The 70,498-nt window shown below is 50.8% G+C and overlaps 2 protein-coding genes and 2 long non-coding RNA genes across 9 annotated transcripts in view; 2 read left to right on the plus strand and 2 right to left on the minus strand.

The window, feature by feature from the left end:
- Positions 1-4,467: 4,467 nt before the first annotated feature.
- PDCD6 (programmed cell death 6) lies at positions 4,468-41,235 on the minus strand. Of its 3 annotated transcripts, none has more exons than XM_055246151.2 (6): positions 40,772-41,235; positions 39,778-39,839; positions 15,078-15,122; positions 12,273-12,425; positions 7,936-8,045; positions 4,468-5,022 (listed from the first exon to the last, which is right to left on the minus strand). In XM_055246151.2, the coding sequence occupies exons 1-6, from the start codon at positions 41,233-41,235 to the stop codon at positions 4,924-4,926; spliced, it is 933 nt and encodes a 310-aa protein (XP_055102126.2). In that variant the 3' UTR covers positions 4,468-4,923. The 3 variants fall into 3 exon arrangements, with proteins under 3 accessions (XP_055102126.2, XP_055102130.1, XP_055102129.1); XM_055246155.2 differs by having other exon boundaries at positions 12,267-12,425; positions 40,772-40,996; XM_055246154.2 differs by lacking the exons at positions 12,273-12,425; positions 15,078-15,122 and having other exon boundaries at positions 40,772-40,963.
- Positions 29,887-30,796, plus strand: LOC134732777 (uncharacterized). The gene is made up of 2 exons (XR_010116297.1): positions 29,887-30,340; positions 30,624-30,796. It is a non-coding gene; the product is annotated as an uncharacterized lncRNA (long non-coding RNA).
- On the plus strand, positions 41,044-42,772 carry LOC134732776 (uncharacterized). The gene is made up of 2 exons (XR_010116296.1): positions 41,044-42,155; positions 42,356-42,772. It is a non-coding gene; the product is annotated as an uncharacterized lncRNA (long non-coding RNA).
- Positions 42,773-51,517: 8,745 nt separating this feature from the next.
- SDHA (succinate dehydrogenase complex flavoprotein subunit A) overlaps positions 51,518-70,498 on the minus strand; it is a 31,928-nt gene continuing 12,947 nt past the window's right edge. For 2 of the 4 annotated variants that reach the window (XM_055246141.2, XM_055246142.2), the window contains 9 exons: positions 70,382-70,498; positions 67,735-67,903; positions 65,765-65,960; positions 64,144-64,315; positions 59,876-59,994; positions 56,415-56,526; positions 56,050-56,180; positions 54,174-54,287; positions 51,518-51,866 (listed from right to left, as the gene is read on the minus strand). The exon at positions 70,382-70,498 is cut by the window's right edge and continues 8 nt beyond it. In XM_055246141.2, coding sequence (XP_055102116.1) covers positions 51,780-51,866; positions 54,174-54,287; positions 56,050-56,180; positions 56,415-56,526; positions 59,876-59,994; positions 64,144-64,315; positions 65,765-65,960; positions 67,735-67,903; positions 70,382-70,498 — 1,217 coding nt within the window. In that variant the 3' untranslated portion in view covers positions 51,518-51,779. Of the gene's footprint in view, positions 54,288-56,049; positions 56,181-56,414; positions 56,527-59,875; positions 59,995-64,143; positions 64,316-65,764; positions 65,961-67,734; positions 67,904-70,381 lie in introns of all 4 variants that reach the window. The other 2 variants (XM_063619618.1, XM_055246143.2) reach the window with 2 other exon arrangements.

Consider the following 70,498-nt stretch of genomic DNA (forward strand, 5'->3'; position numbering starts at 1 on the left):
AAACAGGCCCAAGTTGGCTTCCCAGAAGTGTGGGGGCAAAGCTGCTCTTCATGGGCCTCCAGGAGTGGTGATCGTGACTGCCCCCTCCTGTCCTCTCTTGGCCACACCTTTGCCTCCCACAGGCAGGCCAGGCCAGGAGCCCCCAGGGCCCTGACCTCAGAGGCAGCAGGGGTGTGCTGACCCCTCGGGGCCAGGCCAGGACCCGGCACAGGCGCCTGCGGCTCTCTGGCTCTCTGATGGTGGCGTGGTTTCCTGGGTTCCCCATGACAGCTGTGGCTCCCAGGGAGCCGCTTGGGCAGCCCTGGTCATGCCTGGCTTCCCTCTCCCACACCAGTTCCTCCTGGAGGACAGAGAAGGACCTGGGGAATTCTGTCTTTTGTTAAAAACCACCAGGGAGGCCGGGCGCGGTGGCTCACGCTTGTAATCCCAGCACTTTGGGAGGCCGAGGCGGGCGGATCACGAGGTCAGATCGAGACCACAGTGAAACCCCGTCTCTACTAAAAATACAAAAAAATTAGCCGGACGGGGTGGCGGGTGCCTGTAGTCCCAGCTACTCGGGAGGCTGAGGCAGGAGAATGGCGTGAACCCGGGAGGCGGAGCTTGCAGTGAGCTGAGATTGCGCCACTGCACTCCAGCCTGGGCGACAGAGCGAGACTCCGTCTCAGAAAAAAAAAAAAACAAAAAAAACAAACAAAAAAAAACACCACCAGGGAGCTCCCTGCTGGGCACAGTCACGGTGGTGCCCGTCAGAGCTCCTGCTTCCAGGGTGCATTCCATTATTCCAAGTTCACTGTGCTGCAGTCAGCTCTCTGCCTGCCGCAGGGTGAGGGGGGAAGGTGGAGGGTGACGGGGGGAGGTGGAGGGTTGGTGGGGGGAGGTGGACAGTGAGGGGCAAGTGCAAGGTGAGAGGGGAGTTGCAGGGTTGTGGGGGGGAGATGCAGGGTGGCTGTGGGGGGAGGTGCAGGGTTGTGGGGGAAAGTGTAGGGTTGTGGGGGGAGATGCAGGGTAGGGAGGGTGGGGAGGCACAGGCCAGCGGCCCCAGGTGAGGGTGGACGGGGTGCACCTGCGCCTCCACATCTGCACTGATGACTGAGGACCCAGAGCGGGGGGAGGGAGGGGCCCCCAGAGATGGCTGTGCCCCCACGTCCTGCTGTCCTGGGGAGAGCGGGGGGAGGGGGAGAGGCCCCCAGAGATGGCTGTGCCCCCAAGTCCTGCTGTCCTGGGGAGAGCGGGGGGAGGGAGGGGCCCCCAGAGATGGCTGTGCCCCCACATCCTGCTGTCTTGGGTCTTCGGACCAGGGGTCAAGTGATGCTGAGGGTCCCAGGTGGGTGGTCGTGGCTGCTGGCCTGGCCTGGCCTCCCCGACCCAGCCTCACCACACTGGGCCTGCGCCAGGCACCTGGTCAGCTGTCCACCCCCTCCACCCCCAAACCCAAGCTCTGAAGGGTCACAGGGCACAGCCTGCCTGACAAGGGAGAGCTGAAAGGGCGAAGGCCCATCTCTGTGGTCTTCTCTCTGCGGCTATAAATCCCATGGCTGTGTCTGGCAGGTCCTCCCGGTCAGTCAGCAGCTCCCAAGAGCTCCGTGGTGCAGCTGCACTGCCCCCACGTGGCCCAGGCTGTGTGCAGCTGCCTGGCCCTTGGCGCCTCACAGAGTGCAGTGAGGTTTGGCTCAGGGGCTTCCCTCACCCAGGAAGGCATGGGCGGCCTCCCTGTAGGCGCCTCAGGATGGGGTCTGTGCTGGCAGTGTGGCTGGGCAGGGTGCACGGCAGCCCTGCTTCCCTGTGGGTTGGCACCCCCTCCACAGAGAATCCTCCACAACTCGTGAGCTCACTGCCCTCCAGGGACTCCCAGTTTTGTATCAGTGACTCCCACCAGGAGAGCAGGGGAGTCCCCCCTCCACACCTCCAGCTGCAAGAGGCTCCCCACTGCCTCCCCTTGACTCCTGGTGGCTGGGAGCTCCCTGGGACATGTCCCTCCCAACAGCCACAGCCCACCAGCCCGACAGGCTCTCTGCATCCAGGGGTTCCTTTGCCAGCAGGCCGGTCTGACACGCGTTTGTCCAGTGCGCTACCCCTGCTGGTCCTCCGAGCGTGTGGTGCAGTGGCCCCACCGCCCTCCTCACCTTCTGCTAAAGAACTTCTGCTCTGGAATTTTCAGCAGCTTTTGTTCTCGTGAGTCTTCACGGTGGCCCCTCTCCAAGGCAGCCTCCCCGAGTCTGCCTGTGAACAGGAGCCCCCATGGCAGCCATGTGCAGAGTACCTGAGTGTACCTCACACCTGTGAATCTGCCACACACCTGAGCATACCACAGACCTGTGCATCTGTCCCACACACAAGTGAGGTGCTGAGAAACACATACTTTATCTCCATCAGAGGAACATCTCATTGCTGTGAAAAGGAAGGAAACTTCATCCATAATCTGATGTTTTCTCTGTGAAAGTCTGTCTCACCTGGCCTTCGCCTGCTTTCTAGGAGTATGGAGCTAACCGCACACACACACCATTCCTTCCCCGGCAGCTGATACACAGGATGAGCACATCGGCCTTGGCATCACCTGTTGGCCCGTATCATCCATGGAGGACAAACCTTGATCATGCGTCTGGGGGCAGGTATCTCACCAGGGCTGACAGCTCCTCCAGAGTAGCAGGCTTCCCTGACCCAGGTAGGAATCCAGAGGCCAGAGAAGCTGCAGGTGTGGGGTGAGGGTTGCCCACTGCACAGGAGACAGCACGGGCAAGGGCCTGGAGATGTGGCTGGGGGGCTGCAGGGTGGCCACAGCAGCTGCCCTCAACCCAAGCACGGAGACCTCACAGGCCTAAGGCTGAAGGAGGAGTGAGGGCAGCTCCCAGGGTGGGGTGGGTGCAGCTACTGGACACTGAGTCCAGGTGCCCATGAGGCGAGGGAGAAGTCGCTGGGTGCCTGGCCGTGGAGGCCTGGGTGAGGAAGGCCTCATGGAATTGGGAGCTTGGGGCCTGGACAAGGAAGTTGACCTCACGGAGTAAAGCTTGGGGTCATCTGCTGCAGAATCATGGGGGTGTCAGGGTCTAGGGAGGCACCCAGCGTGGATGGCTTGGGGATCCTCACAGACTGCCCTGGGATCCCCATGACTGAGGTCAGGAGGTCAGTCCCAGCCCCACACACCTTGGGTCTGACCCTGCCACACCCAGGCCTCATGTCCAGTGATGTTCTAATCCACTAACCACGGGCACCACAGATGGGAAACCCACGGTGCCAGGCCCCACCTGTGGCTAGCACAGGCCAACAGACCCCCAATTTCACCCACCAGAACCCAAATCTGAAATATGAATACCCCACCCACTTCTTCCACACAAGCTCTGGCTTCAGCAGGTTCTAGGGGAGGCCACGTGCCAGCGCGAGGGGTGGGGGTTGCAAGAGGATGTGGTGAGCGAGGCTGCAGGTGCTGCCAGGGGACACACACACCAGCCAGGACCGCAGGACAGACCCACATGGCCACAGGCCGCACAGACGGCTGTGGGCAAGGACCCCCCGCAGCCTGGCAGGTGGTGCGACCAGCGGAGTACCCAACTAGGAGCAGATGAGGACAGCACAGTGCAGGCCCCACGCCAACCCAGGGGCCACACGGGGCCTGGGCACCTGAGAAGGGGCCAGCACAGATCGGCGGTGTAGCCAGAGGGAGCAGCCAGACCCCCAAGCCCACATCCCTCCCCCTCCCAGCCCCAGGGAGCCTGGAGTGCCTGCTCCAGAGGGATAAGTATCCAGAGGGCCCCGGGCCAAGTGCAGGTGGGCAGTGGGGGGGGTCATCTGGAGCACAGATGCAGCCCCAGCCCCCACCCCCCACAGCACACCTGCCCAGCTTAAGAGACTGGGGGCTTTTTCCAGGAAACCCTCACCCCTCAACACACCGAGCAGGGGTTTGAACAGGTCGAAGATCCCAAGAGACCAAAACGAACAGAGAAAAGTTGTGCACGACTGTGTGGAAGGAGCAGGCGTTCTGAGACCAGAGGCTGCAGCCCCAAAACCAGACGCATCACCGTGGAAGGGAAGCTCCGGAGAATGAGGCTGGGGCTCGGGAGTGTCGACCCAGGAGAGCCCGGCACTGCACAGCGAGGCAGGGAGGCGGACCGGGCAACCGAGGCGAGCAGAATGCGCTGGGTGGCCACATGCTGCAGGCCACGTGCAGAGACGGCAGGGCACAGCGTGGCTAAATCATTAATGATGGAAATGCACAACCTGCTATACCAAATTGGATTCCTTCATCCAAACGGAGCAGTTTTATGAAATTTAACCTCCTGAAGAGGGTGAGACAGCCCCTCTGGATTTTCACAAGCAGAGCTGTGCACACTGGGCTGGACAATGTTCCAGAAGGTGCCCAGGACCCTGGGAGGTCCCAGGCGAGCCAGTGCATCTGACACAGTGACTGTCTGAGGACCAGGGCATGGGGCCTGGTTCCTGGACCTATTTGATTTGAAAAGCTGAAGGCAGACCACACGTCTAACATTCCCTTTATTGCTTACGTCACATATTCCAATGAATACAATAAACTTTTTAAAAAAGTAAGGCACATGAAAAGCCTTTTGTGTAAGTTCCACATTATTTTAAAATTCCTATTGGCTAATAAAAGCATTTCCACTATAGAATCAGAGACATCTAGAAACGCACATGATAGATTTTTTTGCAAGCAGAATGCCTGAAACATTACATTTACCTCATGGCACAATGAGACAGTCACCAAATCCAATGTCTGCATTAGAACGATACAGCTACTGTTACAGTTGCAAAACCATTAATCAGCTTATCCACATATGTACAGCTGGGTCCCCACGTGGCAAAATCTAAAGGAAGAGCAGCATCTAACTGCACCTGTGCTCCATTCCCTCACAGACAGGAACTTTGGCATTTTGGCTCTTTCCATGTCGTGCTGCTCTCCACGAGAGGCCAGGGTCATACGATACTGAAGACCATGGACAGGTACTGTTCGTACGACACCTGAATCCAGCCGTCCTGATCCGTGTCATAACGTCTGAATATATCCGTCAACCTCTGGGGAGAAAACAGGCGTTTAAATCTCGATAGTAAACGGAAGGAGCAAGGTGCACTGGGACAAAGGCACGCAGGGACCCAATTTCAGAAGCACACGTCACCTCCTGATGGATCCCAGCACAGGGAGGCACAGGTGGGGCTGGAGCTGTTCACACGGACAGTGGGAGTGCGAAGAACACAGGGCTGCAGGGCTGGCTCCGCTACGTCCAGCCCTGACTGAGCCCCTGACCCCAGGCCCTGGTCTCCTGGGGGCCTGGGCCCTTCCTTCTCCCCCTGCAGACCGTCCCGTGGAAGCCCTCCACGCTCCGGTGGCTCGCCTCTGCTGCGGGGACCACCTGGGCCATGTGGAGCTCAGGACACAGCAGGGGGATGCCCAGCCAGATGGGCTTGTGACATCACGGGGGCTTCAGGTTCCTCCAGCCCAGCCCACCCCTCCCTCCAACAGCCGAGGGTCCAGGCCAGGTCAGTGGCAGAGACAGGGTGACCACCTACACTCTCGTAACAGGGATGGTTAAGTGACACTTCTAGATGATGGACTTGGGGCAACCATAAAATACCCTGAAGATTCAGGCCAGCCTGGTGACTCTCGCCTGTGATCCCAGCACTTTGGGAGTCCAAGGCGTGAGGATCGCTTGAGCCTGAGGGTGGAGGCTGCAGTGAGCCGTGTTTGCACCACCACACTCCGGCCTGGGTGATAGAGCAAGGGTCTCTCTCAAAAAAGAAGAAGAAGAAAATGTGACAAGGGAAGACACAGCAGTCCTCGCATATCAAGACCTGCAGGAACGTGGACAGGGTGTGGTGACTCTCGCCTGGGATCCCAGCTACTCAGGAGGCCAAAGCAGAAGGATCGCTTGAGCCTCGGGGTCGAGGCTGCAGTGAGCTGTTTACACCACCACATTCCAGCTGGGGTGACAGAGCGAGACTCCATCTCAAAGAAAAAAAAAAACAACCCTGGAGGAACGCCACAGCCACCACCAGGCTCCTTGACTTGGTAGAGGCTACGGCCTCACCAAACTCCGAAGCACCGCAATGGATAATGCTGGCTTAGAGAGTAATGGTAATTTTTCTTTCTTTCTATTTTGGATACTTTGTGTTTTTCTAGGGTTTCTAAAAGTGTTCATGTTATTTGTTAGAAAATAATTTTCAAAAAGCCTTTATCCCTTCGGAAAAAGCAGATATATAAAAACGTTTGTGAGGGAATTTTAACTTGTGGCCTGCAGCTTTCTTTTCTTTCCCATTCCCCATCTGCCTAGTGCTCAGGGTCACTCTCCAAGGGTGGGGACAGCCTGGGAATTGGCTGTCAGGCCCTCCCCACATGGTCTGGAGCAGGGCCTTGAGGAGGCAGCATCTCCCAGGAGGAGCTACGCTTGCTGTGTTACTCCAGCTACCGAAAGCTCACACAAGATCAACGTTAACTTACAGAACACAATCTCAAAGGAAGATCTGAATCCTATGGCAATTCAGACGCAGTACAAAACGAGATTTTACACTGCATCTTTTTCGCTTTTTTGTTGTTTTTTTTTTTTGAGACAGGGTCTGGCTCTGTCACCCAGGCTGGAGTGCAGTGGTGTGATCTCGGCTCACTGCAACCTCCACCTCCTGGGCTCAAGTGATTCTCCTGCCTCAGCCTCCTGAGAAGCTGGGACTACAGGCATGCGACACCAGGCCCAGCCTACGCCTTTTTGAAAGTGTTCAGAGAACATTGTAAAAATGTCATCCAACCTGGCAGGAACCCCGAGAGGCAGGGGCAGGAAAGGTTCCCCAGCCATAGAGTTTTGAAGCTTCCATGTTCACAGACCTGGTTCTCCAACAAATCCCTGAAGAACAGGGACTGATGCACCCATGCCAAATGGGAGGAAACTCACTTTTACAGATCTAGCATCTTAATTATTATACAGAATAAACAATTTGGGAACGTTTTCCAAATTTCCACATTATTTCTAAAAACCCCTTGCTGTTCCTCTCTCTCACTGAATTCCAAGGCCAACAAGACAGGACCTCGAGGAATCTGGGTAGAGACCTGGATCACCACCTGCAAACAGCAGCCGGGGTCTGTGTGGAGCTCCCAGGCGGGTCCCGAGCCCTGCTCTCCATCGCCCGCGGGTCTCAGAGAGCCCAGCAGGACAGACACCACCAAAGAGCTTGCCTTGCAGGCCAGGGTGCATCACGAGCTCCTGCAGACACTGGCTTGCACAGGAAGAGCTGAGAGACCCCACCGAGGGCAGCCTGAGTGCCCACGGGCTCCACAGCTGACCTCACACACAGACGGCAAGACACAGTGATGACACAACAGAAAACATGCCCATTTTCTCAGAATAGAAGTTTTTGTAAAAATACACCATAGTTGGCCAGGCATGGTGGCTCATGTCTGTAATCCCAGCACTTTGGGAGGCTAAGGCGGGCAGATTACTTGAGGTCAGGAGTTTGAGATCTGCCTGGCCAACATGCCAAAATTCCGTCTTTACTAAAAATACAAAAATTAGCTGGGTGTCACCTGTAATCCCAGCTACTGGGGAGGATGAGGCAGGAGAATCGCTTGAACCTGGGAGGCAGAGGTTGGAGTGAGCCAGGATCGTGCCCCTGCACTCCAGCCTGGGTGACAGAGCGAGACTCCGTCTCAACAACAACAACAAAAAACCCACAACACCAGAACATACGTGTGAATAATCCACCGGATACTGAAAAACCGTGTCTTGCAGATGGGCTGCTCTGTGCCACTTCCAAGGGGAGGAAAACATGTTTGTCCACACTTCCACCAACCAGCTACTTCTCCAAAGATGACACTCACTTTTATAAGCTCCAAAAACTAACTCTACATACGCCCGACTCCTTAGATTGAAGGTCAGGTGCATCAAGCTGGCAAGCAAACCCCTCCCACCACCACAACAAACCCACGTGAAGCCACTCCGTCACCTGCAGGACGATGCAGCCCTGGATGAAGTCATCGAAGGCGATCTGCCCCCGTCCCTGCCTGTCGAACTTTCGAATGAGGATGTCGTGGAACTGGTCAGAGAGCCGGTAGCCTTGAAGGGGGAAAGTCGGAGTCAGAGAGGGCTGGGAGAGTCAGGAGGTACGTGCCAACGCCCACCCCTCCCGCCAAGGCCCACAGCCTCTAACACATACGATGCAAGGCTGTGTGGGAACGGAAGTGCAAATTCCCTCAAAGGCACTCAGAACTGAGACACTTCCCGAATACATCGTTCTGTAATGAGCTGACATCTCCAGTGCATGGAGTGACTCCTTGAGACCATGACCCCGGAAGGAGGAGTGAGTGGGACGCTGCCATTAGTCACTCCTGTGAATTAGGACTACTCACCTCCAGGAAGCACTCACCAAACATCACCCCACAGGGCGGCCACGCTCAGTTTCGTGAACCCAGTGGAGTTACTTTCAAAGTCCTTATTGATTTTATTATGTTTATTAGCCTAGATAAGAAAATTCTGAATGATTCGCTGCCCTGGGTTGTCCATCACCAGATAATGCTTTGAAAACTAAAATTTCACAGAAGGCTTCCAGTTATACAAAGTGTCAATGTCAGGAAATGGGAGTGGCTGGGGGATGTACCCCCACCTACCATGAGGGACTGAGGGCACACAGTGGCAGGGCGACCTCGCAAAGGTCCAAGTCACTGCAGGGCCACCAAGGGCTAGGATTCTGTTTCCAGTTCACCAAGGCTGTCCTGAAAAAGGCCTCCCACAGGGAGAGGGCTCTGAAGACGTGTGGATGCAGCAGGTGTGTTCGGGGACCCCGGAGGGCACACCCCGCCTGCCGCCTTCCCTTCCCTCCCTTGAAATCCCGCTGCCTTCGTGACTGTGGCATATCCTTACTGACTCAGGAGGCAAGATCCAGATGCTGACATATTTCTACTGGTTTTCAGTCCTGCTGGAATCTCTGCAGGGACGTGTGCACCTACTGTCTGAATCTCACAGTTAATCACCTACACAAACAGCCATTTTACGGATCAAGAGTCAAGCACACAAACATGAACACAGTGCCTTCCAGAGTAGTCAGGGCATTCTGTCATTTAAGTTCAGGGGTCCCTGAATGTGCAACAGCAGAGTTGCCTCAGACCCTCCTTCCCTGCAAGCTGAGAAGACAGGACCTCCCATTACATTCAGAAAGAGATGACAGAGTTGTGAACGGCTGCCACTTTTTCTGGTCCCTACTACTCCCACCTCCTCACTCCCTGCACCGGGGCTGAGCCCAGCCTGCTGAGAACAGAGCCTGGGACACGGCCACAGGGACATTGCCTGTCTGAGAGTGCACAGGGGACGGCGGCCATCACTGGTGTACACGAGGACGGCGGCCATCACTGGTGTACACGAGGACGGCGGCCATCACTGGTGTACACGAGGACGGCGGCCATCACTGGTGTACACGGGGGACGGCGGCCATCACTGGTGTACACGGGGGACGGCGGCCATCACTGGTGTACAGGGCGATGGCGGCCATCACTGGTGTACAGGGGGACGGCGGCCATCACTGGTGTACATGGGGACGGCGGCCATCACTGGTGTACATGGGGGACAGAGGTCATTACTGGTCTCCTGCCAAGGCTGAGGAAGGACAGAGGAGATGCTGACAGAGGCACAGGAACTCCAGTCTGCACAGACAACAGGAGCAACCCCACTGCCTCTGGAATTGACTTCCAGTTTCCTTGGTCATCAGTAATAGTGAAGGGAAAACAAAGGCAAAGTCAGACAGTAAAATGAGGGATGAACAAACGAACTACAAAAAGAATGTTTATCCGAGAAGGCAAAACCCAACAGCAACTGTTTGAGTTTCTGTTCATGAAAGTCAGTCCACGTGAGGCCACCAGCGTCCTCGGGCCCACCCCCGACACACCCCTTCCTTGCCAAGGTCTTTCTCCTCTTTCGGACTCTCTGAAATGCTGTGAATGCGCCAAGCAAAGCCGTGACCTCCTCAGAAATCATCTCTTCACCTCCGAGGACAAACAAGCTGCCCTCCTCAACAGGCTGAGGCTCCCTGGGGCTCCCCTAGCTCTTGGGGGCCTGGTACAGTGGCAGAGGACCACGGCGGAGGAACTGTTCTCCGCCCGACAGCCTTTGTCAGACACGCACTGCCCACCGGAGGGGAGAATCTCACTGGCTGTTTACGGCAACCTAAACCGCACGTGCTGAGTCAGCTGGCCCGGTGCTGGGTGATGAGTGCTGGAATGTGAGGACGCCTTCTTCACCTTTTCACTTCAGGTCTCTGAGTGTGGCACACAGTTGATGTTAACAATAAAGGCTTAAAAAAAAGAATGGGTGGATTATGAAATCCACCACGTGGCCCCATCAGAGACATCTGGGAAGAAATCTCGCAGGCTCCACCACCCTGGTGATTCCCTCGTGCCGGCCACTGAGCCCAAGTGCAGCCTCCCTGCTTCATCTGAGAGCAGAACACTTGTTCATAGGGGCCAAGACAAAAGAAGAATTTTTGCTTCTGAGGCCGACTTCCTAACAGTTACTATGGGAAATCTCTCAAAGTAATCAAAATACAAAAAGGATGACAATGCCCCTTTCCATGGAAGACATGGGAGGTGGCCCTGGAGAGTAACAACCAAACGCAGGAGGAAACTCGTTAGGGTAACCAGAGAAAACGCTGCAATGGGACCTACTGCACGCCAGGAAAAGCCTGGAGGTCGGGAAGGGTTCTGCTGCTGCATAACACAAGCAGGCCTGCCCACTCCGGGGCACGAGGAAGGCTGCGTGACCGGCCGTGCCTCCCGCCATAGCTAAGCACAGTTTTCTGGGAAGTCTTTGGCCAGACCAGGACGAAGAGGGCCTCAGAGACCAGGGAGCGCTGTCCGCAGCAACTTTCGCTGCGCATTCTGAGGACCGATGGTCACCGCCACAGGCAAAGGAGCTCCAGGGCCTGACAAGGTTAGGAAAAGAAGATGTCCATGACACCAGAGGTCGCTTGTCTAAAAATAACTTCAGGCTGGTCCTGAAGTCCATGTGGCCCTGGCCGCACTCGGCAGCACTGGCCTCCCTGGCCCCCAGGACCGCTCTCTGTGGAGGGTGGCATCCTTCCCTCCCAGCCCTTCCGTACCTGCCCCAGGGAAGAGGAGCCGGCCAGGGTTCCCTCCAGTTTCCCCACCCAAGGGCACAGCAAGGTCAGCTGCATTCCAAGTGCCAGTTCAGAGCCATCCAGCCCAAATCCTGGCTCGCAGCTGGTCAGCTCAGAACTGCTTCTTGAGGAGACCCAGTGTCCACAGCCGGCTCTGTGGACAAGCTTGTAAGGTGATAAAGAAAAGAGAAAGAAAGGCAGCCATAAAGTGCATGCTGGAAGGAAACACGAGGAGAGGCGACGTGCTTAGATAAGTGAGACTCCAGGTGTCTCGGAGGTACTCAGGTAGAATCGAATTTTCCTCACTGTTTCTAAGGAGCCTTTTAAGTAAATCACGGAAGCGGCTTCATAACGGGCCAGATGAGATCCGCCTAGATTAGAATCTCGGTGCAGCCACCAAGAGCCTCAGGCTGGCCCCAAACATGCCCGCTGTTCCTCTGTAAATAAAACCCGCTTCCTCTCAGACCTGAGACCAGCACGGGAAGCCCCGTGGACAGGCCCTATGGACACGCTCTGGACAGGTACTGTGAACACTCCTAGACCCAAGGCACACCGTCACACGTGTGTGTGCACACGTGTCGAGCACACACATGCACAGAGTACGCACATGCGGAACACACTTGAGAATGAGCACGTGCTCCGCCTCTGATGCTGTTCTGAGGTGCACGGCACACGTGTGCGCACACACGCCGAGCACACACACGCCAAGCACACCTGAGAATGGGCGCGTGTTCTGCCTAATGCCCCTTCTGAGGCGCACGGTTTGGACCTGGTGACTGACAGCTGTTTCTCAGGTGACTGTCGCCTTTTCAACACGCTTTGATCTATCATGAAATATAAGTTGCCCTGCCCCACGGTATTTTCACAGATCCACTTTTAAATGATTTCAAAAGCCACATTCTCAGTTTTGCTCGCAACATCTTTCCACTTCACAAAAGACGAACGGCTTGCATAGCCCTTATCTCATTTTGGATAAAAAACTGCATAAACGCATCCATGTCAAGGATCACCTTCCGACACGGGTAATATCAAGTATGAACCTGCACGATGTCAACAAAAACTGTACATAGCCTGGTTAGACAATCAGTTACGTTCAACAAGGTTTAAAAAACCTCAGCGGCTCCAAGGTTCCAAAATGAAACACGCTACACAAGCCAGAGTGAGTGAGTTACCAAAACCTGAGAGGGCCTGCTTCAGCTCGTTCTTATCAATCATCCCAGAGTTGTCCCGGTCGTACGTGCGGAAGACGTTCTGCCAATCCGTGATGTACTTCCACACACCCATGAACTCGCTGAAGTTCACGCCGGCCTTGTTCTCACGGTCAAACATGGCTGAGACAGAGAGGAACAAAGAGTCAAGCAGCAAAAGATCAGTCGCAGCAAACTCACTTGAGGCTTCCCACCAGACCTCAGCCCTCAGAGCCTGGCGGGGCCCCACTGCTGACCACTAACCAGGGGCTGGGCAGTGCATGCCTGTCTGTGAATGGGGTGAAATCCCTCAAAGTCTTGTCACCTTTGCCCTGGGTGGGGGTGTGGGGGATTGTCCCCCAGCCTTGGCCCCCTAAGTCCCATGAGAAGGTGCACTTGCAGCTGTGAGGCAGGCCGTGCAATGGGATGTGTGAGGAAATCCAGCCGCAGCCACAACAGAAAGAAGAGCAGAGCTTCACACTCAGCTTCCGAGGCACGGGGAAGGTAAGTGGCCCCAGCTCCCCTGGCTCCTGGGTCTCGGCCTAGAACACAAATCTAATTCCCAGAGCTGACCCTCTGACTCTCCAGGGCCCACAGCACTGGTGGAGGCTAGGAACAGCCCTGTCAGGAAAACCTGCTTTAATTAGAAACAGACCCTCGCCTATGTCCTACTTGCTTTCAGTCTAACTCCAGGTCCAAATACAAAAGAATCTATAACTACCTTTATGTGTAGTTGCAGTATGGCTAAAAAACAGAGAAAAATTCAGTGTGAATTACTGCTGCAGAGAAAACGATAAACCACGTGGTCTCTTTTCAAGAACAGAGGTTAATATAGGACTGCAATAAGACTACTCCTGGTTTGATCAGAAATGTTACAATTAAATGAAAATCCACAGGATGAAAAATCATGTGAGAAACAGCATCGATGTTTCTTCCCAACAGTCCACAACCCTGCGTGCAACCAGGAGCTGTTTTTCACATGACCATTCCACGATGTGCACCGTTCCACGATGTGCACTGTTCCATGACGTGCACCATTTCATGACGCGTGCAGTGTGTGGACCAGGGGCTGTTTTTCACACGACCGTTCCACGATGTGCACTGTTCCATGACGTGCACCATTCCATGACGCGTGCAGTGTGTGGACCAGGGGCTGTTTTTTACACGACCGTTCCACGATGTGCACCGTTCCACGACGTGCACCATTCCATGACGTGCACCATTCCATGACGCGTGCAGTGTGTGGACCAGGGGCTGTTTTTCACATGACCATTCCACGCTGTGTGCAGTGTGTGTGCACAATGCTGGTGCGTGCAGGACCCACTGCGCACCACACAACAGCAGGGAAGGACGCTGGGTGAGCTGCACCCCAGGGTAAGGGCTCCGCAGAGGAGTGGCTCCCAGGCCATTCCTCTCCGGTGGGGAGGTAGCTCCCCATGTATCAACACCTTTTCTAGCACTATAGGCTGAGCCCTGCCACTACTACACTTCCAAGTTTTCTCTCCCTCCATCAGTGTGACGTGGTGACATATGCAGGACCAGCAGGGCGCAATCATCTGGAAAAGCCCCCAGCTACACCCGCACTAGGACGCAGACACCTCACCACACACGGGCTCTGCAAGGAATTCAGGGAATCCTCACAAGACTAAAACACGTGCATGGACGGGAGGTGAGGGAATGAGCCCCAGGCTGCTCTGGGAAACCTCGAGACACAATGCTGTGATCCCTGTGAGGCAGAACTGAACCTGGGATTCCATATTAAAGACGCCTGAAGGGGGCCACACCTCCCAGCAAAGGGAACCTTCCAGAAATCAAGTGGGGTGGGGATGGAAACACGACTCTCCTGAACACCTGCCTGCACCTGGAGCTGCAGCTCACACCCAGCTACGGGGGATGGAGACACAGCACGACTCTCCCGAACACCTGCCTGCACCTGGAGCTGCAGCTCACACCCGGCTATGGGGGAGGGAGACACAGCACGACTCTCCTGAACACCTGCCTGCGCCTGGAGCTGCAGCTCACACCCCAGCTACCGTCTGGGCATGGGGGTGCACGCCTGCAATCCCCACTCTTTAGGCTGAGGCAGGAGGATTGCGTGAGCCCAGGAATTCCAGACCAGGCCTGGGCAACACAGGGACACCCTGTCTCTTAAAAGAAACAAACAAAAACCCGGCTACCTATACAGCTGGGGAGACCCTGGACCCAAAGAAATGATGCAGACCCTCACATTAAGGCTACACATGAACCCACAAAACAAACAAAAATTACAGAAACATCAAGGAAGTTGGTCACTCTGTGTGGGCTTGAGCAGGAAAAATAACTGGCCGTAGACCACCCTCCCAAGGACTCCAACGCACTGTCAAGGGGCTCCACGTCACAAATGCCTAGCGCTTTTCAAAGACATGTTCTTAAAACCGAAGACTATCACATGAAATATTTGAATAAAGGATGGAATCACAAAAATAAGCAATGTGTATCAAAAACACCCAGATAAGATGTGAAAGTAACCAATAATTTAGAAATTTTAAATAGATGTCATCGTTAGAATTAGAAACTGAAAGGACAGGTTACACAGTACATTAAAAATAAACAGAATAAAGAATAGAGCAAACATACACAGAGAGACGTGAAAAGGTACAGAGACGGCGGGAAAGGGACGAAAGGGCCCACGCTCATCTAAGTGGAATTCCAGAAGGGAGCAAAGTGATATGGACCCACAGACAAAGGAAACACAAGCGGGTACCCAAGCGGGTCGGATACAAAGCAGCCCAGGCTGGTCTGTCTGCCGATACTTACATATGATCGACCTGACAGTCACTGGATTAAAGGGAGTCCACGTGCCTGAAAACAAACAACAACAGGAGTTAAAGTAAAAGGAAAATCTTTCTGGGACACTGAGTTTCTGATCTATACCTGGAGGCCCCAGGAAAAGCAGTGGGGGCTCTAAGGTAGTGGTTTTCTGGACACTCCAGGTGACGTGTCGGCTGCCACGACTCCTGGGAGGGGGCCAAAGCACTGCCTGGTGGGGTCACACCCTGCTGTATGTGGGAGTCCTTCGTGGCCTCCCAGACCTCCAAGGCCGTCCACAGTCATTGCGGCTGGACACGCACTCTTATTTAACAGATAACCAAGAAATGGTTCTGTATCATTTTACACACGGAATTTTTCAAGGATGCAGCCACCAGCTAAGTTGAGAAGTTCACACTTAGTTCTGTTAGAGAACTTCACAAATTCCCATTTCAGAAAATCCATCATCAAGGCTACCACTGCCTGCAGACACCTGAGTGTAGCTCAGTCGCTGTGGCATTCACACTAATTCTACTGAAAGGTGCAAGTCCCAGACCCCTTCCTTCCGTTCTCCCTCAGTAATCATCCTAAGCATGGTGAAGACATCCATCACACCACACTTCAAAAATTCCCAACAAATTACAGTCTGGGCTTTATGTGATTTTCCTTGAAACGGAACAGGAAAGCTGTACTATCTTCAGACTCATTGTTGAATCTGATACCCTTGAGTGCTCACAACCATTTATCAACTATGAGGATGAAGACTCACTGATAACCTTCACACACAAGAACCTATCTTCAGAGTGATTTGTACCTTCAGTAATTTCCATACTCACTAAAAATGAACTAAAAAAATATTTTTAACGTCAGGAGAGACCAGTGGCTCTCCTCATACCCCATCTGTATTAGACACACAGTTTTTTTTTTTTTTTTAATACACAAAAATGCCACAGTCCTGGGCAGCACACAGAGACAGCCCCCCGATCTCAGAGAACAACGTCAGGCTCCCGGTGGAGCACGGGCGGTGGGGTCTGCTGGCACGGTCCCTTAGGCCTCTACGTGCCATCACTCTGGGCTCATGGGGCTCCTCCTAGTGCCATGCCCACTCTCACCTGAAGTGCGTCCCCTCCTAAGACACACACACCCTCCCTCCAGCTCCTTCCTTTCCTTCTTCAGGGAGCCTTCCACGGGGGTACCACGTTCTCCCAGCCCAGAAGTTAAATCCATTTGCTCTGCCTGAGCACCTCCCAACTTCCCCTTGGGAAGATCCCACCCTCCAGCAGTTATGCAGGGAAGCTGTGCTCTTCCCACAAAGGCAGGTGCACCTGAACCCACGGCGCATACACACAGCAGCAGTCGACGACCCGCCCTCCAGCAGTTATGTGGGGAAGCTGTGTTCTTCCCACAAAGACAGGTGCACCTGAACCCGTGGGCACACACAGCAGCAGTCGACGCGCATCTGTTAAGCTGAATAGAGTGATAATCTGCAGGAATACCTTTCTGTAGGCTTTACAGGTATCTGGAGGGAGAGTAGGCAGGCATATGTATACAGAGGTATTCAGCAAGGTCAGAATTACTGAAAACTAGTGTTACAAACGCAAAGACAGGCTACAGAGAACCCACAAGGCAAAGAAAGAGGACAACTCTAAACACCAAGGAGCATCCCTGCCTCACCCAATTCCATCTGGTCTCCCCCATTCTTCACCGCTGTGTGCAGCAACCTAGTATCTGCACACAAGGGTGACCTGCTCTGACCCAGTGCTGAGAAGAAGCCCCAGGAGCCAAAGCCCTTGGAAGCCTCCTGGGCAATCAATCCTGTCTTCACGCCATGAGCTTCTTCTCCTCTGTCTTCTGCATCCGTGGCCCTGGACTGACTGTGTGGAGCTGGATGAGACCTAAGTCCTCAAGTGAAGGCTGCACTGTAAGGTGTCCTGATGGTTAAGTGGAAGCTTCTCTGGGCCACCTCAGCAAATAACACGGCCAAACAAGTTTTAAACCAAAGCAACACAGGTTAAAACACAAGCAAGATGTTAATGCTGCAGCACAGGCACAGGGAAGCTCAGGTGCCGTCCGGACGGGTGCACGTGGAGTGTGCCGAGATGGTGCATTCCTGAGAGCTGGGGCCCAGGAGGAACCGGACGACCATACTGGGGTCTTCCGGAGTATTCTAAGGATTGCCTAGGAGAGCAGAGGTTGTCCCGGGATTAATCAAGGATCAGAGAGAGGCAGCCACCCCACTAGAAAGGGCCGCTGAGGGATGGACACTCCTGCTGTCTCCACTCGCCTTCCTTGCCAACCACAGCAGGGTCTGGCTTCTCCATAGAAACCAAGAGAACCATCACAAGGCCTAACGGCCGCAACAAGCTGAAACACCGTGGTGCACAGGCATTTCACGCCTCGGTTACATTAGGTGCTAGACATACCTGGGCAACCGCCTGAAAACCTAAGTAGATGTTGTGCTTGGCCCAAGGCCATGGAGTCACTTGTCACCAAATCCCAAGCCTTCCCCTGAAGCCCTGCCAAGGTGAGTTTCTGGTGAAAGCATGAAAGACTGCATGGGGGTCCCTGAGACCACCCTCCAACTTGAAAGGGTACAGAGTAAACCAGCCAAGGGAAAGGGCTGCTGGGGAAGCCAGGCACTTCCAGAGCCCCTCCCAGCGGAGTCACACAGGGTGTGCCGGATTCCTCCAGCAAGAAGCTGGGACAGCTAGTGCCGTGGTGTGGACCTGGGAGGCTCTCCTGAACCTGGGGGTCAGGGAAGTTCCAGCCATCCACAGGGAAAGCAAGTGTCTGCCATCCGTCACCTTGTTGGTCAACTACGCAGGCAGAGTAGTGCAACATGGCTCAAGTCTCTCTCATCAGTCAGAACACTGCAAGAGCTCAGTTCCCAGGAGCCAGCCAAGGGTGCCTCCTGGGAACGTGCAGGGTTTGAGCAATCCAGGCCCACTGAGTTAACTCCTTCCCACATAGGCAGATCAAATCTGCTCCATCACCAGGGGCAACAAATATCATCACCCACATCCCTGGGCCCATGTGAGAGAAGGACAGTGATGGGACTGGACATGTACTTCACAGGGCACCGTCCTGCTTCCGAGGTCTGATTTTTCTCAGTTCTCTTTAATGTGGGATCTCCAAGAAAGCCTCAACTGTATTTGATTAAAAAAAAAAAAAAGTACCGGCCGGGTGCAGTGGCTCACGCCTGTAATCCCAGCACTTTGGGAGACCAAGGCGGGTGGATCATGAGGTCAGGAGTTCGAGACTAGCCTGACCAACATGGTGAAACCTCGTCTCTACTAAAAACACAAAAATTCCTGTAATCCCAGCACTTTGGGAGGCCAAGGCAGGTGGATCACCAGGTCAGGAGATCGAGACCATCCTAGCTAACACGATGAAACCCTGTCTCTACTAAAAATACAAAAAAATTAGCCGGGCATGGCGGTGTGTGCCTGTAGTCCCAGCTACTCAGGGAGCTGAGGCAGGAGAATGGCGTGAACCCAGGACGCAGAGCTTGCAGTGAGCCGAGATCGCGCCACTGCACTCCAGCCTGGGCAACAGAGTGAGACTCCGTCTTACAGAAAGAAAAAAAAAAGCCTTCAAAAGAACATAAGAATTATTTCTTAAAGTCAGCTTTAAAAACGCCCCTTAAAAATACAACAATGTTATATTAAGGCAAACCTACTTCAGAAGCACAGAGACCTTGAAAAAAGTTAATTTCTTGTAATTCCAAGATGTTCTGGGAACGAGAAATAAGCACAGAAAATGGGCCAGGAGGATAATGGATGAAACTGATGGGCTGATCACGGTTCCAGGATGGTCTCACCATGGAGGTGACGGGGTGAGCACTGCAGTGCAGGACTGGGGGTGCCACAGGAACGGGTGCCCCAGGTAGGGCGTTGTCCAGGAAGGATGAGAAACCTGAGAACAGCTGGGGGGGAGCAGCTTGGGGGGAGCAGCTGGGTGGGAGCAGCTGGGGGGAACAGCTGGAGAGAGCAGCTGGGTGAGAACAGCTGGGTGGGAGCAGCTGAGTGGGAGCAGCTGGGGGGAACAGCTGGATAGAGCAGCTGGGTGAGAACAGCTAGGTGGGAGCAGCTGGGTGGGAGCAGCTGGGTGGGAGCAGCTGGGGGGAACAGCTGGAGAGAGCAGCTGGGGGAACAGCTGGAGACAGCAGCTGGGTGAGAACAGCTGGGTGGGAGCAGCTGGGTGGGAGCAGCTGGAGAGAGCAGCTGGGGGAACAGCTGGAGAGAGCAGCTGGGTGAGAACAGCTGGGTGGGAGCAGCTGGGGGGAACAGCTGGGGGGAACAGCTGGAGAGAGCAGCTGGGGGAACAGCTGGAGAGCAGCTGGGTGAGAACAGCTGGAGAGCAGCTGGGTGAGAACAGCTGGGTGGGAGCAGCTGGGGGGAACAGCTGGGGGGAACAGCTGGGGGGAACAGCTGGGGGGAGCAGCTGGGTGGGAGCAGCTGGGGGGAGCAGCTGGGGGAACAGCTGGAGACAGCAGCTGGGGGAACAGCTGGAGACAGCAGCTGGGTGAGAACAGCTGGGTGAGAACAGCTGGGTGGGAGCAGCTGGGGGGAACAGCTGGGGGGAGCAGCTGGGTGGGAGCAGCTGGGGGGGAGCAGCTGGGGGAACAGCTGGAGAGAGCAGCTGGGGGAACAGCTGGAGACAGCAGCTGGGTGAGAACAGCTGGGTGAGAACAGCTGGGTGGGAGCAGCTGGGGGGAACAGCTGGGGGGAACAGCTGGGGGGAGCAGCTGGGTGGGAGCAGCTGGGTGGGAGCAGCTGGGGGAACAGCTGGAGAGAGCAGCTGGGGGAACAGCTGGAGACAGCAGCTGGGTGAGAACAGCTGGGTGGGAGCAGCTGGGTGGGAGCAGCTGGGGGGAACAGCTGGAGAGAGCAGCTGGGTGAGAACAGCTGGGTGGTAGCAGCTGGGGGGAACAGCTGGGGGGAACAGCTGGGGGGAACAGCTGGGGGGAGCAGCTGGGGGGGAGCAACTGGGGGGGAGCAGGGTCCACCGGCTGCAGGGGGGTGGGGAGAGGAGCCCATGAGGGCCTGAGAGCAGCGAGGCCGGGGAGGAACCCTAATCCCTCATCTGCACATGACATGGGGCTGGCCAGAGTCCCATACAGCTTGGAACGGAGCTGGGGGGGAGCGTTTGCCAGGCCTCCCGTCCCCTCCTTCTTCCCAATGGGATTGTTCCTCAAGGAAGAAGAACCCATCGAGTCCTTGTAAGTGTGCTGAGGAGAGAACCCCTGACACTGCCTGGTGCTCACTCCTGGGGAGCCACTATCTCAGGTGGTCCTGGTACCGTGAAGCTTCTGGGCTCAGGTTCGTGGCACCTGGAAAATGTCGTGTTTAAGTGAAATGATCTTTAAAGCCCAAGAGGAAATGTTCCAGGCATCCCTCAGAGGCCCCATGAGGCAGGAAGGACAGTGGGGCTACGAGGGCCCCCAGCTTCTCCAGCTCGACCTGTGCCTGGAAATTACTCCCTGGTATCGACAGCAGAGCTGGATGTTGTGATCTGTGGGACTGTACCCTTAATGGCTTCATTTATTTACATGGATCTAACCTTATATTTATCTATGTAAAGAAATAAATTTGTCATTTGTTAGATTCACCTGCGCTTGAGACATCTTTTTAAGAATATTTTCCTAGCCATTAAAGAACATAAATCAATTTTCTTTTTCATTTCCCTATTGCTATGTGAAAAAAGGTAATATTCTATACTTTTTGTATTAAAGGACTTCAAATTACTGATGCTTTAGATGACTTCTGAAGTCTTTGCCATATTCTGAATGAAGAATGCAAGCCCCAGGTTAAAAAGATCAACAATTAAATCGCCGGTGTGTGTTCACCAGGAGGCCTGGTGTCATTTTCTTGTTGGCCGTTTGCGATTTGCTGAGAGGGAAGATCTCGTGGGGTGTTCTCACCACAGCCACAGGCCCAAGGAAGCCCCCAGGAGGTGCAGAATTCCTCAATTGCTTTGATTTGGTGATGGTTTCATGGGTGTTTGCTCAGGTTAAGTCTCACCAAAGTGCACACATTAAATGTGTGCAGCTCTTTGTGTAGCAATTATACCTCAAAAAAGCTGAAACACTTTTACACTTGAAATAATCGAAGTGACATTTTAATCTAAAGGTATACAAATCTATCGCCTACATGGCTTTTCCCATAAGAGTATCATTTACAAGAGAAACACGATTATGAAATCAGTACCCTTTACTTTTAAAGGGTAACAGAAGAAGAATAAGGTTCTGTTAGGGCAGCACTTACACTCTCCCCCATGTTTATTCTGTGGTTAACCACATGGTAGATCTGCAGTGATTCAGGAAGATGAATTATCTTCCACACACAAAAGTTCAGTCCTCTGGCATGTACGAACCCTGGTGTGGTTTTTGCACAACGTTCTGCCTGGGATGCATGGGGGGAAGCTGTGATAACAGGATCGGGATTCATTCATGCTTCACTCATCCAGGAGGCCTGCGACTGCCCGGCACAGTGCGGGCTGAGCCTCCAGCGCCGAGCACCAGACACTCCACCCTCCTGAGGCACTTGTGCGGATGCAGGTGAGACGCCCAGACCAGGAGGGTGTGCGTGGGGGGTCGGGCACCAGAGAACTTGAGATGAGATTCAACTGTGTGGACGGGCTGTTGGCTCCCGGGCTGGGGAGGCATAAAGACGAATCCCAGTGACCCTTGCCCCGAAAAGCTGCCATGTACATTTAGTAGAAGACTGTCCATGAAAACAGACTCTCAGAAGCAAGGAGGGGCCTCGACGGGCCCCCCCGCCCATGTGCAATGCCAGGTCTTACTCTCTCTGCCCCCGAAGGAAGCGTCCTCCTCACCTTTCTGGTCCACCTTCCCTTGCCTTGTCTGCAATCGTCCACTGAATTCCTGAAGCCCCAGTCTTTTTGATGTGGACTACTTTGAGCTCAACATAAATCAATTAATGAGCAGCGTGTTTTTGCTGCTTCATCCACTCACACACTGAGACTCATTCATGTCTCCGGGGTTCCCTCACTCGCCTTGCGCTGGCTGACTCCACTGAGGGACTTCTGGGATGTCCTCATCCATCTGCAGTGAATGAGCATTTGGATCTTTTCCCACTTGGGTTTGTGCAAACAGTGACACCAGGTGCATCTGAAATACGCCACGTGCCCAGGTGCACGCGGGGCGTGTGCAGCTCCCTGACCCCTCTGTGGCGAGAGAGCACTGAGGCCCAGGGTGAAGTGGGGAGGTGCGGGTGTGGGGCCAGGCTGGGGTAGGGGAGAGGACACTGGATTCTGGGCCTCGTCTGAGGGCTGAGCAGCAGGCGTCGTGGCAGATCAGATCTGGTGTTGAACTGGCCTGATTGTCCCAGAGAATTGATGTTCATGGTTTCCCTGAATAACATAGAAATGGATCCTTGTGGTCTTAAAACTTGAGAAAGTGACATTTGTCTTATTTGAGTTCCTTTCTTAGGAAACTGACCATCAGGCCTCCCGGGTAGTGTGAAGGAAGAGAGACTCACCAGATCACGGCATCTGGACAGTGAGATGCCAAACCCCTCACCCATCACGAGTGCCTGACCAGCCACCTGCCTCCTCCTGACAAACTCCTCTTCCTCACTCTCCCTAATTCCTGTTTTCCTTACACACAGTCACATTTCTTCCCTGCTATATAGTCAGGAAGATGGATTTGAAGCTGATCTCCCATCTCCTGGCCTGTAGCTTCTGATGCACGCCTTCTTCATTGGCAGTAACCATCGTCTTAGTGATTGGCTTTCTGTGTGGTGAGCAGTGGGATCTGGAACAAACCCCTGCATTCCGGGAACAGGGAGAGCAGCCTCAGCAGGCCCCCAGCCGTAAGTGCAGTCATGACGACCAAGGACCCACACCAGCCCCCGAAGGTGAATATGGACAAGAAAAAAAGGCTCCTGAAGACCCAGCCAGAATTCCTGCAACGTCACGGAGAATCATGGCCACCCGGCCCACGCCCCCTTGAAGGGCGGCTGCAAGACTCATCTCATTTGTCTTTCTTTCCTGGCCGTCTTCAAATCTCCTTCACCACAACCTTGTGATCCTGAGATTCCATCAAAATGTGCATTGTTTTACTATATTGCTTTAATTTACTCTGCCGGCTATCTGGAGAAATGCAACCTCATCAGCAGAAATTATTTCCTCCCTGCCGCTTTTTAAATCTGTTATTTCCTACAGCCAGGTACTGAGCCCTTCAACTGAGGTCTAAACCCTCCACTCTCTCCCTCTGGGATTACCAAGCCTGTGGTTTCAGTTCCATGCTCCCAGGTAGATTATGTCAACTTAAAGTCCAACGGGCTTATGAAATACTCTTTGTGGGTTTTTTTTCCTTAATTTTAAGAGTTTTTTTAAATATGTTTTTGTTTCATGGAGGTGACACCCTCTTTGAGTTGTGGGAGCCTTCCTCCTTCAGTCTGCATGTACTGAAGCGTTTGCTGTACAGCCTCTCAGCCGCAGCAGCCCACAGTGAGGTGCAGGTGCTCACGCCATCGCCCCAGAGAGCTCCTCCATTCGCCCCTCCACCCACAGCCCCTCGAAACCACTGCCCTGCTCCCCGACACGGTAGCACTGTCTTCTCCAAGATGTCATGTGGCGGCATCCTTCGGCCTGTGCCCACCAAAACTAGCTTCCTTCACCGGGCATGTGGCCTGGGAGACCTGGGGCATTTGGGTGCATCTTTCCACTGCTGGTCGGTGCCCTCAATGTGGAAGCATCCGCGTTGGTTCACGCCTTCTCCTGCCGATGGACACTTTGTTTTCTTCCAGTTATTGGCAATGAGGAATGAGGCCTAAACACTTGTGTGCAGGTTTGTGTGTGCACGTTTAAGTTTTCTCTTGGGGGACATTTCAGGAGCGGGGTTGCTGGATGACATGGTAAGGATGTGCTTAACTTCATAAGAAACTCCCGGACCACTTTCCAGCATGGTGGGACCCCTCCCATTCCCACTGCAGCTTATGAGGGTCCCAATTCCTCTGCATCATCACTAGAACCTGGGTTGGCCCATGGTTTTTGTGTTTTTAGCCATTTTAATAGATTTGCAGAGGTACTGTTGACTGGCCTTTCTCCAGCATCTCTATGATGTTGAGCCTCTTTCTCGGGCAATACGCCCTCCTTATACCTTCTTTGATGAGGCCTCCATTCAAATATTTGCCCTCTCTTTAATACTGGGGTTTTTACTTTCTTATCGTTAAGTTTTGATGGTTCTTCATATATTCTGCGTGCCAGTACGTTGTGAGATGTGTGATTCACAAATATTTTTTTCTAGACCATAGTTTGTGTTTCATTTTCTTTAGATTTTTATATTGTTTTATAGAATTATAATTTTAAATTTATGACTAAATTTAATTTGTCCATCTTTCATGAATCATGCTTTTGGTGTCATGTCTAAGAACTTTTCGCCTAACCCCAGGCCATACAAATTTTCCCCTGTGTTTTTACCTAAGGGTTTGATAGCGTTATGTTCTCCATTTAGGCCTTTAATAAATGTTGAGTAACATTTTGTGTCAGCCATAGCCATACCTTTCTCCATCTCTCACAGTATCGTAGGCATTTGCAGCTCCCAGTGCCCTGTGCTGTTCCCGTCTTCTTGGTCCACTCTTCCCGTGAGTTTCAGGGTATGTCTTAGTGCTGGCGCTGTCCTGGTCCATCAGGGGGTCCGGGGTCCCGTGGGCTTGTCCGTGTGGGAAGGTCAGGACTGTGATGTTGATGGGATGCCCTGTGAGTCAGGAGGAGGTGCTGATGGGGGTTTCCATGGAGGAGAGGTGTTTGGTTTTCCGGATGGGGCAGACTTGAGAGGGGACAAACTTGAGAAATGTCACCAATGAGAAGCCCAGGCAGAGCAGGTCTCGGGGCCGCCCAGCCGTGTGGGAGCCAAACGTGGATGTGTCAGTGGCCACGCCAGGAGGTAAACCCTCAACCAAGGGCCTCTGGGTGTCCAAGGCCAAGTCTTCTTCAAGAGGTGCGTTCAGCTGAGCCAACCATGGCAGAAATGCATAAGGGAGATCCCATGGTTCCTCTGTTTAAAACCCCTGCTAATCCCACCCGACTCAGAGAAGGAGCCAAGTCCTCACAGCAGCCTGCAACCCCCGCCTGACTCAGCCTCCTCTTGGCTCTGATTCTCTGTACCCTTCTGTCCCTCTCTGTCTCTTCTCCCATCAGAGAGGAGATCCGGCACGTTTATCCTGGTGGATTCAAACCCATCTTTGCCACACAGATAGTCACCGGAATGAATAGGTATAATCTAGAAAGAGTCCTTTTGAAAAAGAAAAAGGCAGGCTGGGCATGGTGGCTCATGCCTGTAATCCCAGCACTTTGGGAGGCTGAGGTGGGAGAATCACCTGAGGTCAGGAGTTTCAGACCAGCCTGGACAACATGGTGAAACCCCATCTCTAGTAAAAATATAAAAATTAGCTGGGTGTGGTGGCACATGCCTGTAATCCCAGTCACTTGGAAGGCTGAGGCAGGAGAATCATTTGAACCCAGAAGGTGGAGGTTGCAGTAAGCTGAGATCGTGCCACCGCACTCCAGCCTGGGTGACAAGAGTGAGACTCTGTCTCAAAAACATAATAATAGGAATAATAAAGGAAAAGTGCAAAAATTCAAACAACTTAACAGAAACTGGGCAAAAGAGCTGAACCGGCCCTCCACAGAAGAGGAAATGTGGAGGAATGGCTAATGAAAACACGAAGAGGGGATCAGCTTAACGGGGACATACCACCCACCAGACGGGCAAAAATCCCACAGCCCAATCCATGCCAGTGTTGGGGAGAACAGAGAGAAGGAGGAACACCAGGCACTGCTAAGAATGGTTGTGAAGTATATTTTTGTTATGCTTGTATACAAAATTGTGTGTGTTGTGGGTTATGAGGAAAATTACATTTCTTACCTGGGATGAAATTTTAAAACTTGAAAGCTACTGACCAGAAGAAACTTGCACTTGTGTACAAAAGAAACGCCGAAGAACGTTCCCAACAAAACACAGTCCTAAGGGCCCCAACCTGGCCAAACACTCACCCACAGGAAGATGAAGACATTTCCCATGCTCCCCTCAGACGACGGGAGATCACGCAGCAACGAAATGAACCATGTCAGTGTGGGTGGGTCTCAGGGAGAGAATGGAGGAAAAAACAGACACAGAGCAGATGCTCAGAGCCGTGCAGTGTAGGGGCAGCCACGCAGGAGAATTTCCTCACATCAAAGTTCAAAACTACAGCCGAGGCAACAGAGCAACACCCTGCCTCAACAAGAAAACAAAGTTCAAAAACTAAATGGCATATTTTTTAGGGATGTACACACACGGTGAAAGAAACATACTATGAAGGAAAGCGTGGGAATAATAAAGACTAAAGCATGAAGTGATTCCCTCCATAGGAGAAGGGAAGGGACCGGGACTCAGGCAGGGCCTCCAGGGAGCATCCAGTTATATTTCTTGAGATTCTACTTCCTAAACTTGGTGGAGGTCCTCTGTGTCCAATGTGTCAATATTCTTTATACCTTACCCACACTGTACAAATGCTTTATTTCTACTCAATATTTAGAAGACAGTTATAAACAAGATGCATTAAATAGCAAGGTGGCAGATGAACATCAGGAAGGAACATCCACGAGGTTCCATCCATGGAACCTCACCGTGGATACGCTTGTGATCAAGGGCCTGGTCTCCCCTCAAGACACGGTCACAGATCAGAGGCCACACCATCATAGCAGTGGAGCAGGACCAGCTGGGACAGGGTCCTTCTGTGGCACCTGCTGCATCACCGGGCTGTGTGAACGGACTCAACTGCCAGAACTCACAGAATAGCAGTATCAGCACCAAAACCTCACAGGAAAAATGGTAAGTTCTAAGTTTCTCCGTTAATAGTAACTCTCAGATTAGTCTCTGTCATCCATCACTTCTCCAAGAAGTAACTTTTTATGGCTTTGCATGGGTCTATGTTTCAATTTATAGTTTATTTTACTGATTGAAAAAATATATTATTGTGTGTGGTATGTGATTTTGTCTGTCAGTCAGGATAATCATAGTTTAATTTCTATTATTATTATACCAATATCATTTAGTTTTTTTTAAGCTTTTCAATTCCTGAGGGTATTAATCAGGGTCTTTCTGTCTCGTGAGACAAAACAAATCCAAACTGTGTAAGAGAAAAAGGAATGCATTGATCCCAAGGACTGAGAAGCTCCCAGACTTAACTTGCTTGGGATTCAGCCACATGTACAGTTTCAAGTGGCGTCCTGAAACTCTCTACTTCCCCAGCATCGGCTCCTCCAGTGGCGTCCTGTAACCCTCTCTCCCTCTCTGTTTCCCCAACATCAGCTCCATGTTTAGCTCCACGAACTTCAGACTTAAACAGCATCACTGGCTCCTGACCAGGATTCCAGCTCCACGAACCTCAAACTAGAACACCAGCCCGGCTTGTCTGCAGGATTCCAGCTCCAAAACCTAAGACATCAGTGTAGTACCTACTCCTCCCAGGGGCTCCAGCTCTGAGACCCTCAGACTTGAACCACAGCACCAGCTCTTCCCTGGATCTCCAGCTCCACCACCCTCAGACTTAAACAACAGTAGCACCAGCTCATCCGTGGGTTTCTAGCTCCACGACCCTCAAACTAGGACAAAATCAGCTCCTCCCCAGGTCTCCAACTGCACAACCCTCCAACCAGAAACACACCAGCTCCTCCCTGGCTCTTCAGCTCCACAAACCTCACACTAGAACATCAGCTCCTCCCCAGGTCTCCAACTGCATGACCCTCCAACTAGAAACACACCAGCTCTTCCTTGGTCTCCAGCTCCACAAACCTCACACTAGAACAGTAACACCAGCTCCTCCGCGGGTCTCCAGCTTTACAACCTAAGACATTAGTGGCAGCACCGGCTCCTCCCGGGGCCTCAAGCTCCGAGACCGTCAGACTTGAACCGCAGCACTAGCTCTTCCCTGGATCTCCAGCACCATGACCCTCAGACTTACACAACAGAACAACCAGTTCCTCCCTGGGTCTCCAGCTCTACAACCGTCAAACTAGAACACCATCAGCTCCTCTCCGGGTCTCCAGCTCCACAGCTCTCAAATGAAAACAACATCAGCTCCTCCCTGGGTCTCCAGCTGCACGACCCTCAAACTAGAAAAACACCAGGTCCTCCCCTGGTCTCCAGCTCCACAACCCTCAATCTGGAACATCAGCTCCTCCTCGGGTCTCCAACTGAATGACCCTCAAACTAGAAAAACAGCAGCAAACTAAAAAAAACTCCCCAGGTTTTTCTAGTTTGAGGGTCACGCACCTGGACACCCAGGAAGGAGCTGATTTTAATCTAGTGTGAACATCGTGGAGCTGGACACCCAGGGAGGAGCTGGTGTTTTCCTAGTTTGAGGGTCGTGGAGCTGGACACCAAGGGAGGAGCTGGTGTTTTTCTAGTTTGAGGGTCGTGGAGCTGGACACCCAGGGAGGAGCTGGTGTTTTCCTAGTTTGAGGGTCGTGGAGCTGGACACCGAGGGAAGAGCTGGTGTTTTCCTAGTTTGAGGGTCGTGGAGCTGGACACCAAGGGAGGAACTGGTGTTTTCCGAGTTTGAGGGTCGTGGAGCTGGACGCCGAGGGAGGAGCTGGTGTTTTTCTAGTTTGAGGGTCGTGGAGCTGGACACCCAGGGAGGAGCTGGTGTTTTTCTAGTTTGAGGGTCGTGGAGCTGGACACCCAGGGAGGAGCTGGTGTTTTCCTAGTTTGAGGGTCGTGGAGCTGGACACCGAGGGAGGAGCTGGTGTTTTTCTAGTCTGAGGGTCGTGGAGCTGGACACCCAGGGAGGAGCTGGTGTTTTTCTAGTTTGAGGGTCGTGGAGCTGGACACCCAGGGAGGAGCTGGTGTTTTTCTAGTTTGAGGGTCGTGGAGCTGGACGCTGAGGGAGGAGTTGGTGTTTTTCTAGTTTGAGGGTCATGGCGCTGAACACCCAGGGGGAAGCAGTGTTTTTCTAGTTTGAGGTCATTTGAGGGTCAGCTGCATGACCCTCAAACTAGAAAAACACCAGCTCCCCACTGGGTATCCAGCTCCACAAACCTCACATGAGAAAAACACCAGCTCCTCCCCAGATCTCTGGCTCCACAACCTACAAACTAGAACATCAGCAGCTCCTCCCCCGGTCTCCAGCTCCACGACCCTCAAACTAGGAAAACATCAGCTCCTGTGTCTCCAGCTCCATGACCCTCTGATCAGAAAAACATGAGCTCCTACCTGGGTCTCCAGCTGCAGGAGCCTCAACCTAGAAAAACATCGGCTTCTCTCCAGGTTTCCAGCTGTTGGACCCTCAAACTAGAACATCAGCTCCTCCCCAAGTCTCCAGCTGCATGACTCTCAATTAGAACATCAGCTCCTCCCCGGGTCTCCAGCTCCACAACCCGCAAACCAGAACAGCAGCAGCTCCTCCCTGGATTTCCAGCTCCAACAACCTCAAACTAGAACAACATCAGTTCCTCCCTGTGTCTCCAGCTCCATGACCTTTTGATCAGAAAAACATGAGCCACTACCTGAGTCTCCAGATGCAGGAGCGTCAAACTAGAACTACATCAGCTCCTCCCCAGGTCTCCAGCTGCACAACTCGCAAACTAGAACATCAGCTCCACCCAGGTCTCCAGATACACGACCCTCAAACTAGAACATCAGCTCCTCCCCGAGTCTCCAGCTGCACGACACTCAAACCAGAACATCAGCTCCTCCTCGAGTCTCCAGCTGCACGACCCTCAAACTAGAACATCAGCTCCTCCCCATGTCTCCAGCTGCACGACACTCAAACCAGAACATCAGCTCCTCCCCAGGTCTCCGGCAGTAGGGCCCTCAGACTAGAACATCTGTTCCTCTCTGAGTCTTCAGCTGCACGACCCTCAATCTAGAACATCAGCTCCTCCCTGAGTCTCCAACTGAAAGACCCTCAACGCGAACATCAGCTCCTCCCCGAGTCTTCAGCTGCACGACCGTCAAACTAGAACATCAGCTCCTCCCGAGTCTGCAGCTGCAAGACCCTCAAATTACAACCTCAGCTCCTCCCCGTCTTCAGCTGCACGACTCTCAAACTAGAACATCAACTCCTCTCCAGGTCTCCAGTTCCGTGACACTCAATCTAGAACATCAGCTCCTCCCTGAGTCTCCAACTGAAAGACCCTCAACGCGAACAACATCAGCTCTTCCCCGAGTCTTCAGCTGCATGACCCTCAATCTAGAACATCAGCTCCTCTCCGTGACTCCAGCTGCAAGACCCTCAAACTAAAACATCAGCTCTTCTCCAGTTCTCCAGCTGTAGGGCCCTCAAACTAGAACATCGGCTGCTCTCTGAGTCTTCAGCTGCACGACCCTCAATGTAGAACATCAACGCCTCTCCTGGTCTCCAGCTGTAGGGCCCTCAAAATAGAACATCAGCTCCTCCCCGAGTCTTCAGCTGTACGACTGTCAAACTAGAACATCAGCTCCTCTCCGAATCTCCTGCTGCAGGACCCTCAATCTAGAACATCAGCTCCTCCCCGAGTCTTCAGCTGCAAGTCCCTCAAACTAGAACATCAGCTCCTCTCCAGGTCTCCAGTTCCGTGACACTCAAGCTAGAACATCAGCTCCTCCCTGAGTCTTCAGCTGCACGACCGTCAATCTAGAACATCAGCTTCTCTCTGGGTCTCCAGCTGTAGGGTCCTCAAAATAGAACATCAGCTCCTCCCTGAGTCTCCAGCTGAAAGACCCTCAAAGTGAACATCAGCTCCTCCCTGAGTCTTCAGCTGCACGACCGTCAAACTAGAACATCAGCTCCTCTCTGGGTCTGCAGCTGCATGACCCTCAATCTAGAACATCAGCTCCTCTCCGGGTCTCCAGCTGTAGGGCCCTCAAACTAGAACCTCAGCCCCTCCCCAAGTCTTCAGTTGCACGACCCTCAAACTAGAACCTCAGCTCCTCCCTGTGTCTCCAGCTCCACAACCCTCAAACTAAAACCACACCAGTTCCTCCCTGGGTCTCCAGCTCTATGACCCTCCAATTAAAATAACATCAGCTCCTCACGGGTCTCCATCTGCATGACCCTCAAACTAGAACACCTCTCCCACCTGATCTCCAGCTCCACGACCCTCACAGAACAGCCAAACCGGCTCCTTCATTGTCTTCAGCTCCTCAACCTAAGACATCAGCGGCAGCACCGGCTCCTCCGTGGACCTCCAGCTCAACGACTCTCATAGACTTAAAAGGCAGCACCTGTTGCTCCCCAAGGCTCCATCTCCACCACCCTCAGATTTGAACAGCGGTAGCACCAGCTCCTCTCCAGGTCTTCAGCCCCACGACCCTCCCTGAACAATCCCTTCTTATGAAATTCAGCAGTCAAGAAAACTGCAGCAGAAGTAAATGAATAAATGTTTTGTTTTCAAATCGATGTCTCTTTTATGTTCATGAGTTAACTTTTCTACTTTCCATTAGCCTTGCAATCTACTTATGTCCAATGTGAAACAGAAACACACCATTTGAAATCACGTTTAAAAACTTAGTAGTATTTTTAAATAAAATCATCACACAGCTGTAGACGCGATCTTATTTCTCTCTGCCTGTGCAGAAGTCTTATGAAAATTCGAACTATGAATTTACTTCGTTGAGATTCCCAGAATACACATTAATCCCAACTGTTAACTCCCCTCCTTAAAATCTTTTAACATGTTCCTATCACCTGAGCATAAATGCCAGCTCCCATCCACAGCCCAAAGTGCCCAGCACGGCCCTGCCCTCTGCCCTGGCTTATGGTCTCCCCTCTTAAATGCCAGCACCATCCATAGCCCACAGTGCCCAGCACAGCCCTGCCCTCTGCTCTGGCCTAAGGTCTCTCCCCTGTGCGGTTCCCTTCCTGCCAGACAGGCCTCTGTCCGTTCCTCAAACCACACAGGCTCAGGCCCGACTCCAGGCCTTTGCCCTGCTGTGCCCTCTGCCTAGGGTGCCTTTCCCCGGCTCTGCATCCTCCTCTCAACCCGCTGAGCTCCAGCCTGCTGGTCACCCCTCAGGTGGATGAACACACTGTGTCCTCTCGCCCTGCCGGCTTTTGCACAGGCTCTTCTCTGTGCCAGACACACACCCTCTCTATCGGGGTTTACTCTCTAAATACTATTCATCCTTGGAGTCTCCACTGAAATACCGCTCCCTGCCCACCCTCCTCACTTGGACTTAACCTTGGTTAGGTTGCCAACCCCCGTCTCCTGACGCCAGGAAGCTAGATGCTCTCCTAGCACTCGGAACTTCCCAATTGCCACATTTTGCACACCTGTGGTTACTGTGTTAGGTTGGTGCACAAGTCATCGCGGTTTTTGCCATTACTATTAATGAACTGCAGCAGCGGCTCCTCCCCGTTTTTTCTTTTTTTGCCATTCCTTTTAATGACTGCTGCACCAACCTATTAGAATCATTTATATTTATCCATCCATCATCTGCCTGCCCCTCTAGAAAGGAAGCCCCATGAGAATAGAGGCCAAATCTACTCAAATCACTCCACCTTCCCAGCACAATGTTTGTCAATAATCATTTACCAACTGACTGATAGGGAAATGCCTTCACTGTTGCTGGGATGAGGCACATGACACGCCCCTTTGAAAGTCACTGTCGTGGACAGTTGGCATTTGCTCTTCACTCCTGCACCCGTGGCGTGGCTGGGCTTAGGCTGATCTAGTCTGGGCTTGACTGCAAGCTAAGGATGGGAACCATGCCTGCTCCACACGCCTCTCATCCCGCAGCCAGAGCCGCCGTTCCCTGGGGCACGCACATCTCATGGGGAAAGTCAAGAGCCTCAGAGGGCAGGCCTGGCAGTGCCCACACATTCCGGGCTTCTGCTTGTGCCGTGTCTGTGAAAATCTCGTTAGCAGAAGCAAGTCACCCAGCCACAAGCAACACCTATGGGATGGATAAGTCCATCCACCCTCCCTCAGGCCCTGGCAAGGTTGTGGCTATGTCATACTCTTACGGGGGGAGTGAAAAATTGAGGCCCAACATTAAATCACCCACGGCAAGAAATGTCAGCCTCTGTGTCCCCACACTGAAATCATTCTTCATCAGCGGGTTTGCCTGACTTCTCTTTGCAATGGTGTCTGCAGGTTTAGGCCAATGCTGTTCCCCGTGGAGGACAGAGAAGCCTCAATGGGCCTCCGTCTGTTGGGAAGAGTAAGATATTAGCATGGCACAAAACCACCACAAGCCCCAGGTGGCCCTTGCCCCGTGAGACAGGAGAGGGGCAGAGAACTGTGGGAACTCAGGAAAGCTTGCGTCCCCAGCCCCTCCCGTGTCCCCAGATCCTCCCCTGCGTCCCCAGCAACCCCCCTGCGTCCCCAGAACCCTCCCCTGCGTCCCCAGAACCGTCCCCTGCGTCCCCAGCACCCTCCCCTGTGTCCCCAGCCCTCTCCCCTGCTTGCCCCATCTCTTTCTTCTTTTCATTTTCTTTCTTTCCTTTTGTTTTTTTTGAGACAGGGTCTGGCTCTGTCAGGCTGGAGTGCAATGGCACGATCTCGGCTTACTGCAACCTTCACCTCCTGGGCTGAAGCAATTCTCCCTCCTCAGCCTCCCCAGTGGCTGGGACTACAGGTGCATGCCGCCATACCCAGCTAAAATTATTTTTTTGTATTTTTTATTTTTGGTAGAGACAGGATCTGCCATGTTGCCCAGGCCGGTCTCCAATTCCTGAGCTCAAGTAATCCTCCCACCTCACCCTCCCAAAGTGCTGGGATTACAGGCGTGAGCCACCGAGTCCAGCCTGCTTTATTTTTCTTTACAGTACTTGGAATCTTCTAATGTACTAAGGACACGTGTATTTTCTTTCTTTTTTGTCTTCCCTAGAACAGGAGCTTAACGTGAGCAGGTGTTTTTGTTTATCTCATTTATCACCCTATCCCCAGTGCCTGGAACAGCGTCTGGCACATGAATGGTGTGTTCTAAATAAATATTTTTAATAGATAAATAAATGAAATATCCCACAAAAGAAAGCTACTATCTGGAACTCACCCATCAACAGAACCTAAAAGCCAAAGACCTTTAGCCTGTCTCTACCTCTGAACACACCCAACCCCGGAGGAGCCAGCAGAGGAAAAACAGGAACAAAGGTGGGGAAGGGAGCAGGTGGTGCCCACCAAGTGAGGAACCCTGAGGCTTAGGCCGAACCTGAGCTGGAGAAGGGACTAATCTAGGAACTGGGTGTGAGATTAAAGTTTAGATTTGTCTGGCCTGGATTTTGTAACACCTAAACAAGGGTTAGTCCATTCTTTTTTTTTGAGATGGAGTCTCACTGTCCCCCAGGCTGGGGTGCAGTGGCGTGATCTCAGCTCACTGCAATCTCTGCCTCCCAGGTTCAAGTAATTCTCATGCCTCAGCCTCCCGAGTAGCTGGGATTACAGGCGCACACCACCATTCCCAGCTAATTTTGTATTTTTAGTAGAGACGGGGTTTCACCATGTTGGCCCCTTGGCTCACGCCTGTAATCCCAGCACTTTGGGAGGCTGAGGTGGACAGATCAAGAGGTCAGGAGATCGAGACCATCCTAGCTAACATGGTGAAACCCTGTCTCTACTAAAAATACAAAAAAATTGCCGGGCACGGTGGCTCACGCCTGTAATCCCAGCACTTTGGGAGGCTGAGGCAGGCGGATCACGAGGTCAGGAGATCGAGACTACCCTGGCTAACACGGTGAAACCCCGTCTCTACTAAAAAGACAAAAAATTAGCTGGGCGTGGTGGCGGGTGCCTGTAGTCCCAGCTACTCGGGAGGCTGAGGCAGGAGAATGGCGTGAACCCGGGAGGCAGAGCTTGCAGTGAGCCGAGATAGCGCCACTGCACTCCAGCCTGGGCGACAGAGCGAGACTCCGTCTCAAAAAAAAAAAAAATACAAAAAATTAGCTGGGCATGGTGGTGGGCGTCTCTGGTCCCAGCTACTCAGGAGGCTGAGGCAGGAGAATCGCTTGAACCCCAGATGCGGAGGCTGTAGTGTGCCAAGATCGCGCCACTGCACTCCAGCCTGGGCGACAGAGTGAGCCTCTGTCTCAAAAACAAACAAAAAAAAAACCTTCAAACAAATGTAAGAATTATTATTTTTTAAAGTACAGCTTTAAAAATGCCCCTTACAAATACATCAGTGTTATATTAAGGCAAACCTACTTCAGAAGCACAAAGTTAATTTCTTATAATTCCAAGAAATATGTGACTGTTTAAAAAAAAAAATACCCAAAAAGGGATCAAACTCAAGATAGTTTGGAACATTTTATTGCAAAAAGAAGGGCAGAGAACAGCCTTCTTCTTCATACCTGTTCACCACAGACCTCCCTGAGAGCTGTAATTTTTAGCAGCTCTCCTGTGCAAACAAGTCTAATCAATGAATCAGCGTACGGGCCACAAATACCTTCTCAGTGCGGTTTCACCTAAAATACAAGCACTCAGAAGCACAAATTTAACTGAAGTGAGAAACCAGGCCATTTTGCAGCTTCAATTTTTCTACCAGTAATATATTAATTTCTTGAAATAGCCTAATAACTTACTTCTACTATCAAAACAGAAGCCCAATCTGGGAGAACAATTACTACAGAAGTCAAACTAATTTCAATCATATTAGTATAGGAACTCATATTAGTATAGGCCAATAATTCACATTAGTAGAGGCAGGAGGATCACTTGAGCCTAGGAGTTTGAGACCAGCCTAGGCAAGACAGTGAGACTGCATCTCTAATTTTTTTTTTTTTTAATAAAGAAATTCAGAGAGGAGAAGGAAGCGGACTGATATGTGTCTATCCAAGGACAAATTTTGTGTGCCTGTACATACAACACAACTATGAACCTTCCTTCACGCAGCTCACAATCTAGTAGCGAGAGGGAACTACGAAAACATGAGCCCCCACGGTGAGGAAAAAGGCGCACATCAGAGAAAAGAAAAATGCTGCGACGATCCAATGGCAGGAGCAGCGCGCATCCACTTTCTTTGTTTGAGATGGGGTTTCGCTCTGTCTCCCAGGCTGGAGTGCAGTGGCTTGATCTCAGCTCAATGCAGCCTCAACCTCCCAGGCCCAAGTGATCTTCCCACCTCAGCCTCCCAAGTAGCTGGGACTGCAGGCGTGCACCACTACACTTGTTTAGTTTTTGTAGAAACAGGGTCTCACAATGTTGCCAAGGCTGGCATCCTGAAGGTCAGGTGGGGCTTCATCCTACAGAGATGATAGGCAGAAGAAGCTCAGAGCCCAAGGCAAAAGGGTGGAGGACAAGGGCGTCTTCAGAACAGAGTGTCTCAGCTGAGACATCCAGTAGGATGCCACCAGGCAGAGGTGTGGTGGAGAAACAGGGCCACAGGGTGAACGCTCACACGTGAGGAGCAAACCACCACAGAACACGACAGAAACACGGTGTACTAAATCAGGCTTCAAATCGCAGCCCTGCAACTTGAGAGCTACCACAGGTAACCCGGAAACGGAGCACGGACAGCACCGCCCACTGCCTGAGGCTGTGGGATGGACCAGAAACCTGTGCTTACTAACAACCTGCCTTATTCCAGAAGGAATTCAGGAAACACAAAGACACTCACAGTACAGCAAAATAAAGTAACTGTGAATCATGTTGGCTGAGGAGAAAGTGAAGAGTCTCAGACTATGTCATAAAGTTTACCTCTAAACTCTCATTACTGGTGAGCCACCAACCTGACTTTAAATTTTCTAGCAGCTAAATTGAAGAGGAAAATGTAATTGGGTAAACGGTTTATAAGATGCAAACAAAACAGAACAGGCACCACAGTTGCTGAGAACACGCGCAGCTCCAGCTCCAGGAGAAGCAGAGTGGCCATCTCCTGGGGCTGCCCCGCAGCAGGCGTGTGAGCCCCAAAGCCAGCATCTCTCAGGGTGAACGGTGACTACGGGCTTCATGGGGCCACATGCCTCCAGCACAAGCTGAGGAAATCTCCCAGGGCAATTCAAGGAACAGGGTCTCATAGTGTCGCCCAGGCTGGTCTCAAACTCCTGGGCTCAAGCGATCCCCCTGCCTCGGCCTCCCAAAGTTTTGTGAGGTCAGGCGTGAGCCACTGCACCTGGCCCCGCACTCACATTAGAGAGGAGGACTTTGCATCCTGACGGGCAGGTGGGGCTTCATCCCACAGAGATGAAAGGTAGGGAAGCTCAGAGCCCAAGGTAAAGGGAGGTGCCTAAGAAAAGTGACTCCATTGGGACCACGATGAGAGGGTCCCGATACACAGCTTGGGTTAAGACAGACACTGATTTCAAAGTATCTCAGGAATGGTGGACTCAGCACCCGTCAGGCAACTCTCTCTCTCAAGCAGGCTCCTGGTAGATATTTAGTACCAGCTGAAATCAAGAGGATGTTCTGACAGATACGTGCTGATGGTTAAAGAGCTATATACGCTTTGAGGACCAGCTGAACTGGGGCAGGACTAACACCCTCTGGTGAAAATACGGGAACCCAAACACACAAGTCAGAGCAGAAGGTGTCTCCCTCCACCCCCCAAACAATAATGCTGACCTTGGATTTGGGTTAAGCGCCTAGCCCACCGTGTGAGTGTTCAGTACGTGGAAACCATCAGCACCATCATCAGGTAATGGAAACCATCAAAGCTTTGAGCTGGCTTGTTAGCCAAGAATAGTGGTAGTGTATTAGCTACTACTAACACTCACAGCTGACAATTACTGAGCACTTGCTCTGTGCCAGGAATCACGGGAAGCACCTCGCATGCATTTCCTCAATACTCCCTCCCAGTAACGGCGAGGACACAAAACCGGTAAAGCCAGGACTGGAATCCAGGCAGGCCCCAAGCACTCCAGTGGAGCCTGCCAAGGTGGGCAGGCTATCATGCTAATGAGGTCCAGTATTTGACCACCACTCCTGGTTGAGCAAGTTTAACAGAAAATCTAAAATCTGGCCGGGCACGGTGGCTCAAGCCTGTAATCCCAGCACTTTGGGAGGCCGAGGCGGGCGGATCACGAGGTCAGGAGATCGAGACCATCCTGGCTAACACGGTGAAACCCCGTCTCTACTAAAAATACAAAAAATTAGCCGGGCGTGTTGGCGGGCGCCTGTAGTCCCAGCTACTTGGGAGGCTGAGGCAGGAGAATGGCGTGAACCCGGGAGGCGGAGCTTGCAGTGAGCCGAGATCGCGCCACTGCACTCCAGCCTGGGTGACAGAGCGAGACTCTGTCTCAAAAAAAAAAAAAAAAAAAGAAAATCTAAAATCTAAAAATTTGAGCAAATGCATAAAAAGCAGGCTGTTAAAATGGATCATAAATCTTGCATCACTCACTGGAAAACCACTCAAAATAAATGTCTCTAAGACATGGCCTCTGAGGAGGGCACTCCGTGTGGCTCCTATCACCCTGGTGACAAATCACTTGAACCTGGGTGGTCATCTGACCATATTTAACAGATGATGCACAGAGCCATTTGCATCCACTGTGGTCAACATTTAGGAAGTTTTAAGCTAAGATTTGCCAAATTGTAGCCTACTAGATTCCAGGTTCTCTTGACATCTCTTTCTAGTAGCCACGTCTTGCACTTCCCGAGTATAAACGAACTGAGATGCAAATAAAAAAAGGAGGATTTAAGAATAATGAAAAGAGAAAAATCAAGAAAGCACAATCACTAGTGCAGAGATAACAAAATTTCTGAATTCCCTGAAAACAATCTATATAAATGCATGTGAAATAATACACCAGCATCCGTGGCCCACACGTCACATATTAGGAACTGATGTCAGAATATAAGGTAAACATGTTACTCTGAAAACACAAATCCTCACAAATCATTAGGCAGTAAGGCTGAATCCAGCACCCCCCACCCACAGCGCAGTGAGGCAGCGTCTAGCAGCCGTAGTGCTCCCCGCGCCCCAGTCCAGTCTCTGGCAACTTCAGATACTTCCCACTAATAACGAGGAGCCTTTCAACATTTTCACAACATCTCAAAACTGACCCCTTTTCTAGCTTAAATGGCACAGATCTGGAAAAGCAAACTATACACAGAATCAGAAAAGATGACTGCCCCTGAGGGATTACAGAAAAAGCAGCAGTCCCGTGTTCAATGAAGTAAAATGTGTCCAATGATAGTGCAGGGGAGGGGGATCAATTGAGCTGAAACTGGCAAGAACGTAACTCCAGGGAGCTCACAACACGCAAGGACCCGGATTTCCCGCTGCCTGAACGCCCAGTATTCACACACTGATAAGAACACCTCCCCATAACTCCCCTGCCAGCGCCTCCAACACTCCCATCCTTTCTCCAGAAATCCAGTCCCAGTTTCTGCAGTTCCTGTAACAGCCACGTTCCCACACAAGTGCTGCCTGAGCTCCCCAAGCCCTCCAATCACCTCTCAGTGCCCTCGAAGGTCTATTCAGAGAAGTCACAAAGATGTGGTCACCGAGGAAATTCAAGGACCTCCAACTTACCAAAAGGCTTTCAGCTTTTGGTAACCTTCCTATTCCCGTCCTAAACCTACAACCTAGTTTTCATTTCTCAAGAAGCCTTTCCCTGTGTTTACACACGCAGTTAGCTGGCTCGGTGAGGCACTGCAAGCAGTAACAGCGGTAGCCACAAAATAAACCGGAAGCATCTCCACTATGAAGCAGTAATAGTAATTTGTCCTAATGATTCCTTTGTCCTTGGAAAATCAACTTCAGAAAGAAAGTTATCCACTGTGAGCAGGGCAGGCTCGTGGCTTCTTGGTCCGGAGACCCAGGTCCCACTGGCCCACTCACCGTTGGAGAGAGCTTGCTGAAGCTCGGTGTCCGATATCACTCCACTCCTGTCTTTATCAACCCTACAACATCAAGAAGACCAAATAAGCTGGCGATCGAAAGTTCAGGAAAAGCAAAACAAACGTCTCCTGTCAACCCTGCACCGACTCTGGAAGGCTCCGTCCTGGAACCTCCGCCTCTCCCACCCCGCTGAGGAGTGCAGGGGAATTAAGGAAGTGCCCCAGGAGCCGACGTCCAAGTGTGGTCTTCCCCTAAGAGGCCAATCATCTTTCTCTCTCTTTTCCCACCTCAATCCTTCCCTTCCTTCCTCTCCTGGCCTGTCTGAATTCCCATTTGCACCAGTTTCGGTTTTTCACAAACAAGAAAAGATCTCCTCAGATAACTAAGCCATTCCCTGGCCATGAGTTACTACAGTTTCGGACATTCACTCAGTGGAAAAGCGACCAGGGACAGAAGGCGCCGCCATAAAGGTCACCCGCCCCGAGCAGACGCCAGGTCGCTGCTTCTTCCTTGGCTGCTGACATTTTAACAGCGGCCCAGGCAGTCTGTTTCCGCTTTCCCCAAACAAGCACCCTGGAGACCCTCCCCCTGGCGGCTCTTGAGGCGAGAAAAAGGGCCTCGCCCGGGAGCCGGTGGCCGCGACCTCGGGTCTGCAGTGGCGCACTCTGCACCTTGGGAAAGGCCCGACGCACAGGACAGTGACCGGGCAGGAGGCAGGGGCGGCCACAGGAGACCGGGCAGGGGACGAGGGAGACCGCGGGGGACCCGGCAGGGGACGGGGCGACCGTGTCCGTCGGTCGGGGCAGGGGTCGGGGGGCGGCGGCAGGGGACGGGGGAGGCCGCGGGGGACCCGACAGGGGACGGAGGCCGCGGGAGAACCGGCAGGGAACCGGGTTGGTTGGGGCAGGGGTCGGGGGCGGCCGCGGGAGTCGGGACAGGGGTCGGGGGCGGCCGCGGCGGAGGTGGGAGGTGCCCGGGCGGTGCCAGGCCGCACCTCTGGAAGACGTTCCACAGGAAGCTCTGGTCCGGCAGCGCCGCGCCCGCAGCAGGGCCAGGGCCGGCCCCGGGGCCGGGGCGGTAGGAGTAGGCGGCCATAGGCCAAGGCGCGCGGCTGGGCTGAGGCGCCTGCAGCGACTGGAGACCTCTCAGGGCGACTCCGCTTCCGCCTCTGCCGTGGGCAGGGCCTGGAATTACCGCCACTTCCGGGGCCGCAGGAAATGCGTGTTCCCCGGGATGGTCACGGGGTCCCGCGCGGCCAATCCCCTCGCAGCTAAGTTGCCAGGCAACGCCCTGGCGCCTGCGGGGCGGGCGGGGTCGCTGCGCCTGGAGGATGCGAGAGCTTCGGCCCAGGCCGCTTGCGCGCTGTGTCAGGAAGGCGCTTGGGGAAAATGTCCGGCGCGGCGACCTGGGACAGGAAGTGATGGAGCAGGGACTTAGTTTGCCCTTCAGTTCTTGCATAAAAAGTTTTGACGTGAATGTGATTCGCTAACAGTCGGAAACTCTGGGCGGGGCGCGGTAGCTCACACCTGTGATCCCCGCGCTTTGGGAGGCGGAGGCGGGCGGAGCTCTTGAGCCCAGCAGCTCGGACCAGCCTGGGCAGCATGGCTAGACCCCATCCCTACAAAAATTACAAAAAGTAGTCGGGCATGGTGGCGGGCTCCTGTGGTACCATCTACTCCGTGGACTGAGGCGGGAGGATCGCCTGAGCCTGGGAGGTCGAGGCCGCAGGGAGCCGAGCTCACTGCACTACAGGGGTGGACAGCGAGACGCTGCCAAAAGAAAAAAAAAGAAAGCAAAAGCAGGCCGGGCGCGGTGGCTCACGCCTGTAATCCCAGCACTTTGGGAGGCCGAGGCCAGTGGATTACCTGAAGTCGGGAGTTCGAGACCAGCCTGGGCAATTTGGAGAAACCCCGTATCTACTACAAATACAAAATTAGCCGGGCGTGATGGTGCACGCCTGTTATCCCAGCTACTCGGGAGGCTGAGGCCGGAGAATTGCTTGAACCCGGGAGGCGGAGGTTGCAGTGAGCCGAGATCGGGCCATTGCACTCCAGGCCAGGGCAACAAGAGCGAAACTCCGTCTCAAAAAAAAAAAAAAGGCGAAACACAATTCGGGTGGGAGGGGCAGTGTTCAGCGTTCTCGGTTGTCTGTTCCGCCCCCAAAGGCTTCCCTCCTTAGGTTTAACCTGCGCCCCCGCGCTCTGCATCAGCGCCGCCCCCGACCCCGTGCAGCTGGAAACACTGGGCGCCTCCCTGCTGGGCCCCTTCTCTCCCCGGTGGTGGTGCAACCCTGCCTCTCCCGAGACAGCACTGCCTTCGTGCTGGACACAGTTCTACGGTGGAGCCTGGAGTGCCTGTAGCACAAATCCCCGGAATTGGTAAGTGCCCAGCTTTGGGCCACTGTGATCCCTGGGTCTTTCCCGCGCTCGTAGTCTGGTGCCGCCTTCCACCCCAGTCCTGTGTCCTGTGCCCCGGTTCAGGATACTACAATTATTCTCATTATTTCACGGGGTTATTCCAGCTTTTCAGGTTCTTCAGTGCCTCGTTCCATGAATGCTAAATTTTTTCATCCTCATAGTTCCTAGGGTTGTCTCTGAATTTTCATCCAGTTGCCTACCAAGATGTTGAATGGACCCAGAGCCAAGGACGTGGTCTTTTATCAGTGGCACCTGAGACTTTCTTCCCTGTGGACGCAAATCCATTATTCAGCACCCTGGGCACAGCTACAGATCTGATCAGCTATCCATTCTCCAAACTATCTCATCCTCTGTCCCATTTTCCTGTCTCTGTTGCCCACAAGGCATATACCTGAGAGTTTTCAAATTCCTCAAAGAAATTTAGATATTCTGTAGCTTTGGCATTCACCTAATGTGTTAATCTACAAACCTTTCCTACAATGTGGATTTTTTTTTCATGATGTAGTGAATTCAAGTGGTTTCTAGTGTTCTCTTCATAAAGTTGTAAACCAAAAATAAAATTCTAAGGCCCCACCCCATCTGAATGGACCCCTTCTCTGGGCCAGGGCACTCCAAATTAACCTGAAAACCATTCAGGCCACGACATGAAGTGGGGGCGGGTGGGACATGGCTGACTATGACCTCCTCCCTTTTGGAATTCAGGGAACGCCAACACAGACCTTAAGTCTAATGAGAAACACCATCTATTCTCTCTGAACCCTGCTACCCCAAGGCTTCATCTGCTGATAAAACTTTGGTCTCCACAGCCTCTTATAACTCAGACATTCCTTTCTATTGGTAATAAGTCTCAACTAATTGCCAGTCAGAACATTTTTAAATCTACCTATAACCCAGAAGCCCCCACTTCGAGTTGTCCTGCCTTTCTGGACTGAACCAATATATATCTTAAATAGATTTGATTGATGCTCATGACCCTCTAAAATGCGTAAAACCAAGTTGCACCCCAGCCACCTCCTGAGGTCTGTGTCATGGGCGTGGCCACTCTATTTGGCTCAGAATAAATCTCTTCAAGTATTTCACAGAGTTTCAGTCTTTTCATTGACAAAGTATTCGTATCACTTGTTGAAGAATCCTTTCTAGAATCTTCCACAGCTCTTTGATCTGTAGTTTCTGAAGTCCATCTTTATTCTCCCTCCCATCACTGGCTCCTGTTTTGTTCTCCAGAACTCTGAAAATACTAACAACTATGATTTTGTGACACAATTTGGAAGTTCTTCTTACAGGGAAACCTCAGCAAGAAACAGCTCAGTGCTGGACACAGTGGCTCATGTCTGTAATCCCAGTGCTTTGGGAGGCTGAGGTGGGAGGATCGCTTGAGGCCAGAACTTCAAGACTAGCTTGGGCTATTTTAAAATTTTAAAAAAAGGGGAGCATCTCAGTGACTGCAGCAGGCCTCGGCCTCCACTCCCAACAGTTAGTTGGGCTCTACCAACTGTTGGCCGAGTCTCCAACCTGGAGTACCACAGCCATCATCACCCATGGCACCCAGGAGTGCTCCGTGATGCTTTCCCTTTAGTTCTAGGGGTAGAAAATGCCTTCATTCAAGAGAGGACGCACTTAATGAATGCAACCAGCTAGAATCCACCCTTTTAATATTTAAATATAATCCACCCTTATAATATTTAAATATGTGACTTTGTTTAATCCTCCCCATGCCAAGTCACCACATCCACATTTTACTGAAGAGAAAACTAGAGTTCAGAGAAGGTAACTTGCCTAAAGCCAAGCAGGCAGTAAGAGGAGATTCAAGCCCAGATCCTTTTGTGCTTTTTCTATGTCATCTCAGTGGCAGCAAGGCTCTCTTGAAAGGGAGGTTAATTACTATGAAATTAAGGTTTAAAGAAAAAACACCCTGGCTGGGCGCGGTGGCTCACGCCTGTAATTCCAGCACTTTGGGAGGCCGAGGTGGGCGGATTGAGACCATCCTGGCTAACGTGGTGAAACCCCGTCTCTACTAAAAATCCAAAAAATTAGCTGGGCGTGGTGGCAGATGCCTGTAATCCCAGCTACTGGGGAGGCTGAGGCAGGAGAATGGCGTGAACCTGGAAGGCGGAGCTTGCAGTGAGCCGAGATCGCACCAGGCACTCCAGCCTGGGCAACAGAGCGAGACTCCGTCTCAAAAAAAAAAAAAAGAAAAAGAAAAAACACCCTGCATACATACTCATATGAATGTACAAATGGATGAGTCTGGAACAAGAGATACTGGCCTGTTACATACACAAACCATGCAGCTGCAGTCCCTGCTTCTTCTGCAACCCTGACCTCTAAGAAACCTCTGGCTCTGAATCCTGTCAGCACCTGGGCTGTGCTGCTTGGGACAACACTGTCTTCACAAGTCCTCTCCACATTCTCAGAGGTGGGGGTATTGCCATTGATGGGGGGGTGCTGCCTGAGTCCCGTCACCAGGGTACAAAGCTACAGCTGAGACCACCATCTGCCAACAAAAAGAGAGATCATCTCCCACCCCTGGTTCTGCTGACCCAATCACTGGAAGCATCGAGGCACCACTATGTCCTCACCTACCTCGGATTCAATTTCCTCCTAGCCAGGTCTGTTCTAAGCTTTCCAGAAGTTGAGAAATTAACTGAAAGATAACACTTCCCTCCCTGTGTTAAGGTTAATCACATAATGTATCCAAATACTGGGTCAGTCTTTCCTTTGGTCTCGTTTCTCTGAGCTAATTTGAAAATGCCTTTTCTGTTTTCCTTAGAATTTTTCTAAACGTTTCTGGGCAGTTGTGTTCCTGAGGCTTTCCACAGTGCACCCTCTTGTGCATCTGATGTCTTTGGCACATATAGGCCCTCGACAAGTATTTGTTAAATGAACAAGTATTTGTTAAATGAACGGATAACCATCCTGTCCTTTGTGTGAACAAGCATACGCAAGTGTACATTGTATCTGTACATGTATCCAACAGCATCCGTCCGAAGCCACTTTGTTCACTTATTTTCTCAGGATGACTGACAGCTGCATCACGACATTTGCACGCAGAATCTTTCCTTTTCCAGTCACTTTTCCTTTTTCCAGATTCCGGCCACAGAATTCCAGGGACAGAGCCAACCATGCCTGGCACCCCCTCCTGTCTTGGGACAATGATACTTTCTCCGGTGGCTCTGGTCTTCCTTCCAACATTCTTCTGCCAGAATTCAGTAAGGAAGACAATGACTTACCACTTTTAATTTTTTTCCCCTTTTTTGCTTTTCTACCAAATACCACTTTTAACACAGGCTTTTCACTGAATAGTGGACAATCTATCAACTACGTGCTATTCAGTGTGAGGGGGCATTTGCAAAGGTCTGCATCAGTGCTGGCTGATGGAACTTTCTAGTGATAGCATTGTTCCGTAGCTGCACTGTCCAGTGCGGAGGCTATTTGCCACTGTGTCTACTGCAGGGGACGGCGCGGGCCTGAACGTCTTACTCGCAGCGGCCACTGTCTACTGCAGGGGACGGCGCGGGCCTGAACGTCTTACACACAGCGGCCACTGTCTACTGCACGGGACGGCGCGGGCCTGAACGTCTTACTCGCAGCGGCCACTGTCTACTGCAGGGGACGGCGCGGGCCTGAACGTCTTACTCGCAGCGGCCACTGTCTACTGCAGGGGACGGCGCGGGCCTGAACGTCTTACACACAGCGGCCACTGTCTACTGCACGGGACGGCGCGGGCCTGAACGTCTTACTCGCAGCGGCCACTGTCTACTGCAGCGGACGGCGCGGGCCTGAACGTCTTACTCGCAGCGGCCACTGTCTACTGCAGCGGACGGCGCGGGCCTGAACGTCTTACTCGCGGCGGCCACTGTCTACTGCAGGGGACGGCGCGGGCCTGAACGTCTTACTCGCAGCGGCCACTGTCTACTGCAGCGGACGGCGCGGGCCTGAACGTCTTACTCGCGGCGGCCACTGTCTACTGCAGGGGATGGCGCGGGTCTAAATATCTTACTCACAGCTCACCTTTTTGGTGCCTTTCATCCGTGTTAGGAATTATTCACGTCTTCTCTCTGGGCAATATTCTACTTTCTTTTTATATTGACCCAATTATTTTACTTGTTTGGTGTGTCCTTTCTCCTAACACATATGGGTTCACTTTGAAACCTTGAAACCCATGTTTACAAAAACATTTGCAATATGAAACATCGGTCCATGACTCATTAGTGGAGTACCATCAACATTTACATTTCCAGACCACCCACTGCACAGTGGTTTTCCTGGTCTCAGTACTCATGAAAATGGTCTGAAGGTTTGTTTTGGGTTCCTAAGCAGTAAACACACACACAACACTGCCTGTCAGTTATTTCTCGGAAACGAAATCAGCCCTTCTGTTGCCATCCTATCATGCTTCAGGGGTGCCTGTGCTAGTTTTTAATTCTTTGTCCTAACACTTAAATGTTTGCTCAAACGCCCATATTAATACTTCCTCTTAGTTTACAAAAGGATTTACTTTCTTACTGGTTGGGATGAAGCTGCCTGAGGTTGCCACCTGTCATTTTTCCTTCATTTATTGGACCATGTCATCCCATTACGTGTCTGCCATGGAGGTTTTCAAACTGTGGTCCCTGGACATGTTAGAAATGCAAATTCTCAGGCCGAACCAGGACTGAATCGGAAGATCTGGGGTAGGGTCCCCCCAGGACTGAATCAGAAGATCTGGGGTAGGGTCCCCCCAGGACTGAATCGGAAGGTCTGGGGTGGAGTCCCCCCAGGACTGAATCGGAAGATCTGGGGTGGGGTCCCCCCAGGACTGAATCGGAAGATCTGGGGTGGGGTCCCCCCAGGACTGAATCGGAAGATCTGGGGTGGGGTCCCCCCAGGACTGAATCGGAAGGTCTAGAGGAGGGTCCCCCCAGGTGATCCTGTTACACAGGTTAGAGAACCATGGCATTAGGGGTGGCAATTTGACAATTTTTTTTTTTTTTTTTTTTTTTGAGACAGAGTCTCACTCTTGTTGCCCAGGCTGGAGTGCAGTGGCGCACTCTCGGCTCACTGCAACCTCCGCCTCCCGGGTCCAAGCGACTCTCCTGCCTCAGCCTCCCGAGTAACTGGGATTACAGGCACCCACCATCATGCCTGGCTGATTTTTTGTATTTTTAGAGATGGGGTTTCACTATGTTGGCCAGGCTGGGACAATTCTTAAACTGTCATTCTTTACTCACTTATTTGCAGGATTTCTTATGTAAAGAACTTTCCCTAATCAACAAGGTTTATCTGAATTGCAATTTGTAGAGAGAAGGCAGGATAGTCACTGATCGTCCTTCAAGTGTCCATTCCCAGTGTTAGGAGTTAGTGCCCTAGGTACCTCCAAGAGTGACCAATTACATGTGTTTGGTTGGTTGGTTTTGGCTTTGAAACCATCACTATGAATTCATGGTTTTCATGTATTAGAGACCAAGTCTAGGTGCTTGATGTGTCTACTGCTACTGGGACAGAGCTAGGAAATGTGTCTATGTGAAAAGAACAAGAGAGTTCACAATTATATTTCTATTTCAAATTTAGTATATGGTTTTACACCTTTTTCTCAGAAAAATCTTTTTTTATTTTTTGAGATGGAGTTTTGTTCCTGTTGCCCAGGCTGGAGTGCAGTGGCACAATCTTGGCTCACTGCAACCTCCACCTCCTGATTCAAGCGACTCTCCTGCCTCAGCCTCCTGAATAGCTGGGATTACAGGCACCTGCCACCATGTCCAGCTAATTTTTGAATTTTAGTAGAGATGGGGTTTCACTATGTTGGCCAGGCTGGTCTCGAACTCCTGGCCTCAGGTGATCCGCCCGCCTCGGCCTCCCAAAGTGCTAGGATTACAGGCGTGAGCCACCACACCTGGCCAGAAAAATCTTATTTTTAGCATTAACATAATTAGTTATTAGCTTTAACTCCCACCCCACATAATTTCAAAGGATTAATTCCAATAAGACAAGTAACAAGGAGATGATGGATTGAAATTTAGGATTTAGTGGCTCTATTTGTCTTTAGACTATGGCTCACTAATTCTGCACACTTGAAGTGCTGTGTTCTAGCCATGCTCTGATGACACATGAAGTAATAGGCGGCGTGACTCTCACCAGCCTGATGCGCAGTTGGGCTGCAGAACCCCATGCTGCTGCCTAGCCCAGCCAGCCCCAGGTCACTCCTCAGACTCGAACTCGATGCTGACACCACCAGCACCCAGGACGCTGCCTAGGGGCTTTCTCTGGTGGCAGGAGCATGTCCTGGAGCAGGCCAGGGGTGCCCAGAATTGACCGTCCTGAGCCTGTGGAGCGTGGGCTGGTGAAGGAACACACCAGCTCCCTCAGTGAGCACGGGCCCAGCTGTCCACATGGGACCCGGCTCCCGGACGCCCCGTGCTGCCACCTCTTTCTTGTCTCACCTCCCGCTTCCCTTCAGCTGCTGCTCAGGGCCACCTTCCAAATTTTGGTCTCAGGGTTGGTGCCTGTAGAATGCAATCCAAGGAATTTAGATTCATTCATTTCAGATACTATTCTTTCAATTTTAGGGACTATCTTAAAACTTAGTTTGGTAATACGTAAAACACTTACAATTTCAAAGTCCAGATATTACTTCAGAGTCTATTTGGGTCTCACTTCCACCACTGACCCCTGTCCTCCACAGCAACCACTTTAGTTTTTTATCTTTGTATTGTTTTAAGAAAAAGCAAATATATATTTGCATTATATTATATGTACTCTGCCCTTATCAATAGGCATTCCTCATTCCTCCTTCTGGTACTGAGTTCCCCACTGTACGAATTAATGTTCCTAATCCCCTACTGATGGACATTTCGATTGTTTCCAGTTTTACATATGCCACAGTGAAGAACTTGGCTGCAAACACATTCAGGCTGTGAAAAGAACTCTGTGCCTAAAGTCCTTTCATTTTTTTGCTAGTTTTTTTGAGGCAGATTCTAGAATTGCTGAGTCAAGGGGCAAATGCCACATACTTTTGTTAGACGCTGCCAAATCCTCTTCCATGAGGCTGCAACGTTCTGCACTCAACAGTGACATATGAGAGTCCTTGTACCCCACAGTTTCATAAGCAAAGCACGATGGCAAACCTGCACATTTACAAATCACACAGGTGAGAAATCTTATCCTAGTTTCACCTTTGTTTTTGGTTCACATTTTTATGACCAGCTTTTTTGTGGTGCAGTGCACAGAAGGTAACGAACTCACTCTACCCACAAGCTTCTTCCTGTGCCTTTGGAATCTGCTCCTGCCAGTCTGCAGGGAACCACGGATCTGCTTTCCGTCACGTAGGAGGCATTCTCGACACCCTCTGTACACAGCATGCGCTTTTTTATTTGGCTTCTCTTACGCAGCGTAGTGACTTTCAGATTTATTCAAGCTGCTGCGTGGGCCAAGAGTCCACTCCTTCCTAGCGCTGAGGCCCCAGTCACACGAGCACAACTGTTTCCTGTGTGTGATGTGTTGTTCTCTGGCTGTGCACTGCCAAAAAAGACATCATTAAAAAGAAAATCTAAATATAATGTAAAACCTGCCTTGCCTTAGGAAAAGTTTTTCTGGCAGTGGCTCACACCTATAATCCCAATACTCTGGGAGGCTAAGGCAGGAGGACTGCTTGAGCCCAGGAGTTTGTGAAACCCCCTCTCTGTAAAAAATATAAAAATTAGCCAGGCATGGTGGCTCACGCCTGTACTCTCAGCTCCTTGGGAGGCCGAGGTGGGAGGATTGCTGGAGCCCGGGAGGTGGAGGTTGCAGTGAGCCGAGATCACACCACTGCACTCCAGCCTGGGCAGCACGGCAAGACTCTGTCTCTACCAAGAAAAAAACAAAAAATTAATAGTAGGAAAAACAAAAGGTTTTTCTTACCAAAAATACACTTTAAGGAACAAATTTATCATATTAAGTTGGTGCAACAGTAATTGTGGCTTTTACCATTGAAAGTAATGGCAAAAACCGCAATTACTTTTGCACTAACCTAATATTATTTTCTAATGACAAACTTGGAAATAATTGTCATTGTTCTCTGAAAAGAACAGCCTAAAAATAAAGCAGCAGCCCATTTACTTCTACGCCAGTGCTTTTGGTATTTGGTTATTTAAACTGGCAGTCCCTAACCTTGTTGGCACCAGGGACTGGTTTCATGGAAGACACTTTTTCCACGGACAAGTGTGGGGATGGTTTGGACATGAAACGGTCCCACCTCAGATCATCAGCATTAGATTCTCATAAGCGGGGCATAACCTAGATCCTTCGCATGCGCAGTTCACAACAGGGTTCCACTCCTATGAGAATCTAATGCCACCACTGATCTGACAGGAGGCGGAGCTCACACAGTAATGCTCTGACAGGGGGCGGAGCTCACACAGTAATGCTGACAGGGGGCGGAGCTCACACAGTAATGCTCTGACGGGGCAGAGCTCACACAGTAATGCTCTGACAGGGGGCGGAGCTCACACAGTAATGCTGACAGGGGGCGGAGCTCACACAGTAATGCTGACGGGGCAGAGCTCACACAGTAATACTCTGACGGGGCGGAGCTCACACAGTAATGCTCTGACAGGGGGCGGAGCTCACACAGTAATGCTGACAGGGGGCGGAGCTCACAGTAATACTGACAGGGGGCGGAGCTCACACAGAATGCTCTGACAGGAGGCAGAGCTCACACAGTGATGTTCTAATGGGGCGGAGCTCACACAGTAAGGCTCACTGGCCCGCAACAGGCCATGGACTGGTAACAATCTGTGGCCTGGGGAATTGGGGACCCCTGATTTGAATAATCGAGGACACACTCACCTAGTAAACCATCTGCCAAGAAAAAGGAGGAAATGTTAGTTTTCTCCATTCGCTCTCAGGCACCAACATTAATTTGAACTTAGAAATAAATTACAACAAGGCCAGGCATGGTGGTTCACACCTATAATTCCAGCACTTCGGGAGGCCAAGGAGGGAGGATCACTTGAGCCCAGGAGTTTGAGACCAGCTTAGGCAACACAGTGAGACCCTGTCCCTACAATTACAAAATAAATGAGCTGGGCATGGTGGCGCACACCTGTAGCCCCAACTACTCAGAAGGCTGAGTCAGGAAGATCACCTGAGCTGCCCAGGAGTTTGAGGCTGCACTGAGCTGAGACTGCACCACTGCACTGATCCTGTCTCAAAAAAAAAAAAAGAAAAAGAAAAAAACTGCAACAAAATATCTGGATTTTGATGTAACAGAATACAAAGATTATTACATTCGATTTTTAGGTCAACAAACATGACTAAAGTCATAACAGTAAAATATTTTAAATGGATTTGGAAATAAAAGAAAGTTTGTTCATTTATGTTTTATTTAAGAGCTGTGCCCAGTTTTATCATCTCAGAAGAATGAAGCAAGGGACAAAGGTAAGTGCCACGCTCCCTGGCCACTGGGTTCCTGGCAAGCTCCCAGCCACTGGGTGCCAATCTCCCTTCAATGTACTCCTTCTTCCCCCGAGCGCAGAAGCGCATGAAGACAGTTATGACATGGACACATGCATGAGCTATTATACATAATTACAAAAGCTGATTCTGTCATCACCGCATCTTGTCTCATCAGTAGGAGCGAATGGCTGGGGGGACGGTGGCACAGTCAGCCTCGTTCAAAGTTTTGTCGATTACAGGTCTATATTCCAGAGTGACCTTGAAAAAGAGTCAGTGGTAAGTTAAGCACAAAAATGTACAAAAAGCCATCTCTTGTGTTCCTTTTGAAACATTTTAACTATAAAAGTAGATTTACAGCATGGGAACTTAGAGGTATTTGCTGCAGTATTTTCCAATAACAAATTTAAAAATGATCTACGTGCACAACAGGGGACTGTAAATGACGGCAGATCCGCAGAGTGGAACAGAGCAACGAAAATGACACTGTACCAGATTCTCAGGGCTTTACAAAAATGCTCCCGTCATGAGAAGTGGGAGAACCCTTGTCTATTCCAAGACACTTTATGTTTAAACTATCTACTTCCAGTTTTTCTACTTCAAAGTAAATATTTATATAGGTTGAACATCCCTAATCCAAAAATCTGAAATTCTCCAAAATCTGGAACTTTTCTGAGCACCAGCATGACATTCAAAAGACATGTGCTAGGCCGGGCGCGGTGGCGCACGCTTGTAATCCCAGCACTTTGGGAGGCCGAGGCGGGCGGATCATGAGGTCAGGAGATCGAGACCACAGTGAAACCCCATCTCTACTAAAAATACAAAAAATTAGCCGGGCGTGGTGGCGGGCGCCTGTAGTCCCAGCTACTCGGAGAGGCTGAGGCAGGAGAATGGCGTGAACCCGGGAGGCGGAGCTTGCAGTGAGCCGAGATTGCGCCACTGCACTCCAGCCTGGGTGACAGAGCGAGACTCGTCTCAAAAAAAAAAAAAAAGAGAGTCAAAAGAAATGTGCTATGGAGTCAGATCTTCCGATTAGGGATGCTCAGACAGTAAGTATAATGCAAATATTCCAAAGTCTGAACAAGCCTGAAATCCAAAACACTTCTGGTCCCAAGGATTTCAGAGAAGGAATACTCAAGCTGTGAATTAAATATGCACACACAGGAAAAGGTAGGCACATATACAAAGAATGGGTCGTCTCTGGTTAGTGAGCTTATTTCAATCTCTCTGTACTTTCTAAAAGAGTATGTATTTTTTTAAAAATCAGTAAAACTGGCTGGGCGTGTTGGTTCATGCCTGTTGGGGAGGCCAAGACAGGTGGATCACTTGAGCTCAGGAGTTCAAGACTAGCCTGGGCAACATGGTGAAAAACTCCCCTCTACAAAACATACAAAAATTAGCCAGGCATGGTGGCATGTGCCCGGGAGGCTGAGATGGGAGGATCACCTGAGCCTGGGGGAGGTTGAGGCTGCAGTGAGATGAGATCAAGCCACTACGTTTCAGCCTGGACAACAGAGATGAGACTCTATCTCAGAGAAACAAAAACAAAACAAAAAACCCAAACCCGGAAACATTAAAAATAGACTTGTGCTAAGTGAGTGAAGTGTGATTTCTATACACTATCAGGAAATGGCCTTCATGATAAATCCTGAAAATGACCTACTGCCTGAATCACAGACACACTAGATGATAGTGAGAGTCCAATGGTAACTTCCACAGACACAGCTAAATGATTATACAACTCTCTCTTACAGCTATGAAAAGCTTAAGGGTAAAAGCTTTCTGTCTTCATTATTTCTGAATCTCAATGCCCAGCGGAAATGCCACACGGGTGAACCGTGCTTGTGTGGAACAAGGCTGTGACCCCCTACCACACTCTCGGCTGGCTGTTCCCAGGACGCTACTCACTGTGTGTGGAACAAGGCTGCGACCCCCTACCACACCCTCGGCTGGCTGTTCCCAACACTGTGCTTGTGTGGAACAAGGCTGCGACCCCCTACCACACCCTCAGCTGGCTGTTCCCAGGACACGGCTCACCCCCAACCCCGCCCCGCCTCAATTTCGGCCCTTCTCTGCTTGCTCAGTGCCCAGGGGATGCCAACGGCTGCACCACATCCCCTCAGCTCCCCTGCAGATGCTTCCAGTTGGCCCAGCCCATGGGAGGAGAGGGGAGGGGTCTCTTCTGGGCTCCCTTGGCGTGGGACTGGTTTCTGGTAGTGGCTGTGTGTCCACCCGACAGATGCTGACTTTCTTGCTAAGTCCACAATCATCTCCTCCCCTGCCACCAGGCCTTGGACGCTTGCTCCTGCCCAGTGACTTCCATCTGGCCCACACCACGGAGCAACCCTTCCTTAACGCTCCTCTGAACCACCTGCAGGTACTGGATTCTGTCTCCAGCCCGAAGCCTGACTGCTGTCAGAGTGCCTTTTTCAGTGGTGCCTCAAATCTGTCAGGAGTTGATTTAAATCTGGCCTGCTCCTCCCCGCTCACCATCAGCAAGGCCAGCCTGCAGACCTGGGCGGGGCCGTGTGGGTGCTGGGCTGTGGTGAGAACGAGCTCCACACTGACCTTCCCAGTGCTGACGTCCACATAGGACAGGGTGTGCTTCCTCCAGTGCTCCTCAAAGGGCTTCTTCTGTTGCCCCTGGATGGGCTTGGAGTAATCGTACTCATCAATCCGCACCTGAGGCCAGAAACACCATCACATTTCTTATTACTCTAACAGAGCAATACAGAAAAAACACAGCAAACATTAAAATGATCTAAGAGACAGATGCCCTAGAACTCATTCCATTTCTACTTCAGCCCAGGAGGTTGGCACCATCAACATGTTCAGAACCCACAGAGGCCACATGGCTGGCCAGGGGGTGTGCGGCCAGCAGTGAGTCCAGAGTAATCCATGTCCGCATGTTCCCTTAGACATCCTTTATGTACCTAAGAATTTATCAAATACTTTGTCTTTTTGCTCCATGTGCTGGGAGACTACGTCAATCTTTTCTTTCAGCCTGTTTCTATTAAAAAAGATTCTTTTTTGAGACAGGGTCTCGCTATGTCACCTGGGCTGGAGTGCAGTGGTGTGAGCACAGATCGCCAGAGCCTTGACTTCCCAGGCTCAATCATCTTGCCTCAGCCTCCTGAGCAGCTGGTACTTCAGGCACGTCGCTTACCACCACGCCTGGCTCATTTTTTAATTTTTGTAGAGGCAGGTTTCACCATGCTGCCCAGGCTGGTCTAGAACTCTGGGCTCAAGTGATCTGCCTGCCTCAGCCTCCCAAATGCTGGGATTACAGGTGGGAGCCACTGCACCTGGCTTCTATTCTAATTAAAACTTGCTGTGACCAACTAAATTTATGCTACTGGCCGGGCACAGTGGCTCATGCCTGTAATCCTAGCACTTTGGGAGGCCGAGGTGGTTCACTTGAGGTCAGGAGTTCCAGACCAGCCCAGCCAACATGGTGAAACCCCGTCTCTACTGAAAATACAAAATTAGGCATGGTGGCATGTGTCTGTAATCCCAGCTGCTTGGGAGGCTGAGGCAGGAGAATCACTTGAACCCGGGAGGCAGAGGTTGCAGTGAGCTGAGATGGTGCCGCTGCACTCCAGCCTGGGGGACAGTGAGACTCCATCTCAAAAAAATAAAAATAATAAATTTATTATTATTCTGTACTCTGGCAAACACGGATTCATATACTTTGCAGGAAACTCTTAATATGTACAAGGACACAAGAGCAAGTTCTGAGCAGTGATCACAGCCATCAGCATATTCTAGTGAAGGGTAAATCAGTAAAATTTCATGGTGAATAAAAATGATTTTCCCATTCACCATGTTCAGCTGACTGGAAAGGCTGCCAACAGCCGCCCACACACAGTCCTGAACCAGCCTGTGTGCCTGCCTTGTGGAGCCTTTGTCCTTTTGTTGATGTGGTTTATCCTGAACTTGCATTTGTACCCCAAGTCTCCCTTTCCGTCACTTTTTGCTATCATATGTGAAAAACTCTTACTGGGCAGAATCCAACATGTGTGCTCTGCACAAAAATCAGTTCATCTGAAGAACAAGTGACCACAGGGCAGGCTCTATAATACCTTTTCCAAACCACAGGGCAGGTCTGAAACAGTGGCTTACTCATTATTTAATAAACTGGCACTTATTTCCTGGTCATGCCACTCTGGCTGCACTTCTAACCTTGGCCTTCTAACAGCAAAGCACATTGGCTTGGAGATGCCACTGCTGGCATCAGTGGACGCTGACCCAAAGCAAGGAAAAGGTCACAGTGATCCAGAAGATGGCGAGAACCCAGGGATCAAAGTTACCAGGGGAAAAAGGCATTTTTTGGATTTACTTTTGGGGAAATGAAATAAAATGCAGAGAAAATGCAGGGGTGGGGCTGAGTCCCACCAGGTGGGAGGAAAAGGCAGGTGCAGGTGGGCGTGGTGAGAAGGCGCACCTTGTAGTCTTCCCTGGCGTGCGCGCCCCGTGACTCCTTCCGCGCCTCTGCTCCATTGATGGTCTGCAGCGCACACAGCATCAGGTTCTGCAGCTCCAGGGTCTCCACCAGGTCCGTGTTCCAGATCATTCCTGGGGACACAAAAAGTTCCATCAGGGGCAGGCGGGACCCAGTCACATGGGCCCTCCGAGCTGTCAGCCTGGGCCTGCTAGTCCATGGAGTCACTGGTTGCAGCTTTATAGCTGAGGACCAGGACCCATCCAGACAGCAAGCACGGAACTAAGTCAGCACTGACGGGACAGACACCAGCCCACCCTGCAGAAGGCAGGGCCCAACAGTGTGCACAGAGCTCGCTGTCTGCTCACCCCGGTCAAACGTCTTCAGGTGCTTCAGGTCTCTGTAGAGCTTGCTGATTTTCCCACAACCTTCTTGCAACACGCTTCCCACACGGAACACGGCAGCATGATTTTGCATTGACTGTAGTACAAAATATTATTTGTAAACTTTTAATCCATAGAAGCAGCCATACCAAGAACTGTTTAACTTTCAGACTTGTTGTTTTGCATTTCATTTATGTAAATTAAACAGAAAAATTAGGAAATTCAGACTATGAGTTTATTACTCCGACCTTAAAAATGAAGTTTTGACTAAAGCTTCTGAATAAATAAATGTAATGTTTCTATTACATACACATCTTAGACCCACACACATCCTTTCCAGCGGGATACAGCCAGGGTCCAGGACTCCAAGCAGACTACCTGTGTGGCACCATGTTCCATACGGCTCCGTGGCCAACCAGGCAGCGCTGCCTCCCTACACCCCTGGCAGGACTCCTGACGTGGGGTCTGGTGGTCAATGTGACACCAGCCAGCAGCCCTGTGGTGATACACACTAGGAGGAGCTGAGCAGAGCCCTGGTGATGGTCAGGTTGGAGCCGAAGGTCTTCAACGAGAGGGAGGGGCATGGGTGGCTGGGGCCCTTGGCCTGTCTGGCTACTGTCTTTTGCCTATTTTGTAGAAGCTCCTTGTACACTGAGTTCCTTCATAGTTTTGCTGTGGTGAGAAACGTGCTATGCAGTGGACCTGAAGTTTACTGTAGGTATGCTGGGAACTGGGCGTCAGCTTTTGCTTCCTGTGGGACAGACAGGCACCACCTCCGTGATCCCTCCTCCTCCTTGCTTCTCCCTCTAACTCTGCTTTGCTCCACTGACCCTAACTGTCTCTTCCTCTACCAATGCACCTCCATGGTTTAATTTGGACATTTCATCTGACCTTCCTTAGACTCACACGTAATCGTAACACTGTAATGCACATCAACCTAATGGTTTTTCAGGAAGAACAAATGAAAAACATTGCATCTCAGACTCTAGTATTACGTTCTTTCATGACCATTAGCAGCCACATGTTTTCATATCCTTTTTTTGTATTTCTGGTTACATCATTTCAGGGTATTTTCAGGTTTTTTTTGAAATGTGAATGAGATATTTACTGATGTCTGAGCAGATTACTGCTGGCACATTGCAAAGCTACTGATTTTTAGATACAAATCTCTTACCCAGACACCTTACTACATTCTTGTTTGGTTTGTTAGTTTTTCAGTTTATTCCCTGGGAATTTTTTGGAAATTCTATCTGTAAATAATAGCAATTGTATCTATTCCTTTTCAATATTTACTGCTGAGACCAGCTCAGTTGTGAAGATCCTAACCCAGCAGCACTAGAGGAATTAAAGACACACACGGAGAAATATAGCATGTGGAGTGGGAAATCGGGGTCTCACAGCCTTCAGAGCTGAGAGCCTCAAACAGAGATTTACCCACGTATTTATTGACAGCAAGCCAGTCATAAGATTTACTAAAAGTATTCCTTACGGGAAACAAAGGGACGGGTTCTGGCTAGTTATCTGCAGAAGGAACACGTCCTTAAGGCACAAATCGCTCATGCTATTAATTGTGGTTTAAGAACGCCTTAAGCGGTTTTCCGCCCTGGGTGGGCCAGGTGTTCCTTGCCCTCATTCCGGTAAACCCACAACCTTCCAGCATGGGCGTCATGGCCATCACGAGCATGTCACATGCTTCAGAGATTTTGTTTCTGGCCAGTTGTGGGCCAGATTTGGGGGCCTGTTCCCAACAATTTACCTCATTTCTTTTTTTGCTTCTTACTATTAACTATTAATAGCCGGAGTCAACAGAAAAATCCCTTCCCCAACAAAACGCATTTCCACAAGCACAGGAAGCTCTGTTTGTTCAGTGCTGACTCCAGCATCTCATGGAGCCTGGGATACAGCAGGCACCAAGACACACCTTGTTTGGTGGGAATGCTTCTAGTATTCTCACTTCAAACCATCTCATGGATTCGCCATTTCTGTATCTGAAGGCGTGTTCCCATTCTCTAATGCAATGGTTCCTTCTTTCCCAGCTGGCCTCCAACCCTACAAAAGTACTGCAGGGCACCACTCAGCCTTCTGTGCCTTAGTCACGCTGTTCTTCTCACCATTCCACAAAGCCCCCCTCAAGCCTAGCCTCACTTGAAGACTGAAGGGCACAGGCCTCTGAAAATGTCAGCAGGGAACCTGTTCTCATGTCTAACACCAAATGCCTTTCAGAATAGGACTAAAGCAATGGACTTCTTTTTAGAAAATATGCAGAAATTCTTGCAAATCATAGGCAAGAGATGTCATTCATGGACAAGAACCCTTCTTATTAAAGGAATTCAGTTTCTTAGACTGACTATGTATCAGGTTCTCCACAACCCCATGGCTAATGGCTGCCATACTGGACGGCAAACATTCAGAACATTTCCATCATCACGGACGGTCCTACTGGACCGACTCCCAGCAGCACAGGCCACACAGATCAGTTTCCCCCTGCCGCCCACTCTCCCTCTCTTCCAGGTATATTTAGGGGCAGCAACAGGCCCAGCTTAAAGACATTTCCGAGCTGCTGGAAGCCAGGCATGATACCATGATCAATATCTGGGCCTGAGATGTAAGCACCAGTGTTGTGTTGAACTCCAGGAAACCTCTAAGAGAAAGCTGCCCTCCTGGGGACTGAGCTCCTCCGGCGGTCCTGTGGTTCCCTCTCCTCCACGCTGTGACTCATCCATGACAGCCAGCGACGGTCAGGGCACGGAGGTCACGCCCAAGCACACACGAGTGAACCACAGGAGGCTGTCCTGGATGCTAAGCGGTCACTAATTCTGCCCTAGCCTGCTGACCTTCTATGTGGAAAAGAAGTGCACTTCTGGTCTCTTTCGTATTCTCGATATAGTGAGGAGTACGTCCTACTGCTGTTTACCTCCAGATACTGGTGCAGCCTCGTATGTTTATCGCAGCACTAGTCACAACAGCAAAGTCATGGAATCAACCTAAGTGCCCATCAACGGATGACCAGATGAAGAAAATGTGGCACATATATACCACGAAATACTACTCAGCCATAAAAAAAGAATGCAATCATGTCTTCTACAGCCACATGGATGGAACGGGAGGTCACTATCCTAAGCGAAGTGACTCAGAAGGTCAAGTGTCACACATTCTCACTTGGAAGTGGGAGCTGAACGGTGAGTACACATGGACACACAGAGTGGACTAACAGAGACTGGGGGCTCCAAAATGCGGGAGGGGTGGGGATGAGCAATTACCTGCTGGGTACAACATACACGACTTGGGTGATGGGTACATGAAAAGCCCAGACTCCACCACCTCACAGTACATCCACACAAAACTGCACCTGCATCCCCTTAAATCTATTTTTAAAAAAAACAAAACCAGTGCAGGGCCAGCTATGCAGCCAGCCTGCTCACTCCAGAGCAAGTCCAGGCTCTTACCTTCTGCATGCTGAGTCGCAGTTCCGATGTTCTTATGCTTCCATCAGCAAATCTCAATTTGTCAAGATTCATGACAGATTCTTCCCCAGCGTTTGGTTTAATTGGAGGGACTTTATCTCCTAAAACAAAAAAAAAGCTATAATTTAACTTTTGAAAACCATTTTAAAAAACCAAATGGATTTAGAATGACACACAAATATGTAGCACAGCCGCTCAAGGAGCCTGGAAACTGTGTAAGTCTCCTGAGCTAACACACTGCCAGCCCACCCTACATCTGAGGCCATCTGTTGAGTTGGGGCCAATTTTAAAGAACAGACATGAAACGCAAAACTGTCGGCACACAGTAGATATCCATTAAGTGATCTTAGAGTGAATAAACTAGAAATCATCTCTAAAATTAAAAAATTAAGTGTAGGCCGGGTGCGGTGGCTCACGCCTGTAATCCCAGCACTTTAGGAGACTGAGGTAGGTGGATCACTTGAGGTCGGGAATTCAAGAGCAGCCTGGCCAACGTGGCAAAACCTCGTTTCTACTAAAAACACAAAGATTATCTGGGTATGGTGGCACGCGCCTATAATCCCAGCTACTTGGGAGGCTGAGGCACGAGAACTGCTTCAACCCGAAAGGTGGAGGTTACAGTGAGCCGAGGTTGTGCCACTGCACTCCAGCCTGGGCAACAGAGCGAGACCCTGTCTTAAAAAAAAAAAAAAATTAAATGTATACAAATTTATATACATTAAGTGTCTATAAATGTCACTCCACTAAGGGAAAAAAATGATACCTTCCAGATGGTGGTCCCAAGGGGCCAGCCACCCCACTGTCCTTCACATTAGGGGGAGGAAGGTGGCTGCTGTGTGCTTGAAAGTCACCTGCTGATTTGGACTCCTGTGTGCTCTCACCTACACTTCAAGATTTGCAATTTTTTTTTTTTTTTTTTTTTGAGATGGAATTTTGCTCTGTAGCCCAGGCTAGAATGCAGTGGCACCATCTCGGCTCACTGCAACCTCCACCTCCTGGTTCAAGCAATCCTCCCGCCTCAGCCTCCAGAGTAGCTGGGACTACAGGAGTATGCCACCATACCTGGCTAATTTTTGTATTTTCAGTAGAGATGGGGTTTCACCATGTTGGCCAGGCTGGTCTCGAACTCCTGACCTCAGGTGAGCCACCTGCCTCGGCCTCCCAACGTGCTGGGATCACATGTGTGAGCCACTGCGCACGGCCAAGATTTGCAACTCTTGTGTTTCCACGATGTCTTGAAAAAAGTTTTAAAGTTTTTTTTTTTTTTTTTTTTTTTGAGACGGAGTCTCGCTCTGTTGCCCAGGCTGGAGTGCAGTGGCGCAATCTCGGCTCACTGCAAGCTCCGCCTCCCGGGTTCACGCCATTCTCCTGCCTCAGCCTCTCCGAGTAGCTGGGACTATAGGCGCCCGCCACCATGCCCGGCTAATTTTTTGTATTTTTTTTTAGTAGAGACGGGGTTTCACCGTGGCCTCGATCTCCTGACCTTGTGATCCGCCCGCCTCGGCCTCCCAAAGTGCTGGGATTACAAGCGTGAGCCACCGCACCCGGCCTTGAAAAAAGTTTTAAAGTTTTTTTTTTTATAACATCATATATATTTTCTTCAACATGCAGGAGGTAGGAGGTATGACATGCAGGAGTCAGACAGGCCCCGCCCACGCCCACGCCCCTCCCCGGGACCCGCCTCTCCCCAGGCCCAGGCTGTGGGTCTCTTGAGGGTCTGCTCATATGCTTCCAGGCTCGCTGGTGTTTCTCTTCCTTTTGATAATAACACTTTAAAAACTGATCATTCAGTAAAATTGACTTTTGTCTTTTGGTGGACAATTCTACAATTTATTTTTTCTTTTTTTGAGACAGTGTCTCCTCCCTCTCTTGCCCAGGCTTGAGTGCAGTGGTGTGATCTCAGCTCACTGCAACCTCCACCTTCCAGGCTCCAGCAATCCTCCCACCTCAGCCTCCCAAGTAGCTGGGACTACACAGGTGTGAGCCACCATGCCCAGATAATTTTTGTATTTTTGGTAGAGACGGGGTTTCACTACCTTGCCCAAGCTGGTCTCGAACTCCTGAGCTCAAGCAATCTGTCTGCCTTGGCCTCCCAAAGTGGTGGGATTATAGGTGTGAGTCACTGCACCCAGCCTCAGTTCTACCAATGTTAACACATGTATAGATGCATGTAACCACTTTGGGAGGCTGAGACAGGAGGATCACTTGAGACCAGGAGTTCAAGACCATCCTGGGCAACACAGGGAGACCCTGTCCCTACAAAATATTTTTAAAAATTAGCCAAGTGTGGTGGCATGCACCTGATCATACCACTGCACTCCAGCCTGGGCGACAGAGGCAGACTAGCTCTAAAAAAAAAAAAAAAAAAAAAAAAAAAAAATATATATATATATATATATATATATATATATATATGTATTCTTTTTTGGAGGAGGGTGGGGGAGAAGTGGTGATGCTACATGCATTTTTTCTTTCTTTTTCATTTTTAAAAATTAAAGCACAAAGATACAGTAAAATAAACTCATCATTTTTAGTGTAGGGTTTTTCAAATTTTGACACACACAGAGCTGTGTCTGTAAGTATCAGCACAATCAGGAAACAGCCTCTGGCAACCACCAATACCTTTTCTTCCCTAGATGTGCCTTTTCCAGAATGTCATATCAACAGAACCACAGGTGTGCAGCCTTTTGAGTCTGACTCCACAGCATTCTGCATGAGATGCTGCATGTATGAGGTTTCTCAGATGTAAAGTATAGGGTATTCTTACAAAATGCTCTTTTTTGCATTTTCAAAGAAAGAGAAGCTCAAAATTTCTACATGGCTCTGAGAGAAGTTGTTATCAGTCCTCACTGCTACAAAGTGCAGGGCTATGGAGTGAGACAAGCACAACCTGTGGCATGAGGAACGATGGACCTGAACTCTGCCTTTGCCGATGATCAGCAACGGCTTGGGATAAGACACCAGCTCTGTGTGTGCTGGCCTCCTGAGCTGTGGTCAGATCCACAGAGACAGAGTATCTGAAGTAAGCTACCCTTTTAATACTATCTGTACCTTTCTAACTACAGATATAAAAGGGGGCATGTCTGTAAGTTACGGCAGTGCTAGTTTTTATTTCACTTGAATCCATACAAAAAGCACCTGTTGTATAAAAACAGCAGAAATGATGCTAACAGTCAACACCAGAGAAAGGTAACGGGAAGAACGTGGGCCTGGGGTCCCACCATCCTTGCCACACAAACGTCCACCAGTGCCTCATCCACCTCACGCTGTTCTGAGCACACGAGGCTGGATAACCACCATGAACATCTCTGAGGTGGGAGTGATGCTAACTGTCCTGTTCTTAGTGCATGTAAGACTCACACTCCCACACACAGTATTTCTTCTCCTGCACATTATTTGATGCTATCATGAAAAGAAAACCAGCAAGTGAAATCCAATCTGTCCGTAGAGGGTGAGAATCCTGTTCACTGTAAGTCATCCCTTCTCCTCTAATAGAGGTTAGCTGTACTTTGTTTTTAGAATGGCCTAAATTATTTTTCTAAGTACCAAGAAGTTACATATTCATTCATGCCAACTATTTAAAATATTTCATTGTAAATAAGTTATTTTTATCAGGCAAGTAATATGTAATGAACTTCCCCTAAAAATAACAACTTCCTAATAGTGCTTTTTCTAAGCAGAACATAATGACTGCAAAATAATTTTTTTAAAAAAATGTAACCCCAAAAATGTCACCTTAACTGTTAAGATCCCCAACCAGCCTCTATCTAGTCTCAACATTACCACCATATAATCTCTGGATTTCTCAGTTTAATCACTTCTAGGGAAAAAAAAACCCAGACTACCTCTATATGATCACTAAGCAAATTTCCAGTAACAAATCAAGGCTTTGTAACCGGCTGGGTGCAGTGGCTCATGCCTGTAATCCCGATACTTTGGGAAGCTGAGGCAGAAGGACTGTTTGAGTCTAGGAGTTCAAGACCAGCCTGGGCAACATTGTGAGACCCTGTCTCTACAAAAAACATTTTTAAAAAAATTAGCCAGGTGTGATGGTGCACATCTGTTGTCCCAGCTACTTGGGACTCTGAAGGTTGAGGTGTTGAGGACTGCTTGAGCCCAGGAGGTTGAGGCTGCTTTGACTGTGCCACTGCCCTCCAGCCTGGGCTGACCCTGTCTCAAAAAAAAAGAAAAAGGACTTTGTAACTTCCTGCGCTTTCTCAAATAGTCTGGCTCCTGAAGAAAACACTTACCAGGTCTGCATGACTCTTCGATGCTCAGGGCACATGCCCGACCAAAGACAACCAGGTCCAAGAGAGAGTTTGCCCCGAGCCGGTTGGCACCATGTACCGAGGCACAGGCGGCCTCCCCACAGGCGTACAGGCCAGGCACAATCTGATCCTGGCCATTTACGTGCCTCAGGACCTGTGAAAAGGAAGATTCCAGGTGAAATGTCAAGGTGCCCATATCTCCACCAGCCCACCTCCCCCAACAGGGTGTCTGTGCTGCAGGTCAGAGAAAGAGAGGGAAGTAGGCCAGGCATGCAGTGGCTCACACCTGTAATCCCAGCACTTTGGGAGGCTGAGGTAGGTGGATCACCTGAGGTCAGGGGTTCAAGACCTGTCTGGCTAACATGGTGAAACCCCATCTCTATTAAAAATACGGCCGGGCGCAGTGGCTCAAGCCTGTAATCCCAGCACTTTGGGAGGCCGAGGCGGGCGGATCACGAGGTCAGGAGATCGAGACCATCCTGGCTAACACGGTGAAACCCCATCTGTACTAAAAATACAAAAAATTAGCCGGGCGTGGTGGTGGGCGCCTGTAGTCCCAGCTACTCGGGAGGCTGAGGCAGGAGAATGGCGTGAACCCAGGAGGTGGAGGTTGCGGTGAGCCGAGATTGCGCCACTGCACTCCAGCCCGGGGGACAGAGAAAGACTCCGTCTCAAAAAAAAAAAAATAATAAAAATAAAAATACAAAAATTAGCGGGGCATGATGGCGGGTGCCTGTAATCCTAGCTACTAGGGAGGCTGAGGCGGAAAAATCACTTGAACCTGGGAGGCGGAGGTTGCAGTGAGCCGAGATCACGCTACTGCTCTCCAGCCGAAGCAACAGAGTGAGACCCCATCTCCAAGAAAAAAAAGAGACGGAAGTAAAGACCGTATCTAAGAGGGAAGTAAGGACCACAGCTACTCTTCTTCAGAGGGAAGCTTCCGAATGTATCCCTCAGTTTCCCCTCTGCCCCTGAGCACCTGCTGTTACAAGCAGGTCAGAGGACCTCCAGTGTCAGCATCTGCGACTGTGCCCCGTGTCCCATGTTCCCGAGGCCCTCACCACCTGTGCTCCGGCTCACACCCGGAAGCACGGCAGGTGGAGGAACATCAGCAGGGGACACTGATGTTCCAGACTCTTCTACCCCCTGTTCACCTCTTCAACTACGCAGGGAAAATAACAGCTTCCACCCACCTCGCCCAACAAGGAGCCTAAGTGACTGACAAGCTCTGTGTGAACCACAAACTACTCAAAGGAATGAATTACAAAGATCCCTCGATGTACAAGATCATTAGAAATAGGAATTACAAAGATCCCTCGATGTACAAGATCATTAGAAATAACACAAGATCATATAGGAAAGTAATTACAAAATGGAAAAAGCTGCAAATGATGTATCTATGACAGTTTACTAAGGAGGAATAAATTACTAAGCCCCGCTCCATCCTCCAGTGATAGAAATTTAAAGTGCGACCTAGAAAACAACACAGTACTTTCTCGAAGGAAACATCTGTCTCTTCCTCTAAGATCTAGAGACAACTGCGAGGTGGGCCCCGATGTCCCAGCCTTCTTTCCAGCTGTGGGGGAGGAGCCAGCACCATCACCTGCCCCTTGTAGTTGGTGGGAATGCCGCCCATGTTATAATGCACAGTGGGGAGGACAGGGATCGGCTCCTTCGTGACGTCCACCCCAGCGAAGATCATGGCTGTCTCTGAAATGCCGGGCAGGCGCGTGGCCAGCTGCTCTGGAGGGAGGTGATGCAGCTGCAGGTAGACGTGATCTTTCTCAGGGCCACAGCCTCTGGTAAGACAGAACACCATCACATAAGGCAGAGAACGGCAACGACAGGAGACCTGAGACTACATCATCTTGGAAGCCTGTGAGTTTCAACATGTTTTGATACTGAGGAAAATTTCCCCTCATGTATGGTCACCCTCTCATCGAATCTTTTTTTTTTTTTTTTTTTTGGAGACGGAGTCTCGTTCTGTCGCCCAGGCTGGAGTGCAGTGGCGCAATCTCGGCTCACTGCAAGCTCCGCCTCCCTGGTTCATGCCATTCTCCTGCCCCAGCCTCTCCGAGTAGCTGGGACTACAGGCGCTCGCCACCACGCCCGGCTAATTTTTTTGTATTTGTAGTAGAGACGGGGTTTCACCGTGGTCTCGATCTCCTGACCTCGTGATCCGCCCACCTCGGCCTCCCAAAGTGCTGGGATTACAAGCGTGAGCCACCGCGCCTGGCCAGAATCTTTTCTAAGCATCTTCTGTGTGCCAGGGACAATCCTAGGTGCTGGGACACAGCTGAGAACCAGAACAAAAACTCTGCCCTCACTGAACTGACACTCGTCTCAGGGATCACAGCCTGCTGCGGCTGTCCTTGGTAAGAGCATTAGAAAGGCCTCTATGCCAAATACAGTCGCCCCTGCGTATCCGTGGCAGGTTCGGTCCAGGACCCCCACGGATACCAAAATCCGTGGATGCTCAAGTCGCTAATATAAAATGGGAGAGTATTTGCATAACCTATGCACATCCTCCTCTATACTTTAAATCATCCTCATTTAAAATTTTACAGTTAAGTTTTACAGCAACTCCAGGATTACTCATAGTACCCAGTACAATGTAAATGCTACGTAAATAGTTGTTACACTGTGTTGTTTAGGGAACAATGACAAGGAAAAACAGTGCATAGTTGTAAGGAAGCAAATTTATTTTCAATACATGGTTGAAACCACACATGTGGAACCAATGGGTACGGAGGGCCATCATATTCCAAAAAACCATTTGACTTCTCTGTTTTGTTTTTGTTTTTGAGACGGAGTCTTGCTCTGTCGCCCAGGCTGGAGTGCAGTGGTGTGATCTCAGCTCACTGCAAGCTCTGCCTCCCGGGTTCACGCTATTCTCCTGCCTCAGCCTCCCTAGTAGCTGGGACTACAGGCGCCTGCCACCATGCCCAGCTAATTTTTTGTATTTTTAGTAGAGACGGGGTTTCACCGTGTTAGTCAGGACGGTCTTGATCTCCTGACCTCCTGATCCGCCCGCCTCGGCCTCCCAAAGTGCTGAGATTACAGGCATGAGCCACCGTGCCTGGCCTGACTTCTCTGTTTTTGTAAATATAAAAATGTAAAACCTCTAAAGGCCATACCCGCAGATATTTAGCAAGTGTCATTACATTAAAGAACAGGGTCAGGCAATGAAAGAGCTGCAAATTGTTTTACTGAAAGCCAAATAACCCACACACTTTGAAAGCTGCCAAAAACCTCTGTGGGTATCAGACATGACACCCAAGACCCACATGCCGACTTCCGGTTGGGTGTGTCTCTCTCTCCCATACTCCGTCACATACTCACACACACTAAGAGAAACTCTGTTCCACAGATGTGAGAAAGAAACTGGCTAAAATTTTCAAAATGTAGGTCTTTAGGAAAATATCAGACTAATAGACACCTGCCAGCAGCTGACAGAGGTGGCTGTGCACGTGTGCCTGCACCCGAAGGTGAGGGCGAGCGGTGCTGAAACTCACAGAAACAACCCCGGCCCGTGTGCCCGCTCAGACAGCACTGGTGGTAAATCACACGCACCTTCCTTCACGGATCTCCAAAGTCATCGACCGACACACCACATCTCTAGATGCCAGGTCCTTCGCGACGGGGGCGTATCGCTCCATAAACCTTTCGCCTTGACTGTTAATGAGAATCCCTCCCTCTCCACGACATCCTTCCGTAATGAGACAACCAGCACCGTATATGCCTGCAAAAAATCACACACATTTATAACCTAACAATTGCTAGGTCTCTATTTCAAATGCATTATTTTTTTCAAGATATTTTTTGGGGGAGAGAGGAAAAAGATATGCAGAAGGCATTATATGCAAAACTGAATAGAAAGAACAGTTAAGATACAGTAGAAAGTCTGGATAACAAAAAGCACGGACAAGGCTGACAGCTGCAGCAGAGGCTGGGGCAGAGCGGCGTCCCCAGAGAGGAGAAAGGCCGGCCCACAGACCTCTGGCCAATACTCTGATTACAGCCCGGTGTACATCGCATGCCTCAAATTTTGTTTTAATTTTTGAACATTCTTTTGCACTATGATACTGTGGTGACTAGTTAAGAATACTAGCTTGGAGAATTCATATCTAAATTACCCAAACAGTGGCAAGGACAGTAATAATGATTATTTTAGTTAATATTTACACTGCACTTGCTATGGGCAGTTCTAGCTGCTTTCCCCATATTAACTCGTTTAAGTCTTACAACAACTCTGGGTGTACGACCCCCTTTCTCAGTGACAAGCAAATTAACGCTTGGTAACATCCAGTCATGCAGCTGAGGACAGAGCTCAAACCCAAACCTGGACAGTCCGGTGGCCTGTGCTCCAAACAGCGGCTCTGTGACTCCTCAGTGCGATGAGAAACAGGGCGTGCCAAGCTCTCGAATTTTAACAAAGGACATAAAAAACCCTAAACTAAATGTATTTCAAAAGCTACAATTTTTATTAGTATACAAAAAGGGCAATCTTGCTTTTAAAACAAGAATGTGATTCTTGCATCTCACCTGCCTTTTGATTTTCTAAGTTTCAATGCTCTTTTTTCTGTGGATTACTTCTCACATATTGAAGACGAAGCATGAGAAGTGGAGCTCTAAGCAAATTACAGATGGAATTCAGGGCTCAGTGACATTTTATTGATTAAAAACAGCAATAAAAAATACAACAGGCTGGGTGCAGTGGCTCATGGCTATAATCCCAGCACTCTGAGGGGCCGAGGCAGGAGGATCGCCTAAGCCCTGGAGTTTGAGACCAGCCTGGGGAAAATGGTGACACCCTGTCTCTACCAAAACCAAAAAAACCCTCAAAAATTAGCTGGGCATGGTAACGTGGCTGTAGTCCCAGCTGTTTGGGAGGCTGAGGTGGAAGGATCGTTTGAGCCTGGGAGACAAAGGCTGCAGTGAGCCAAGACTGCTCCACTGCACTCTAGCCTGGGCAACAGAGCAAGACCCCGTCTCTAAACAAATTAAAAAAAAAAAAACCTACAACAAATTCATTTCTTGTTTTCTTCCCTTCCAGGGATCAGAAAGCTGACACTGACTAAGAGAAGACACAGGTCTGGTTCTTTAGCACCACTCCAGGGGTCTCCGTCGTCCACAGGTCAGAAAAGCAACCCAGAGAAGTCCAGGACGAGTCACCTCGAACAAGAGGCAGATGTGTGTGTGTCTCTCTCTGACTCATTCGAAGAACCTCCCCCAAACTCAAGACTTCAACTGTCATTTCTGTGTTAATGTCTCCGAATTGCACATTCGTAACCGCAACCGTCAGACGTCCCCAAGACGAGTTCACCTTCCCCACAACAAGCTCCCTCAGTGGTCATGTGGGCTGAGCCCAACGCCCAACGTCACATAGGGTTCTGTCACGGCTGTGTCCTAACTTCACATCCCATTATCGCAGAAGCTCCATGTTCTCCTACAAAGCTGAATCTGCCTGTGCTGCTTCTCGCTTCCACGGCATTCTCCCAGCTCTCGGAATGCTCACTCAGCAAACCCCGACGGAGACCCTGCCATGTGCTGGGCATGGAGCACCCCAGTTAACAAGAAGACCTGCCTGCCCGAGGAGCTGACGACCTCGCTGCGAAGAGGGACACTGAACAATCCCTGCTTTACTTTTTTTTTATTTTGAGATGGAGTCTTACTCTGTGGCCCAGGCTGGAGTGCAGTGGCGTGATCTTGGCTCACTGCAACCTCTGCCTCCCAGGTTCAAGCATTCCTCCCACATCAGCCTCCCAAGTAGCTGGGATTACAGGTACATGCCACCACGCCCAGCTGATTTTTGTATTTTTAGTAGAGATGAGGTTTCAGCATGTTAGTCAGGCTGGTCTGGAACTCCTGACCTCAGGTGATCTGCCCGCCTTGGCCTCCTAAAGTGCTGGGATTACAGGCGTGAGCCACTGCGCCCGGCCTCAATCCCTGCTTTACTGCTGGCTTTAAGTATCAACAAGGCAGGGTTTAGGACTCTTGAGAAATGCATAAGACGGTGGCCCAAACTGCCTTAGGGGAAGGGAAGTGTGGGAAAAGTCTCCTTAAGGAAATGACATTGAATTTAGGACCTGAGAGCTGAGGAAGCCGATCTTCAAAACCATGTTATTACATAAAACTATGGAAAAGCAATGAGTAGGCACCACACATTTACGAGACACACACGAGCCGAACGCCTGCCGGGCAAGGCGTCCTGCCCTACCTGTGGGGTGGAACTGAACAAACTCTAGGTCCTGGCAAGGAAGTCCCGCCCTGGTGATCATGGCCGTGCCGTCGCCGGTGCTGGTGTGGGCAGATGTGCAGCTGAAGTAGGTGCGCC

The sequence above is a fragment of the Symphalangus syndactylus genome, chromosome 16 (genome assembly GCF_028878055.3).
Source record: "Symphalangus syndactylus isolate Jambi chromosome 16, NHGRI_mSymSyn1-v2.1_pri, whole genome shotgun sequence".
Lineage (NCBI taxonomy): Eukaryota > Metazoa > Chordata > Mammalia > Primates > Hylobatidae > Symphalangus > Symphalangus syndactylus.

Coding starts and splice junctions, on each gene's coding strand:
- PDCD6 (XM_055246151.2), bottom strand. CDS start 41,235: ATGCAAGAACTGAAGGGCAAACTAAGTCCCTGCTCCATCACTTCCTGT. Junction 39,840..40,771: donor CTGTGGAACGTCTTCCAGAG/GTGCGGCCTGGC, acceptor TTGATGTTGTAG/GGTTGATAAAGACAGGAGTG. Junction 12,426..15,077: donor GACTGTCAGGTCGATCATAT/GTAAGTATCGGC, acceptor TCTCTGTCTCAG/CCATGTTTGACCGTGAGAAC.